The 72,089-nt window shown below is 38.2% G+C and overlaps 3 protein-coding genes and 1 long non-coding RNA gene across 5 annotated transcripts; all 4 read right to left on the reverse strand.

The window, feature by feature from the left end:
• Positions 1–6,035: 6,035 nt before the first annotated feature.
• LOC122027154 (probable glutathione S-transferase parC) lies at positions 6,036–7,653 on the reverse strand. Its single transcript, XM_042586046.1, has 2 exons — positions 7,258–7,653; positions 6,036–6,541 (listed from the first exon to the last, which is right to left on the reverse strand). Exons 1-2 carry the CDS (start codon positions 7,570–7,572, stop codon positions 6,197–6,199), a joined length of 660 nt encoding a protein of 219 aa, XP_042441980.1. The 5' UTR covers positions 7,573–7,653; the 3' UTR covers positions 6,036–6,196.
• A 3,975-nt stretch (positions 7,654–11,628) lies between these two features.
• On the reverse strand, positions 11,629–13,337 carry LOC122028001 (uncharacterized mitochondrial protein AtMg00810-like). Its single transcript, XM_042587012.1, has 3 exons — positions 12,780–13,337; positions 12,488–12,716; positions 11,629–11,840 (listed from the first exon to the last, which is right to left on the reverse strand). Exons 1-3 carry the CDS (start codon positions 13,335–13,337, stop codon positions 11,629–11,631), a joined length of 999 nt encoding a protein of 332 aa, XP_042442946.1.
• Positions 13,338–27,298: 13,961 nt separating this feature from the next.
• On the reverse strand, positions 27,299–30,001 carry LOC122027156. 2 transcript variants are annotated; one of them, XR_006124300.1, is made up of 4 exons: positions 29,560–30,001; positions 29,303–29,390; positions 28,966–29,065; positions 27,299–28,860 (listed from the first exon to the last, which is right to left on the reverse strand). It is a non-coding gene; the product is annotated as an uncharacterized LOC122027156 (long non-coding RNA). The 2 variants fall into 2 exon arrangements; XR_006124301.1 differs by lacking the exon at positions 29,560–30,001 and having other exon boundaries at positions 27,299–27,499; positions 28,787–28,860; positions 29,303–29,543.
• Positions 30,002–47,391: 17,390 nt separating this feature from the next.
• On the reverse strand, positions 47,392–49,350 carry LOC122027155 (probable glutathione S-transferase). The gene is made up of 2 exons (XM_042586047.1): positions 48,944–49,350; positions 47,392–47,903 (listed from the first exon to the last, which is right to left on the reverse strand). The coding sequence occupies exons 1-2, from the start codon at positions 49,256–49,258 to the stop codon at positions 47,568–47,570; spliced, it is 651 nt and encodes a 216-aa protein (XP_042441981.1). The 5' UTR covers positions 49,259–49,350; the 3' UTR covers positions 47,392–47,567.
• Between the last annotated feature and the right edge of the window lie 22,739 nt (positions 49,351–72,089).

Consider the following 72,089-nt stretch of genomic DNA (forward strand, 5'->3'; position numbering starts at 1 on the left):
CGACACCTCCAAACTGGCCCTCGGAGAACCCTGAGGGGTCGGGGTACTCTCGAGGGAAACCGTCCCAGACTGCATCGGTGCATCCGCGCCCCGCTCGGGTTGTGACTCATCAAGTGTAGAGGCAGGGGCGGATTCCGGTCGTTGGCGTTTCCTAGTGCGTAGCGGCACATCATCTGCCGAGCGGCCCTCCACCTCAGTTTCGGTAGGAGGTTCTATGTCGCCCGCGACCTCATCATGAGGAGTTGGGGCGTCTGAGGCTTCGGGGACAGTTGGCATCCCCTCACCTTCTTCGCCTGCCGGATCAGCCGGAGCAAGGCCCCGTTCGGCGGCCTCCTTGTTCGTCACCGCCTCAATCTGAGCGGCCTTCAGTTTGAGCTTCTCGGTAGCTTTGGCGCGCCACATGACTTCAGCTGCAGGAGCAAAAAATAAATCAGTTAGAACAAAACAAATGGGAAGATAAGGAAACTTACTCATGCTGCAGGGCAGATCGGCTGTGGTAGAGGACAAGCCGAATATTAGGGGTGTCAATTCGGGTGGGTCGGGTCGGGTTGGGTCGGGTTGGATTTTTTTTTATTTTTTTTAACCCAACCCGAACCCGACCCGAACCCGACTTCAACCCAAAACACCTAAACCCGAACCCGAACCCGACCAACCCGATCAACCCGAACCCGACCCATATAACCCGAAAATCCGATTCAAAACGACTTTTTTGGGATATTTTCCCTATAATTCTTCACTTTTATCTCAATACTCCATCATTATCATACAAACATGATATTAATATACATAAAAACATCTAAATTTTTAAAATAAAATTTGATTTAACCCCAAAAAACCCCACAAAACCCTATATTTAAGTCAACCCGGGTCAACCCGAACCCGACCCGACCCAACCCGAAAATATTTAACCCTCCAACCCTCCAACCCGAACCCGACCCGAACCCGAAAATGCCCAACCCGAACCTGATTTTTTTCGGGTCGACTCGGGTTGGGTCGTCGGGTCGGGTTCATTTTTGACACCCCTACCGAATATGTGCATTACTCCCGGGAGGAGTAGTTTGTCAATATGATAGCGCTGGCCAACTAGCCATTCGGCTGCATGAAGGTAGGCCGTGTCACCTCTAAATTTGTCGAGCTCCGGTTGTGATGGCATCGCCGTCGCCACTTGGTGCGAAAAGTTGGCCGTTCGGGAAAACGTACATAGAAAAAATGCTCCTTCCAATGTTTGTTGGAGCTCCGCATATTATCGAAAAGGACAAAGCCTATCCTAGACTGGAAAACAAAAGTGCCCCACTCGGCTTGCTTGGGATAGTAGAAGTAGTGGAAGATTTTTGGGGTTAAGGGAACGCCGTTCAGTTTGAACAAAACTATCACTCCACTCAGCAACCTAATAGAGTTGGGAACTACCTGGCCGAGCAGAATGCGAAAATAATTGCAAACTTCTAAGAAAAACTTGTGGGGTGGAAAACGTAGGCCGGCCAGAAATTGGTCACGGAAGAAAACAACAGTGTCGGGCGACGGATTGTGAGGCCGATCGGACGGTGTGGCTAACACTATTTGGTGGTCGATCGGTAGGTCATATGCTCGAGTGAGGCGCAAGGCGTCTTCCTCGTCGAACCGGCTTTCCATGTTCGAGTACCAAAGACCCGGAGTACCGCCGGTCGACTGCGAGGTACTGGTCATGATCGAAAGGCCAGAATGCGGGATAGAAGAGGAGGGTTCAAGCAATGTAGGAAAACCGACTGAAAAAGATGATTAACAGAAAGAAGAAAGCGTCGGGAGCGAGAAAAAGGTCTTACAAGCGAGGAAGATGATCGGAAGAAGCCGTATGGTCGTCGGAAAGCCTGAGCACAAGGTTGTCGGCGAAAGGAGGAACGACAGGGGTCTGGAAACGAAGGGGGCGAAATGCTGCGGAAATGGAGTCAAGGACTTTATATCGCCGCCCGGGAGCGATCTCCACATCGAGGTTGTCATCTAGCCGCCCATTTCAAACGGCGGCTGTCCCATCGGAAGTGACGCAACCGCCATACGCTGACAAATGCACGATCGCCACGTGTCAGCCGGTTACTAGTCGCATTTAATGAGCTCCCCTTACCGTGCGCAGAGCACGTGATGGGTAGCAACGGGCGTGGATTTCAAGAAAACATAAGGCATGGACAAAATATCGCCGAACGGACAAATACCGCCGCACGGATAAGCATCCTTAGGCCTGGCCGAGCGACCTAATGTGATGATCATGGCTCAGGCAGATCGGCAGTCCAGTCAGTCGGACTTTGCCTCCTTCGACTAGACTCGAGAGGAAGGCAAGTGATCCGGCGGTAAGAATCCGGAACCCCATAAGGAGGGGTCAACGCCACGGGGAGGTCAAAGGGTCCAGTGGCTCGCCGGAAAGGGACGAGCCGACCGGACTCGGAAGAAAGGGAAATCTGATAGTAAAAGGCACCCTGGTAGGGACCAGGGTTCCGACGCTCAAATGAAGCAGTACATAATGACCGAGCGGAAGGACGTGCCTCCCGGTCGGCGCAAGGAATTAAGGCCGTCCGGACGACGTTCTTCGCCCGCCCGGCCGGCCGGACGTTCCGGTCAGGCGGTGGGTAAAAGACGGGAACATCTTCTGACAGCCGTCAAGTCGTATGGCTACGCCATACTCCTAGTCTGACAACGGGGGGTCCTGTTGTCCCATCGAAGAACATGCTCGGAATGTAGCAGTATGGTGTCAGGTAAGCTCTCTGACAGGTGCATACCGGGGTATGGGTTGCTGACACGTATGCACCTCGGTGGACGTGCATTAGTTCCTTCTCCGTCCTATATAAAGAGCCTATTACTCCGCCAAAGGTAGGCATGATACAAGCTTGGCAGCCACTTTTTCCACCACTTACCTGACTTGAGCGTCGGAGGGTCGCCGCCGGGAATCCCTTCCCGGCTCGACTTTGGTGCAGGATCGCCGGAGCTTCGTTTGACCAGCCGGAGATCCACTCCATCGACTAGGAGCGCGCCACGTGCCCAGCGTCCTTTGGTTAAGCGGTTCGGACAGGATCATATATCTATCGAGATAGATATAGATATAGGTATAAATATATGCGTATGTTCCTGACGTGTTCCTGGTTGGTCGACTCAAAATAAAATAGATGGTCGCCCGGAGAGGACATATTTTATTTAAAAATTATGAAAAGACGTATTTATTTTAGAAAAAAATCCTTTGAATCAATTTTATTTAACTTATAGTCGAGTAGATTTAATTTTAAATAACTAACAATTATCAATCATACCTAGAATTAAAAGAACAGAAAAAAAACATAAACTTAAAAAAGTATTAAAATATAATCGTCCTAATTTGAAATTAATCCAAATTTTTAAGGGCATGAGTACTTATCCTGTCCGAGAGTGAGTCGTTGGACATTGAAGAAGTGGTGTTCACGTTGACTGAATGTTGACTAAAGATGATATGAACCTCCAACAAACTAAGCCTACAACCACAGAGTCGTTAGTGCCGAGCCAGGGAGTGGTTCCTCGGCAATGATCCTCTGATGCTCAAGTCAACTACCGGCGACAAACAAATGAAGTAGAGAGGAAAGGAGCAACAGCGTGACTATAGCTACATTATTAAAAAATATACATTCGCTAAAGCTTCGGGGCTCCTTATATAGAATTCCCTGGGGGTGCATGCACGCTTCCCAAAGCATTTATGGAAAGTAAATTACTTTTCCCACCCCTTCTGACAGCCCACCCCCCTCTCTCTCCCTTGTTAAATGACTTTTTTGCCCCTTCCTTTAAAATAATAAGTTATTTTATTTTTTTATAATTTTATTTACTTTCTTTAGTTTACCGTTTATTTTTTCAATTTTATTTACTTCCTTAATTTTAATTTTTAAAATAAATTTTATTTATTATTTTTTTCATCAATTTTTTTTATTTTTTATCCATATTTTACTTTCAAATTTTTTATAAATAATAACTCCTAAAATCTATTATTAAAAAAAACAAAGATTATAAGATATCAAATCTTCTATCTCAATATTACCTATCCCCGTGTCCCACTCATTGCTCCAGCCCATCGTCGGTGGCACCACCGGCGGCCATCAATGCGATCAATCCCGAAATTCATTCGGATTTGAGTAAACTTTCCTTTGTCGGCGATATGAGTCCCTGCTTAAATTCAGCCGAATTTCGACGTCGATCGCCCTGATAGCGACCCCCGAGGGGTTCACCTTCCCTAGGATATACTTCTGATTGGGGCGACGACCAAAGGCCGCCGGTAGTGGACTTGAGACGACCAGTATGATAGAAGGACAGAGAAAATTAGGGACAAAACATCTAATCTCATATTACGAATATAAAAAAAGCATGACTTTTTTGTCGAGAAAATACTTTAAAAAAATGATATAAAGGTAAATAATATGATGGGACTGGGAAGGGAGTGTGTGCGAAAATCTACGATTAAAAAATAAATAAAAGATTATAAATATATAATAAAAAAATAAAAAAGAATTAAAATTACAAAAAAAACCTGATTAAAAAAAACAAAAAACAATAAAATAAAACAAAACAAAATAAAACGTGGAGGTGGGAAAAGCACTGTCACTCAATAAATAATAAAAAAATTATTAAAAAATAAAATTGATAAAAAGTAAAATTAGTTAAAAAAACAAAACTTAAAAAATTTAAATAAAAGAAACGTGAATGAGAGGAATAAGGAGAAGGATAGAATGGTAAATATAATTAAATTTTATGGTGGGTCCGGGGAGAGGAGGGTATCAGCGGGGTGGGAAAAACAGCTCTCTTTCAAATTAGGACGATTATATTTTAATACTTTTTTAAGTTTATGTTTTTTTTTCTGTTCTTTTAATTCTAGGTATGATTGATAATTGTTAGTTATTTAAAATTAAATCTACTCGACTATAAGTTAAATAAAATTGATTCAAAGGATTTTTTTTCTAAAATAAATACGTCTTTTCATAATTTTTAAATAAAATATGTCCTCTCCGGGCGACCATCTATTTTATTTTGAGTCGACAAACCAGGAACACGTCAGGAACATACGCATATATTTATACCTATATCTATATCTATCTCGATAGATATATATGCGGAGATAGAGAGAAATCTATCTACCACGGAGTCAACGATTAGGATGAAAGTTAAAATTAAGATGGTCAACACTCATATGTCAAGAGTCGAACGGAGGACAATGACAATGATCAGTCGGACAGTCAGGATCTGACTGAGAGAGACATGTCCGAGCAAACCTCCAGTTTAACTCAGAATGATACATAAGACAGTCAACACTCATACGGAGTAGCAGGACGCTGAGGGAGATCGGATAACTTGTCCGAACGAGAAGGACAATTTGCTACACAGTCATTGCACGAAAGAGCAACTGAGGTCGATAAAGCGGAAGAATCTTGATAAGTGGCTATCCCCGATCGGCCAAGCAGCGAGACCTGACTATGGACAGAGCAGAGTCCCGGCCGAGTGACTATCCCACTCGGTCAAGCAACGGAACCACTGTAGTATCTCTCGATATTCTTTTGTGAAGTAGTGCCGCTGACGCGAGGCATGGTCGACAGGCAGATCGTATGACGAAAACTTCTATTATCTCGTCAGGGATATACATATCTTGTTATGATATGTTGTCAGATGTACCTTCCTGACAAGTCCTTTTATAGGACATATCGAAGAGCATGTCCATGTCTCGAAAAGTACACATATGACTCACTAAGATCTTATATAAAAAAGAATCCATCATCCATTAAAATACGTAGAAATCTTGAATTTTACTGTTACTAATATTGCTCCGCTTTCTTTATATTATCGATGACTAACTTAAATATCGAAACATCAACACCAAAACTCTCTTTTCTACTTAGCACCAATGTTATTTATTTTATAAAATAAAACGAAATGAGATCCACAGCCAGTCAGGAAGCCGCCACATCTTCAGCCTCCACTTTCGGACAAATAAAAATGAATCAACGTGAAGGATTTTTCTAAAACAAATACGCCTTTTTATAAATTTGAAAATAAACTATGCCCTCTGAGCGAACGTCGATTTTATTCCTCGGACCACAAACACAGCCAGCGCGATTACAACGAAGTAGCCAGACAACACGTGACACAAACCATGGCGTACATTGACCATTACGACTAAGATAAAGGAAACGCGTCCAGAAACACTGTCTCCAGATGGATTACTCGTCTACTCGATTCCGTACTTCTTCTTCAAGGAGCATACGAACTCGTAGACCTTGAGCGGGTCGTAGAGCGTCTGGGAAACACTCTCCCTCTCCATGCACCGCTTGCCCCACGCAACCAACTTCGGCGCCTCCGCCTCGACGCTGAAACCACCGCAAGTCTCGTATGTGTAGAACCAGGCGAAGAAGGGGACCAGCGCAATGTCGACGTAGCCGAAAGCGTCGCCGCCGAAGTACTTCCTGTCGCCCAGTTCAGCCTCCAGGACCTTCAGGATCTCGATGAACTCTTTCTTGGCCTCCTGATGGGCCTCTCCCTTCAGCTTCCACAGTCTGATTCCGCAGTCGTAGATCTGATCCATGGAGCAAGAGAGCAGTAGGCATACGACTTGTCAGCATTTAATTCACAGCGAAACAAAGACTGGAAGTTCATATCTAAGTTACTAATCCAACTCTTTTCCAATAGCCAACAGTTCAGCAACTATACAAATTTCTGAAAAAAAAAAACTTTCTTTTTTCCTTCTTTTCGTCAAGAAAACAAGATCTTCTTTAACTAATTTCTCCATGAAACAGAGAGGAATGCATATTGCCTCTCTAGATGTCTGGCGTAAACTATAGGTAAGATCTGGTAAGTAGCATACCATTCAGCGAATGCTAAAAAGAACATTTCGGGTATGCTTTCGCTCTCTTCATTAAAGAGAGTAAGATTGATTGCGATAGAAGGGAAAGGTAAGAATATGTACCTCAATCACTAATGAAAACAGTAAGAAATACCCACCAATCTCTAATGTTAACCAAAAACACTAAAAATCAAATGTATAATCAATTCCCCAAGAGAAAGAACTTTCCGACCGCCTGTTTCTTCCTCGCCAGTTGTTCTCAAACTCCACAACAAGTAAAAAAAAAAAAAAAGCTAACAAACACCACCAGCTTAGAAGCTTAGAGCCTCCATAGCAGCCACCTCCTCTGCCATCGAGTCTAACGTACGGCGACCCAGCCGAATTAGCAAGGTAAAACTAGGGTTATTCTATACAATCAATAATCAAACAGGTGGCGGGCATATCAATACCTTTTTGTCAACGAAGTCGCCCCAGAAGCGCGCCTGGGCGCGGGCGTAGGGGTCCGCCGGCAGAATCGGTGCGCCATCGGACCACACCTCGTCGATGTACTGCACGATGACGAGGGACTCGCACACCGGCTTGCCGTCGTGGATGAGGACGGGGATCTTCTTGTGGACGGGGTTGGCTTGCAGCAGCAGCGGGCTCTTGTTGGCCAAGTCCTCCTCCTTGTACTCGTACGCCACCCCCTTCTCCGCCAGCGCGATCCGGCAACGCTGCCCGAAAGGACTCACCCACACATCCAGTAACACCACCGCCTCCGCCATTCTCGCTCCTCTCTCCCTCTCTCTCTCGCTCTCGCTCTCCAAAACGATGTGGATGTGGAGGCGATTTGTGAGGTCTTAATAGAACACTGATGTGGAAGAATTCGATGGGCTCACCGCCTCGTGTGAGGTTATCACTTACGCAACGACGCCGTCTGGGGCATTCGATGCAGGGAAACAAGTCACGGCTTGCGTCACGAGTGCCGACCGAGGAGCTTCCATGAGCCGTCGATGGGGAGATCAACGGTAAGGTGGAAGGAGGTAGAACAACTGAGAATATTCATCCTTTTACATTTCCAGCAATTAATTTTACCAATTGTTGGGCTTTGACTTTGGCCCAGTTAAGTGCTGACATTAATTGGTGATGTAACAACGGATTTACTAAAATAATTAAATTATAGATAAAGGCGTATGCAAATCGATTGCCAGTTAGAATAATTTTTTTTTTAAGAAAAGGATTATTATTAAAGATGTCTAAATAATATCATATTTTATAAGTTAATTATATCTTTTGTAATTTTTTGTATTTAATTTTAAAAATAATATTTAATTAATTTTTTAACTAGCTTAATTAATTCTTTAGTTAGATAAATTTATTTTTTGACGGGTCAAATTTACCATAAAGATTAAGGAAAGCAAATGAAGAAAATTAATTTGCAACAAATGTTGCAAAGTCCTCAGTGAGTTAATCATGCGAACCCTCAAGAACTCAATTTTCTTATTCTCTTGCATGTTTATAGGGCCCTCCTTCTCCTTATCTCCTGATTGACTAATGTCAATCGAATGGGATCTTAAGAGCCAGCTCCCCAACTCCCTTGGATTCCTACTGGGTCCTGTTCCCCCTCATCTCCTGAATGATGATCAAACGGGCTCTCATGGACCAGCTCTTAAACTCTTCGAACGCCTATAGGGCTCTGCTCCCCTCATTTCTCGATCAGCTAATGTCGATCGAACGAGCTCTTTTTGGATCAGCTAGTACTGATTAGACGGGCTCTCAAGGTCCATCTCCCCAATTTGTCGATTGTCTGCAGGGCCCAACCTCCCTCTAGGATACTATCATAGCCCATTCACCCCTTGTAAAGGACTGGGCATTATGTTTGTGGTCCATCCCCTGACTGGCAACCCAATAGGCCTTCTGGCTCATGAGCCTGTATCATTATTAATATAACATGTGAGTTTGTCAAAAAGTCAGAAGATTATATCTTCGCATAGATATGCAATACCCCTGTACCTACGATGAGATTGTGTGATATAGTAGAAACATAAAGATTAGACAAATTATCAAGCGGTGATATGATGCCTCATTACATACGGAGATTACAGGAGATATTGTAAAAGGGGTCATTCATCGCTGGCTTAGATACCCAAGTCCATTACCCACCTCTCATTAGTCATTGTTTTTCTTCTGAGATTCTGACTTAATCGTTGGAGTAGCTACACCAGGGACCCTCCCCTGGTTTGCTTATTAATGGTTTTTTCTCTCCTCCTTTTGTTGATGTTTGTAAGCGTCCCCCGTCATTCCCTGCGTTCCCCTATCAAGTCTTCTTTCTGTCAAACTTCTAGCCAGCTCACCGATAATTCACATCTCACTGACTATGAAACTTGGTTAATTAAGTGATCCATTGATCTTAACTTGGCTAGCTTATATGAGTTTCTTCAACTTATTGAACTATTTGATATTCAGAAACACCATACAACTCTTGGTCATTGTGCCATACCATCCATTTATTTGTTGAAATTCTTCAAATTCTATATGATAGACTTAGTTAACCTCAATAATTAGCTTTGAGATGATTAGTCTAGTCTCATAGAATTTTTCAATCAACCATTAGGATAAATTGGGAAGTGCTTGCGACGGGCGACTAAGAATCCCAACATCCTTTAGTTGTGTGCCCCAGTTGGAGGAACAATTCTTACAAATTTACCATAACTAAGGATCGAACTGCGGATACTTGGATGACAACCTAAATATCTTACTGATGCACTAGATTTAGGACGAATTTCTTCAAATTCTGGCATAAAGCAATCTTGTTATGTGACTCTTAATTACCGTCGTCTATTTAAGCCTAATTTGATGCTAGTATTGCACTTTTCTCTGAGTCCTAACTATCGTCTTGTGCAAAGTAATGTCACCTTGTTAGCCGGTAAAGGTTTAGTCTGCATGATGGATTTTATTTGTATTTATTTTCATCATTTCCCATGGGTTGAAGAAAATTAAAATTCCTGAGTTTCTCAAATCCATCTCATACGAAAACAGGATGGACGAGAAAAATGCCCCGGGGCTATGGCGTCGTAATAGGATATTCAAATTGTCACTCAGGTATTCACAGTTTGATCCCTAATTATGATATATTTGTAGAAATTTTTTCTCTACATAGGGCGCGCAACTAAAGGAGGTTGGGCTTCTAGGTTGCCCGTTGTCCGCGCTTCCTGATTTATCCTGATGCCCGATGGAAAAATTTCGTAAGACAGGCCTGGTCACCCTTAGGGCTAGTGAACGAGGTTAGCTGGATTTATTATTTTCACGTCCGAGCATGTCTTCCTCTATACATTGACTATTTGTACTAATAACTGCTCCTTAATACTAGTCTAGAGATAGATTAGCGGAGGTATTAGGGACGAGCAAATCGTCTGATTTTGGGCGTGATGGAGGAGAAAGACTGATCCTAGCGACAACACCAATAGTAGATATCAGCACTCTACATCTTTATGGCTTTGACCAACTTCTATTTGCAATACATAAAATTAATAATTGTCCAATTTCCTTTGTCGCTATGCTTGATTCCATCCCTGGCATCTAGAAGCTTACTAGAAGCCACACCTTGGTAGAAACTATATCTAGCACCCCTTAGATCACTCGATCACTCGCCAAATTGATTAGATCATTGTACGATTTATTAAATTTTTGTATATAGATTTTAATTCAATGTATCTCATTTGTTATTGTTTATATTGACATATGATATATATATCTATATATATAAATTGACGTCAAATAAAAAGTAGCCAATTTTGATAAATCGCAAAAGTGATTAAGAAATAAAGAGTACAATACCTTCTATAGTTAATTACAAGAAAAAACCCTAAATCCTAAATTGAAAAGATGAAAGAGTAAAAAACTAAATTGCCCTCAAGACTATAAACAAATAATTATAATAAATTATATAATCTAACATCCCCCCAAACTCACGATGCTACAACTAGAAGCATTGCGAGTTTAATAAATAAAAACAGGAAGCGTGAAGCGGAATGAGCCTTAGTAAATATATCAGCTATATGCAGTGAGAAAGGAACAAAATGTAATGTGATAGTACTAAGTTGTAGATGATGACAAGTGAAATGACAATCTATTTCAATATGCTTCATTCTCTCATGAAAAACTATATTACGTGTGATACGATGATAGGATCTTGGGGCTCAAAAGGGGATATTAGAAAAAGGAGGGGCATTTTGGTCATTTCAGGTTTTGAGGGTTTTGGTATTAGAAGAGCATTGTTCACTACGGGAGGCTTCTTCGGGCTGGGTTCCGCCGCCTCCACCAAGAAGAAAGGGCTTCTTCTTGGTCCTTGTCGTCGTCGCCGGAGAGATCCGCCGACGATGACCGCCTTCGGGGCCACCTCCTCCCTTCTCCGTCGACACAGATGCCTCCCATCGTTGCCGCTAGCGCCTCACGCCGCCACCGCCGCCTCTAGCGACTGCGGATGCCGTCGCCGACACCTCCCACAACCGTGACTCCTCCTCCTCGCGTCGCCGCCACCCAACGGACTCAGCGCCGCCTTCCTCACGCAGACGCAGCCCGCCCTCCGGCGCTACCCATGCTCTCCCTTTTCCCTCGCCGACAGCAACTTCTAGCCGCCACCTCCCCTCTTCTCCGAGGTCGGCGCCCCCCTTTGTCGTCTCTGACACCGACAACACCTTTTGTCGTCTCCAGCGCCGACCAGATCTGAGGTCCGTAGTCCTCTTCCTCCCCGATGGTTCTGTCACATCCAGCGACCTCTGTCGCCCCTTCCAGTGGTCGTTGTCGAGTCCAGCGGCCACTACCGCCACCTCTAGTGGCCGCTACTGCCCTCCGATGCCACCTCCATTGACGGACACTAGCAGACCCACGGCCTTCGTCGGAGGCACGGTGCCGTCGTCGCTATCCGACACTCCTATTGGGTGATGCGCCGGTTTTCGAGTCACCGCTAATTCGGCCTTTGGGCTACTGCTATTGCCCTTTACCTTTGTGACCCACGTTTTGCACTGTGTGGTGTATTCCGACCACTGAGCCACTGTATTTCGTATCACTATTATGATTGTGAGTTATTGGTATTAGCCGGCCCGCATGTCGTGTCCCGGCCTGCGAGCCATTGTGGTATTCCGGCTTAGGAGTCGTCGTCATATTTCAGCTAACATGCCGCCTTTTGGATCCATGCTGCACCGGATTCTATGTCGTCGCTCCCAGATCCGACTCTTCAGCTGACCCACAATCATCTACCCTTTAGGGTCGCGACGACTCGATCAGCATCGCGACCAGCTCACCGATCCATCCAAGGGCGCCCCCGGGACTAGAGTACGTCACTGTACTCACCCTGTATTTATTTTGTTGTTCTACTGTTATTCGACCGCTTATACATTCAAGGGAGCTGCCTCGAGCATCGAGGTACCAGGGACCGGGGCAACTCGGTCGTTGGCTACAGGTACTGTTGACCAGAGGGCTTCTGACGACTTGGTCAACACAGAAGACAGCTCACCATCCGGGTCATGAAGATGTGGTCAACATTCCAGACACGTCATTCCGACATTTCCGTCTTCTCAGATTCTCGACAGGAACAACGTGCAATCTAAATGACACTCTGATTATCACAATGAAGAGTAGTAGGTTTCTGAAGAAAAATTTCCATATCTGCAAGCAGCCAACGTAGCCAAACAATCTCACAAGTGGTGGTAGCCATGGCACGATACTCAGTTTCTGTGGAGAATCTGAAAATAACATCTTGCTTCTTACTTTTACGAGAGATAAGAGAATCTCCAAGAAAAATATAGAAGCCGGTGGTCGATTTACGATCCATAAGGTCACTCGCCCAATTAGCATCAGAGTATGCACAAAGCTCTAACGAGGAAGTAGAAGGGAATAAGTGGCTTTGAAAATGAGTTTCCCAAAGATACTGAAGAATGCAAAAAACATCAACCTAATGAACTATGGTTGGTGCAATGACAAACTGACTAACCACATGTATAGCATACGTAATATCAGGACGAGTCACAGTGAGATAAACCAAGCTTTCTACAATTGTACGATAGAGGTTATGATCTGGCAAAGGAGAACCATCTAATGGAGAGTACCTAGCATTAATCTCAAGGGGAATATCAACTACCCTATTGTCAGTGAGACGTGCACACTCAAATAGATTAGCTATGTACTTTGACTGAGATAAGAGATAAACTTTAGGAGAAGAGGCGATCTTGATCCCCAGAAAATAACGTAGCAAACCCAAGTCTTTCATAGCGAAATAGTGAACTAATTCAAACTTCAAAGACTCAATTCCATCAAAATCAACACTAGTAATTATCATGTCATCCACATATAAAGACAAAAGTATACGACCTACATGCGTGCACTTGACAAATAAAGTTGAATCATGATTACTGGGATGAAAGCCAAGCGAGGTAACCACCGTGGAGAACTTGGCAAACCAAGCACGTGGTGCTTGTTTGAGTCCATAGAGAGCTTTACGAAACCTGTAAACTTCACCAAATCGGTGAGCAACTCCAGGAGGAGGCACCATATACATTTCTTCTTGAAGATCACTGTCACGCCCCGGAGGAGTCTCTGTCCGAAGAAATTTCGGCAGCATCTCCTCTGTACGGTGGACAATATGAAACTTTCTACATATCACATATACTTCAGCCACAGGCGGCTGGAATGATAACAAAAATAAAGACAAACACCACGCAGTTTATAAAGATATTCAGCCTCTGGCTGTCACAACCACGCAGTTAATAATAGTAATCAATAATAGTAGGACTCTGACTCGAAATCCACCCTACTCCACTACACTCGTAAAGCTCAAATCCAACGAACTCACCTCTTCTGCCGTCCAGGCAGGCATATAATAGAATAAAAAACCAAACCATCCAAAAGACCATCAAACGGTAACAATCCGTACAATATCCATAAATAAAATCCAAAACAAAACTAAAACATAGTCTGATGGAAGAAAAACCAAAATAAAACAAATAACAACCTAGTAGAGAACTAGCTCTACGTGCAGATGGGGGGCAGCCTCCGGACAGCCTCAACTGAAAATATCAACAATGGAGGCGGGTGAGTCCAACACTCAGCAGGTACAACTGATATGCATAATAAAACAAATAACAGACAACACTAATCATGCGTACAGTCTCCTGAATATGAGGAGGATAAATGCAACTGAAATGAAATCAGAAGATAACTGTACTGACCGGATCAAAGTATAAAGGTAACAGGTCGTCAGACCGAGTGAGTCATAATCCTGTATGCATGTCAATCAATGCATCCAAACAAATGCAGCATATAAGTGCAGCAATCACAAGCAAATAAAAATGCAATAAATGCATATGTCAACCCCATACTCTGAAATCAATGCTCCTGTGCAATGACAGAGTAAACGGGATGCTGTCGGAGTACTCCTGCCCTGTGACCCCAAATCATAAATGGGGGAGCTCAATGCTCTCATCTCCGACTACCACGCTGAGTCTCCTGACCAACGGAGCCAAACAAAGTCCACCATCTGCCGGCTACCACGCTGCTACCCTAAATGCCAACGGAGCCAAACAGAGCGGAACTGACTGCCGGCTACCACGCTGAGTCACCTGACCAACGGAGCCAAACAGCAGAACCGCCACACACCAGCCAGATATACAAATCCATGGGTGATGTGTGCAGTACATGTAACTGGCGATGAGCTCAACCAAAGTAGAGCCGACAATCGCACAGCATGCAATCATGATGCATGATACTAAACATGGCAATCTCATGAATAACATGGCATGATCCATATAAATAGATACAAAGTGTGTACCACAAGAAGACGTATCAAATAGAAGGTACACAAATCGAAGAGGGTATCAAATAAACCCTAGGTCCAGAATATAACAGAGCATGTGGTTAGGTCACTACCTAAGGCATATGTGATCAGGTAGATAATATGCAGTGCAGAATAAATAAACAAACAACATGTACTAATCATGTAGTGACCAACCGAAATAAACAGGTAACACAATTACTGTTATATGTTAAACATATTATCATGCATATCAAAAGACATAAGTCAAAGTACCCGCCTCCGAAAATAGAAAGATCCAATCCAACTCCGAGATACTCGTCTCGAATCAGAGCCCTGTGTAAACAAATACATTTACTTTTATTTAGCTAGAATACAATAAATAGCTAAATAAATCCTAAATATAAATTTAGAGATAAACTCTAACCCATCAATCTCAATCTACCTAAATTAAATCCAACGGTTAATTAGGGTTAAATTTCAACTCCCTAACCCTAAGATTAGGGTAAAACCCTAATCAATATACACAACCCAAACCTACTCATATTCATCCATCTAAACAATCGAATCAAAACCATATTCTAAAGCATATATAAAATGCCCTACACCTTACCTAGATTCACAGTCGTCGTAGGAACCAATAGCCACTGAATGGAGAGGCTATCAGAACCGAGTAACTGCTGGAAACCCAATTAACGCCCTACAAATGGTGATGCTTGAATCCACAGCCAACATTAACCTAAGTCCAGAACTTCCCATTAACAAAATTAGAATTCTGATACCAAACTCCCAAATTAGGCAAAAACCAAAGTAATCAAATCCCAAATGCCCAATAAGGCTTACCTACTCGATATCCTCTCTTCCGGCAACTGATGATGTGAAAGTATCTGAAGGATCAGATGAGGAAGAGGGAGGAGTCGGCAGAAGTGGAAGGAGTTCGGTTAGGGCACAACGGGAAGAACTGATGTCAAACAAATGCTAGACACAGCGGCTGGAGGCTAGGAGAAGGGCCGGCGGTGGTGAACTAGGGCACAAGGACAGCATCGCTGGAGTCGGGGCAGAGGCTAGAGTCGGGTCCTCGGCTGCGTTGGCTCGAGAGTCGCCGGCGCTGTCCCGTGCGGCGGCGTCGCTGTCGGGTAGAGAAGGCGGCTCGACAAAGACCCGAGAGAGAAGAGGCTCGGCAGCGGAGAGATGCTCCGCGAGTGGTTTGTGCTGGCAAAGGAAGAGGAGAAGAGGAAGGAGAAGAACCGCCGAGTGGCCGGCGGTTAGGGCACGCCGGCGGTTAGGGCAAGGAGAGGGTGCGGCTCGGCGTCGGGGGAGAAGAAGGGAACGGCGTCGGGGAGAGGAATAAAAGAGAAAAGAAAAACAAATAAAAAGGAAAAGAAAATAAATAACTTTTCCTCGCCTAAATGGGGTAGCCTAAACAGGCTTTCCCGGGCCCCGTTCTTGTCCCCGTTAACTCGTCCATACGAGCTCCGAAAAATTCCCGAAAAATGTCCTAAAATTCCGAAAAATTCCCTTATCATTATTCCTCATTTTTCCGGTATTTTACATTCTCCCCCACTAATAAAAATTTGGTCCCCAAATTTCGTTATCTACCATCAGCAAGTACTAATAACAGGTAAAGAGTATAAATGCTGAACGGTAAACTAAATCACATACCTCAAGTGAAAAGATGGGGATATCGAGCTCGGATAGTATCCTCGAGCTCCCAGGTAACCTCCTTATCCGAATGATGCTGTCATACGACTTTAACCAGTCGGATAGTCTTGTTCCACAACTGACGCTCCTTCCGGTCCAACTTCGTACCGGAACCTCCTCATAAGTGACGTCAGACTAAACTGGAACTGAGACACCTATCAACACATATATCAGATCGGGTACGTATCTCCTCAGCGTAGATACGTGGAATACGGCGTGAACGCCTGCCAAGGACGGCAATAGTGCCAACCGATAAGCTACTGCTCCAATCCTTTCCGAGATCTGGAAAGGTCCAATGTATCGCGGAGCTAGCTTACCTCTGAGGCCAATCTCTTCACCCCTTTCATGGGGGAAACTCGCAGAAATACTGTCTCCGGTCAGCATAACACTTCTGGCAGTCTTATGCCTCTGACATCCTCTGTCTGATAATATAGACCAACTCTGCCTCATGCTGCTCTATGAGGCCCCAACAACTGGGCCTCAGGGATTCTCGTCCTGATCTACGACTGAGCACTTATGGTAACAAGACTACCCTGCTCGGTCTGTCCCTGCTCCTCAAGGTCTAACTCGGAGAAACCCCGAATCAAGTTTGTTACCACTACTCAGTGGCAAACTAAAGTCCCTCTAGACTTCTGGCTAAGTGCATCGACAACCACATTAGCTTTTCCCCGGTGATAGCTAATGGTACACTCATAATCCTTCAGGAACTCCATCCATCTCCTCTGTCGAAGATTAAGTTCCTTCCAAGTAAAACAGATATTTGAGATTCGATGATCAGTGAGAATCTCAAGGTAATATCATACAGGTAATGCTGCCAAATCTTCAGGGCAAAAATAATAGCAGCCAACTCCAGATCATGAACTGAGTATTTTCTTCTCAGGCTCCCTCAACTATCGAGAAGCATATAAAAATACTCAACCGTGCTGCATCAGAACAGCACTCAAATCCTGAATAGATGCGTTGGTGTAGAGGACATATCCGTCCTCTCCAGAAGGTAAAACCAAAATCGGAGCCGACACTAGTCTCCGCTTCAGCTCCTAAAAGCTGGTCTTGTCATCCTCAGTCCAAGTGAACTTCACGCCTTTCCAGGTCAGGCGTGTCAGTGACATAGCTATCCAAGAGAAACCCTCAACATATCTCCGGAAATATCGAGCCAAACTAAGGAAGTTGCGAGCCTCTTCTATAGACTTCGTCTACTTCCAATGGCAACAACCTCGATCTCCTGTAGAACCACAGTATACTCCTACTGGTGACCGTGTCTCAAACATCTCACAGAAGACAATCAAAATATGCATACTGATCTTCACATCTAGACGTTTCCATTGTAACATCTCTAGAACTATGCAAAGATGAAATGCGTGACTCACCGTGGATCCAAAATAAATCACAACATCGTCAACAAAGATAATGGAAACCGATCCAAACATCATAGGAATGCCAAAATCATCCAGTCTCTGAAAACCTCTAAGGCTTCCTAACCCTAATAGTAAAACCAATACTCATAATGTCTGTATCACAAACATTTCTAACCATAAGATCCCTGACAATAAATCTGAAATATGATCACCAACGATATAAATCACCAAAGAATATATCCTCCAGTGTGAGAGCAACGCTCCATCACAGGAAACATCACATATGTGGGAGCAACGCTCTACCACAAGAAATCCTCAATATGTGGGAGCAACGCTCCACCACAAATAATCCAAATAGGTATCCACAATAAATATGGGAGCTATGCTCCGCTACAAACAATATATAAGTGCCCCAAGGCACCTAACTATCCAGCTAAAGACTGTACAAGATCTCTCTACCACAAATCACTGTGGTTAACCTAGGCTATAACAACCTAGTAAACTAATCAAATCCATCATCAACTCTATCAGCATCCTAGTGGTTCATCCACTGATAGGAAAATTAGTTGATGGGTTAATCCAACAAACGACATAATGCAGTCACTCCACATTCTGCATTCAGTATAAGTAAAATCATCATACTGCTACCAATGTATACACCTAGCACACATGCTCACACAACATATGTATAATCAACAAAATCCTCCAATTCTTATACACCAAACACACTCACAACTCAGGTATATTCAGTATGATACATCCAACAATACATACCGAACACGTGTGCAAAATCAACATAGGTAAAATCGACAATACACCTCAAACAACCCTCACATGACATATCTTCACCTATGCCAAGAGTATAACCAACATATACTTCCAATAAAGCATACTAAACCCAGGTGCACTCACATATCAAACATAATCCAAAAAGATACCTCAGATACCACATCAAACACATATGTACATATCACAACTCAGATTAAATCGACAAAATGCCTCCATCAAAACACCACCGATGTACTTATACTACATCTCGGATTTAATCAACAAGCTATCTTCAATAATACCTCCGGATACATACTCCGAACTACATATCTATAATCCACAAGGAGCCTTCAAACCACATCAGAACATGGATACATATACTACTTGCAAATGGACAGTCCACCCAGGACTCCTACAACCCAAAACAATCATGATATACATGCAACATAGACATGCAAAATCAGCATACCAGCTCAATCAAAGAGACCAACCTTATGTTACCAACACTCATGGGTTACGGTATATCTAAACAAAATTCATGCATATGTATCAAGCATGAATACATCAATCAAAAGCAACCCAAAATAAAGCAGCCTAATCATCCAGTAACAACCCTGCTCTAAGTTCAAAGGAACTAATATCGGACAAGAAAAATATACACAGCCGTGGTATAACATTGCAAGTCAATGTCATACCCTACCAAGACTATATCAAATGGGAAGAATTTTATCATCACAAATCCAAATGTACTCTCCCAGTATACACTAGTAACGAGTGTATCCCATAAGTGTTAAGCAATTAGCTCTACACTTCCTTACATCAACGGGTCACATATCCCAATGCACCCTCTAAGTTATCCCACCAGGTATATACAATCCATGGTCAAAGTCTTCATGAAATAGGGTACATCGATCCTTTATCACCTATCCAAGCCGACAATGATATATGGCTAAATCAGTCATTTCCACGTCAGTACAAAACAAGTACTCAAAGGTGCTCTAGATACATAACTAAGCACAAACAACCTAAAGGTTCAAACCTCTAAGAATAGAGTATGACAATCCTCTACTGATCAACCAACAAAACTAAATCATTCATCTACTAACTAATCAAGAATACCTTAATCCTCCACAAGCAACTAAGGTATATCAAACCACGATCAAATGGTATACTACATTATCAAATAACTAAATCAGTTCATGGGTCAATTCAACACTAATACATCATCTCAAACTAGAGAATGTCAATCCACATAATATCATATGAATAAATGTGTACGACCCAAAAGAAAAAGCTAGAATTCAATATCATCAAGACACCCTCATTTTTTTTTATCCTCAAAAATATCAGCCCACTAATATCAGATGAATAAGTCTCTACTCTCCATGAGGGTAAGTTAGCATTCAAAACATCAAATCATTATTTATCCACATAGTTTAATATCAGATGAAACAAATATCAATTTTATCATCCTGTTAACTAACCACAATTAACCAGATTTATTAAAATCAAAAATCTCATAGGCACATAAACTCTCTAGCTTCCAATTTATAATCTGATCACCAATTATTAACATCAACCTGTGAACACCATACAGGATACTCACTATATCACCATCAATGACAACCCAAATAAAAGATCATCAAAATAGTTATCCACTAAAAGATCATCAACAACCACATAACATTTACTCTCTTAAATCATTAGAAATCAACACATCAAAATATCTGATCTCACAATATCCCTCAACCTCAAACCATTCTCAACAATGATCAAACATGGTAACTCCCCAATAAACAATTTCATCGTATCGGGTACCCTAATATCCAAAAGATATGAGTATAAAAACTCAACTGACTAAGTCAACAGGAATAGGTAAGTGTCATCCACTACCCAACTAACAATAGCAGAGACTGGTATGTGCCTCCATCTCCTACTAGTAGTAACAGAAGATAAAACTACTGATGCTATGATAAGAAAATCACTAGAGATAATAATCCTTGATATCTATTAAGGTCAATCATGCTCAATGGATAACCCATCACATATAATATGTGCTACAACATCCAGACAAGTACTAAAGATAAAGTGCTAATACATGTCATAACTATCAAATTAAACATCATACCTATATGCCGTCTGGAGATGTTCCATCGTTGTCCAGCCCCAAAATTGACATCGGAAAAACAAACACCGAAATCCATATAAATCCAAAACGGAAGTCCATAACATAATCGAAACGGACAAATCCGTGCAACCGAAAATAACTGCCCAGACTAATATGTCTCACAACTAGGGCTAGTATAAAATGTCAAAATACCAAACGCGGTATCACACTGCTCGATACAATGAATTGGTATCGGATAAATCCAAAATCCAACACACGGAAATCAAATAAATATCGCCAAACTTTGGCGATACCCAATAAACCGATATCAGATTATTCAAAGTATCCACAATACAAAAACAAAGATCGTAAAATCCACACATAGCAAGTATCGTAACTTGGCTCGATACCACTAAATTGTCACGCCCGAGGAGTCTCTGTCCGAAGAAATTTTGACATCCCCTGTACGGTGGACAATATGAAACTTTCTACATATCACATATACTTCAGCACGGATGGAATGATAACAAAAATAAAGACAAACACCACGCGGTTTATAAAGATATTGACTCTGGTGTCACAACCACGCAATTAATAATAGTAATCAATAATAGTAGGACTCGACTGAAATCCACCCTACTCCACTACACTCGTAAAGCTCAAATCCAACGAACTCACCTCTTCTGCCGTCCAGGCATATAATAGAATAAAAAACCAAACCATCCAAAAGACCATCAAACGGTAACAATCCGTACAATATCCATAAATAAAATCCAAAACAAAACTAAAACATAGTCTGATGGAAGAAAAACCAAAATAAAGCAAATAACAACCTAGTAGAGAACTAGCTCTACGTGCAGATGGGGGGCCAGCGACTGGAACTGCTCCGGACAGCCTCAACCTGAAAATATCAACAATGGAGGCGGGGTGAGTCCAACACTCAGCAGGTACAACTGATATGCATAATAAAACAAATAACAGACAACACTAATCATGCGTACAGTCTCCTGAATATGAGGAGGATAAATGCAACTGAAATGAAATCAGAAGATAACTGTACTGACCGGATCAAAGTATAAAGGTAACAGGTCGTCAGACCGAGTGAGTCATAATCCTGTATGCATGTCAATCAATGCATCCAAACAAATGCAGCGTATAAGTGCAGCAATCACAAGCAAATAAAATGCAATAAATGCATATGGCGACCGCGCACTCTGTCATCACTGCTCCTGAGCAGTGACCGAGTAAACGGAATGCTGTCGGAGTACTCCTGTCCTGTGACCCCAAATCATAAATGGGGGAGCTCAATGCTCTCATCTCCCGGTACACGATGACGGGGAGGATATCTCTGCCGGCTACCACGCTGCTACCCTAAATGCCAACAGAGCCAAACAGAGCGGAACTGACTGCCGGCTACCACGCTGAGTCCTCAGACCAACGGAGCCAAACAGCAGAACCGCCACACTCCAGCCAGATATACAACTAATCCATGGGTGGTGTGTGCAGTACATGTAACTGGCGATGGGCTCAACCATAGTAGAGCCGACAATCGCAAAGCATGCAATCATGATGCATGATACTAAACATGGCAATCTCATGAATAACATGGCATGATCCATATAAATAGATACAAAGTGTGTACCACAAGAAGACGTATCAAATAGAAGGTACACAAATCGAAGAGGGTATCAAATAAACCCTAGGTCCAGAATATAACAGAGCATGTGATTAGGTCACTACCTAAGGCATATGTGATCAGGTAGATAATATGCAGTGCAGAATAAATAAACAAACAACATGTACTAATCATGTAGTGACCAACCGAAATTAACAGGTAACACAATTACTGTTATATGTTAAACATATTATCATGCATATCAAAAGACATAAGTCAAAGTACCCGCCTCCGAAAATAGAAAGATCCAATCCAACTCCGAGATACTCGTCTCGAATCAGAGCCCTGTGTAAACAAATACATTTACTTTTATTTAGCTAGAATACAATAAATAGCTAAATAAATCCTAAATATAAATTTAGAGATAAACTCTAACCCATCAATCTCAATCTACCTAAATTAAATCCAACGGTTAATTAGGGTTAAATTTCAACTCCCTAACCCTAAGATTAGGGTAAAACCCTAATCAATATACACAACCCAAACCTACTCATATTCATCCATCTAAACAATCGAATCAAAACCATATTCTAAAGCATATATAAAATGCCCTACACCTTACCTAGATTCACAGTCGTCGTAGGAACCAATAGCCACTGAATGGAGAGGCTATCAGAACCGAGTAACTGCTGGAAACCCAATTAACGCCCTACAAATGGTGATGCTTGAATCCACAGCCAACATTAACCTAAGTCCAGAACTTCCCATTAACAAAATTAGAATTCTGATACCAAACTCCCAAATTAGGCAAAAACCAAAGTAATCAAATCCCAAATGCCCAATAAGGCTTACCTACTCGATATCCTCTCTTCCGACAACTGATGATGTGAAAGTATCTGAAGGATCAGATGAGGAAGAGGGAGGAGTCGGCAGAAGTGGAAGGAGTTCGGTTAGGGCACAACGGGAAGAACTGATGTCAAACAAATGCTAGACACAGCGGCTGGAGGCTAGGAGAAGGGCCGGCGGTGGTGAACTAGGGCACAGGGACGGCATCGCTGGAGTCGGGGCAGAGGCTAGAGTCGGGTCCTCGGCTGCGTTGGCTCGAGAGTCGCCGGCGCTGTCCCGTGCGGCGGCGTCGCTGTCGGGTAGAGAAGGCGGCTCGACAAAGACCCGAGAGAGAAGAGGCTCGGCAGCGTTGAGATGCTCCGCGAGTGGTTTGTGCTGGCAAAGGAAGAGGAGAAGAGGAAGGAGAAGAACCGCCGAGTGGCCGGCGGTTAGGGCACGCCGGCGGTTAGGGCAAGGAGAGGGTGCGGCTCGGCGTCGGGGGAGAAGAAGGGAACGGCGTCGGGGAGAGGAATAAAAAAGAAAAGAAAAACAAATAAAAAGGAAAAGAAAATAAATAACTTTTCCTCGCCTAAATGGGGTAGCCTAAACAGGCTTTCCCGGGCCCCGTTCTTGTCCCCGTTAACTCGTCCATACGAGCTCCGAAAAATTCCCGAAAAATGTCCTAAAATTCCGAAAAATTCCCTTATCATTATTCCTCATTTTTCCGGTATTTTACAATCACCATTCAAGAAAATATTTTTGATATCCATCTGAGATATCTTCCATTGACGAACAGAGGCAACGACAATTAACAGACGAACAGTGGTCATTTTAGCAACAAGGGTAAAAGTTTCCTCATAATGTATGTCATACTCCTGAGTAACCTTTAGCAACAAGACGAGCTTTGTATCGTTCGACAGAACCATCAGATTTAGTTTGATCTTATAGACCAACGAGAACCAATGACGCGTTTCCTTGGTGGCAGAGATACTAAATCTCAAGTATGAGTATGATGTACAGCAGTTAATTCTTCATCCATAGCATTCTGCCAAAGAGGATTATCAACAGTTTTTCTATAGGACAAAGACTCAGAAAGATGATGAACAGAGGTAACAAAAGAAGCAAAGTAAGTAGAATAACAAGAATAAGTAAAATCAGGTAGTTTAGTAGACTTACGAGGGAGTGTAGATCGACGAATATGATTGTCTGCAATCTTTAGAGGCAATGGAACAGTCACAGGCGGGGGAGGGGGAGGTGGATGAGATGTCTCGAGAATACTAGAATATGATCTGCATGAGTCATGTAATGTGGTAGAAGAGGTATAGAAAACAAAGGAATATGCTCAAGAAACACAACATGATGAGATAAATATAATTTGTTACTAACTGGATCAAAACAACGATATCCCTTTTGTCCAACACCATAACCAAGGAAGACACACAAAACAGACTTAGAGGACAACTTATCACGCTCGACGTGTGGTTGGAGAATAAAATAGGTACAATCAAAACCATGTAAAGAGGAATATTTAGGAGCATGACCATGTAGTTTTTGAAAAGAAGACAAACATGAATTGTGAGAAGTTGGAATCCTATTAATTACATGAGTAGCAGTAAGAATTGATTCTCCCCAAAAAATACTAGGAACATCAGCAGACAATAAGAATGAACGGGCTATCTCAATAAGATGTCTATGCTTTTTCTCTGCAACCCAATTCTGTTCAGGTGTTTCACGACACGAGGTTTGATGTATAGTTCCTTCTGATGCAAGTAAATGAGAACAATTATTGGAAGTGTATTTGCCCCCGAATCACAACGAAAATACTTGATAACTGCTTAATATTGAGTTTTGACAAGAGCTTTAAAGTTATTGAAGATAGTAAGATAATCAGATCTGTGTTTCATAAGATAAACCCAAGTATAACGAGTGTAATTATCAATAAAATAAATATAATATCTTGATCCCCCTTTTGTAGAAACAGGAGAAGGCCCTCACACGTCCCCAGGGCTGTGGTGCCTCGGTAGGACATCCAGGTTGTCATTCAGGCACCCGCGGTTTGAACCTTAGCTACGGCGTATTTTCATGAATTTTTCCTCCAAATGGGGGGGGGGGGGGGGGGGGGGGGGGTGTAACCAAATGATGCTAGGCTTCTGGGCTGGTCATTGCGTGCACTTCCAAGTTTACCTTGGTGGCCTGTACCGTGAGGTCGGGCCAACCACCCCCAGGGCTAGTCAATGAAGCTAACTGGAATTATTATTTTTATCCCTAGGGCGTAGCACAGCTAGGGGCGCATGGTTTCGTGGTCGAGAGGTCCAGGGTTCAATCCTCGGGGTTTCATTACCTGGGGTTAACGTCCCGGCATGCGCTTTCAGCTGTGTACTTACATTTATCTCCCTCCATATTCGTGAGACCGACTCTAGGGGGGTCGCTGATGTAGCAATTCCATAGGAGAAGACCCCCATACATTAGAAGAATGAACAAGATCGAAAAGATTAGGAGAAAAAGAAAGATTTTTATTAAAAGGTAATGTAGAAAATTTTGCCATTTTATGATCACTACAATATGTAGAAAGTTGACTTAAGCGTCAGATTGACTTCACCGGAGACTTCCCTAGTCGTCATTGTAACTCATTTTTTGTGCATCTTCTCCTTTGCATAATAGAAGTTACGTCACCCTCCCGATCAACAATAATCATAGCACATTACCGATGAATCAAATATCTCTGTTATCAGACAGGATCAAATGTATTTGTCGTCACTTTAAATATCGAAACATAAAAATTTTTATTATTTAATTTATTAAAAATCAAATTATTTTTTTCTTGTCTCATTCATTTTTTTAATTGTATGAGTTAGTGTAGTTTGAGGAACAAGTTTAACAAATGAGTTAAGTGATTTGTGAAAAAAAAAATCATCAAATTTACATTTAGATTCAAAATTAAGAAAATATATTTTACAGGAATAAATTTAGCTAAAATAAAATAAAAATGCAACCAACAACTATGGACACGTCCTACGATTAAATAAAAGGAACTTGGTAAAGCTTAATAAATTCACACTTGCATTTTATTTGTTTTTCCAAGACAAATGTCGAAGGCCTCTACTATAACCAATTTTAACTAATTCAAAGCATTTGATACTTTTAAACAAGAATGTTTTGTGACAAATAAATAACTAATAATAAAATTTAGTTTCTAATTAATTAATAATTTTACCTATAAACTCATTCCAAATTCATATACTCTAATTTTAAATTTTCTTATCATATTTAGCATTTAATTATAATTTTAAGTACTTATGCCCTTAAAAAATTTAGGTTCATTTCAACTTTTCACAATTATATTTTTATTACTTTTTTGAATTTATGTTTTGTTAGTTCTTTTAAGGGAAAATTTACATGCAACTCCTATTCACTACAAAAAATAAGACTTTTAGGGACAAATTTTGGGACGAATTTTAAAAAATAATTCGTTGCAAAAATTTTTGGGTCGAAATCAGGGACGAAAATTTTTTCGTCCCAAAATGGTTGATGCCAACTTTTGGAACGAATTATGGTTTGTTGCAAATTTGGCAACGAATTTGGGGACGAAATTGGCGACGAATAATATTTTCGTCCCCAAATTCGTTGCAAAAAAGTATACAAATTTGCAACGAATAATTTTTTTGTTGCAAATTTAGCAACAAATTTGGGGACGAATTCACATAATGGTTTGTTGCAAATTTGGCAACGAATTTGGGGACGAAATTCGCGACGAATAAAAGTTTCGTCCCCAAATTCGTTGCAAAAAAGCATACAAATTTGCAACGAATAATTTTTTTGTTGCAAACTTAGCAACGAATTTGGAGACGAATTTACATAAGTTTTGTTGCCAAATTTGTCTCTATTTTTGCAACAAATTTGGGGACGAATTCAGAGACAAATTTTTTTTTGTTGCGAAGTTTGTCCCTAATATTGCAACGAATTTGGGGACAAATTCGGTGACAAAATATGTTTTGTTGCCATTTTTGTCCCTAAATTTGCAACGAATAATAAATTTGTTGCAAAATTGGCAACAAATTTGGCAACAAAAATTGCCAAATTTCATGAAAATATTAATAATTCAATTTTGTCCCAGAATTCGTCCCAGATTCTGGGACGAAATCTGGGACGAAAATAAATTTGTCCCTAATTATGATAGAACGGGGACAAATCATTTTCGTCGCCAAATTCGTCCCTATATTAAATATTTTTTCCAGATTCAATTTATTTCTACAATTCAATCCATAGATACATAAACACCAAATTCAAATAACAGATAATATACATTCAACACATCATAATTTCACATACAGTATTAATAATTGAACTCAACTCATAATTCAACAAATATAAAGATCTCAACAATCTTGTTCAAGCTTCTAGAAAATATTATACAAAGTTCAACAACCCAATGTTATATAAGTTCATCATCCATCAAGAAGGTAAATAAACTAATAATACATCAAGTCATCTTCGTCTGCCACAAAAGCTTTGCTCCCCATCAAATCTCCTTTGCCTACATAACAACAAACAAATAAACCAGATCATGTGTAACAAGAAAGATTGTAAATATGATACGATATGACCATGTAACAAGAACGATTGGAAAAAAGACATAACTGTGAAATTCCTTAAACATTCAAATAAATGCCCTATTTACCAATGATATGAACCATCCATGTGATAGCAACGGTAAATAAAAGTATAAGAATTATCGTGAAGCTAAGTGCAAGTATCGTAACTATAATACAACCTAATATAATTGGCACATCATATATAGAGAGAGAGAAAGAGATCTTGTGTAGTATGGTATTAGGGTTCAAATTTCCTCACTTTGTTCACTTTATTTTTCATTTTAATTTGCTGAATTTATAGTTTTGTCCTTGGTTTGGTTGTGTTTTGGTGTTTAATGTAAACTAAAGAATGTTTAAAATAATTTCTGTGAATATGCAAATAATTTCTGTAAACTAAAGATGGTTTTCATGGTGAATATGCAAATCTTTCTTCCTTTAGCTTTCATGCACCTGATCCTCATCTAAGTGAAACGGTTGCTAATTTCTATGTATTTTAGTTGAAACTTACTATGGATCCTGGACTAGGAGTCTAAGACACAACTACTGTTCTTTACACTAGTTCTTTTCTCTAGTAAGTTCAATCACTTGCTTTTGGTACAAAGTTTACTTATTGCTAAGCAAATATGATTAATTGTAAAGTGTCACAAAACGTTAGGACGACCAAAAAGGATATATTTTCGGAGCTCATTTATCAAACTATAAAAATTAAGCAAAATGATGGCATCAAAAGTTGTTGGATGCTTGTTGATCATTTTTATTAATTTCGCCTAATTGATTCTTTTCACATCCTCCTTGTAATCCTCTCCTCTTTTATGCTTTTATGTGGACATCTTGTATATGTGGTACTAATAATTAAGATAGGCTGATGAAGGGACTTGGCTTTGTTTAAATTAGATTGCCTTTTAATACGGAAAAGATGCATATCATGAAAAAAAGTTGATTTATGGTTTGATAGTTCTAAATTCAGATGTGTACAATTAATTTTGAAAATCTTAATTGGTATATTTTTTGGTTTCTTTTACATAGCTATATTATCTTACAATTCAGATGTGTATAAATAATTTTGAGATTTTGGACATAAGATCGCTACTGAGTTTATCTAATACTTCTGTTTGCTTGTTTTTCATCTAAAACATGAATAATTAACAAAAGTTCAGACATATTAGAAGCATACAATTGAAGAAAGGACGAATAAGTGTAGGAAGAGTATAAAAGTAAAATTATCTCACTATAGAAAATGCTAATTCCAATGACCCATATTTCAACTTCAGATCATTTGATTCTTTGGAAACCTTAGCCTTATCTGCAAGAGCAATATCAGTTTCAAGAAAATCGAACCGCAACATAATGAAGCATCCTTGCTGCAAGAAGGGATGCTTTAACTTGCATTACCTACAAAGAAACAAACCTTCAGCAAGTTTCTTCTTCAAGTAGGTTAGCCGTTCCTTCAATGCCTTGAGTTCCACATTTTGCATCACTCTCCAGTTAATCTGCTGATCTGCTTTCCTCTAAAACACAAACAGCAAAACATTTAACGAAAATAAACTTACATTTCACCTAAAAGAAAGAGCATAAAAGCTGTCGAAGAAAAATCCATTAGTAAAAACAATTGAGCGAAATAAAGTTTTTTTTTTCAAACGAGATGAAAATACAGTGGTACCATTCGGGAAAATTTGAAATTGAAAGTCACTAGTGTAGTACAATACAAAGTCAAAACGCCACAGACAACAGGCTTGAAGGCTAACCTTCTTGGCGAGCAAATCGTCCAGCTTCGAATAATGAGATTTACAGACGGTATTCAGAGATTTCAACAGAGGGCTGTACTCGTTTAACCTGAAATTTCTGAAATTATATCACTACATACCGACAATTGCCCATATCCAGCTCCATATCAAAGATGATCAAAAGAAATCACTAGCTAGTGGTTAACGCAGGGAGCACAAATTGATGCAAGATTTGAACCCTCGCAAATGGCGCAGCAACTGCTGCTGGGCTTCCTCACCATCAATTGACACCGGATTCGACCACGATCCAGCGACTGATCGCCAACAACAGAATGGAGACTTCGATTTTGTTTCTGGAAACTCGACTGATCGCCAACAACAGAACGGATCGTTCTCTGCTTCCAGCACGCGCCTGGCGGTGGCCAGCACGCGCCTGGCGCCGGACAGCCCACGACGGCAGGCAGCCCCGCGACGCGGACAAGATTCGGCCAGCCACGGCAAGGCCCGCGCCGTCGCCGAGAGAGGGAGATCCGAGAGCAGTGGGCTTACCAATCGAAAACCTTCCACCGCTGGAGAGCAAGCGGTTGTCGCAGATCACGCCGTCGTCGGTCGGAGATGTGGCCGAAACCCTGGAAATCGCATGTTGGAAGGGGGAACGGGGGAGAAAGAAATGGGGAAGAACATAGGAATCGGGATGAGATGTAGATATAGGGTTATTAGCATCAAATATGTTTTTGTTCCTAATTTTGGGACGAATCCCTGGATTCGTCCCAAAATCTGGGACGAATTCAGGAATTCGTCCTAGAATTTATTTATTTTTAAATAAAAGAGGAAAAAAATTAGAAGGAATAAATACGGACCTAGAGATATCGGAATTTGATGAAACAAGTTTCTATGCGTTTGTATCATTGTCCTGATCGTAAATATATCCATGAAAATATTTTTAACCAAATATATTTATTTTTGAAATTTTTTAATCCCAATTTGACCTAATTTATTGTTAAAAATTTGAATCACTGAAAATATTAATTAAAAATTATGGATGAAGACATATTTATGATCAGGTCAACGATACAAACGCATAGAAACTTATTTCATGAAATTTCGATGTCTCTAGGTTAAGATATAAGCCTTCGGTGTATGATTTTACCTTTTTAAAAATTATTTTCAATTTTGGGACGGATCCTGGATTCGTCCCAAAAATTTAATTATTTTAAAAAAATATATAACAAAATGGGACGCCTTAAATACAGACCTAGAGACATCAGAATTTGATGAAATAAGTTTCTATGCATTTGTATCATTGTCCTGATTGTAAATACAACCATAAAAATATTTTTTGACCAAATATATTTATTTTTAGCATTTTTTAATCCAAATATAACCTAATTTATTGTTAAAAATTTGAATCACTGAAAATAATAATTAAAAATTATGGATGATGATGTATTTACGATCAGCTCAATGATACGGACGCATAGAAACTTGTTTCATCAAATTATGATATCTCTAGGTTCATATTTAAGCCTTAGGTGTTTGATATTATTTATTTAAAAATAAATTCAGTTTTGGGACGAATCCAGGAATTTGTCCCAAAGTTTGGGACGAATTCTGAGATTTGTCCCAAAAAATTAATTATTTAAAAAAATAAAACAAAATTGGACGTCTTAAATACGGACCTAGAGACATCGGAATTTGATGAAACAAGTTTCTATGTGCTCGTATCATTGTCCTGATCGTAAATCTATCAAAAAAAATATTTTTATCAAATATATATATTTTTGGAATTTTTTATTCCCAATTTGACTTAATTTGGTGTTAAAAATTTAAATAACTGAAAATATTAATTAAAAATTATGGATGATGATGTATTTATGATCAGCTCAATGATAAGGACACATAGAAACTTGTTTCATCAAATTCCGATGTCTCTAGGTCCATATTTAAGCCTTAGGTGTTTGATATTATTTATTTAAAAATAAATTCAGTTTTAGGACGAATCCTGGATTCGTCCCAAATTTTGGGACGAATCCAGGAATTTGTCCCAAAGTTTGGGACGAATCCAGAGATTCGTCCCAAATTTTGGGACGAATCCTGAGATTTGTCCCAAAAAATTAATTATTTTAAAAAATAAAATAAAATTGGACGCCTTAAATGCGAACCTAGAGACATCGGAATTTGATGAAACAAGTTTCTATGCACTCGTATCATTGTCTTGATCGTAAATCTATCAATAAAAATATTTTTTACCAAATATATATATTTTTGGAATTTTTTAATCCCAATTTGACCTAATTTGGTGTTAAAAATTCAAATCATTGAAAATATTAATTAAAAATTATGGATGATGACGTATTTATGATCAGCTCAACGATACGGATGCATAGAAACTTATTTCATCAAATTCCGATGTCTCTAGGTCCATATTTAAGCTTTCGGACTCTAATTTACAATCGTTCACTACACAACACCTTTTTAGTTAGTAACAACCTATATATGTTTTAAAAAATATCGACCTAGGGACATCGGAATTTGATGAAACAAGTTTCTATGCGTTCGTATCGTTGTCCTAATCGTAAATCTATCAATAAAAATATTTTTTTTACCATATATATATATTTTTGGAATATTTTAATCCCAATTTGACCTAATTTGGTGTTAAAAAATTAAATCAATGAAAATATTAATTAAAAATTATGGATGATGATGTATTTATGATCAGCTCAATGATACGGATGTATAGAAACTTGTTTCATCAAATTCCGAGGTCTTTAGGTCCATATTTAAGCCTTACGTGTTTCATTTTAATTATTTAAAAATAATTTTAGGTTTGGGACGAATTCTGGATTCGTCCCAAATTTTGGGACGAATCTAGGAATTCGTTCCAAAGTTTGGAACGAATCCAGAGATTCTTCCCAAAAATTTAATCATTTTTTTTTTAAATAAACAAACTTGGACGGCTTAAATACGGACCTAGAGACATCAGAATTTGGTGAAACAAGTTTCTATGTGCTCGTCTCATTTTCATGATCATAAGTCTATCAATAAAAATATTTTTTACCAAATATATATATATTTGGAATTTTTTAATCCCAATTTGACCTAATTTGGTGTTAAAAATTCAAATCACTGAAAATAATATTTAAAAATTATGGATGATGACGTATTTACGATCAGCTCAACGATACGAATGTATAGAAACTTATTTCATCAAATTCCGAGGTCTCTAGGTCCATATTTAAGCCTTACGTGTTTCATTTTAATTATTTAAAAATAATTTTAGGTTTGGGACGAATTCTGGATTCGTCCCAAATTTTGGGACGAATCCAGAATTCGTCCCAAAAATTTAATCATTTTTTTTTAAAATAAACAAACTTGGACGGCTTAAATACGGACCTAGAGACATCGGAATTTGATGAAACAAGTTTCTATGTGCTCGTCTCATTGTCATGATCATAAATCTATCAATAAAAATATTTTTTACCAAATATATATATATTTGGAATTTTTTAATCCCAATTTAACCTAATTTGGTGTTAAAAATTCAAATCACTGAAAATAATATTTAAAAATTATGGATGATGACGTATTTACGATCAGCTCAACGATACGAATGTATAGAAACTTATTTCATTAAATTCTGAGGTCTCTAGGTCCATATTTAAGCCTTACGTGTTTCATTTTAATTATTTAAAAATAATTTTAGGTTTGGGATGAATTCTGGATTCGTCCCAAATTTTGGGACGAATCCAGAATTCGTCCCAAAAATTTAATCATTTTTTTTTAAAATAAACAAACTTGAACGGCTTAAATACGGACCTAGAGACATCGGAATTTGATGAAACAAGTTTCTATGTGCTCGTCTCATTGTCATGATCATAAATCTATCAATAAAAATATTTTTTACCAAATATATATATATTTGGAATTTTTTAATCCCAATTTGACCTAATTTGGTGTTAAAAATTCAAATCACTAAAAATAATATTTAAAAATTATGGATGATGACGTATTTATGATCAGCTCAATGATACGAATGCATAGAAACTTGTTTCATCAAATTCTGAGGTCTCTAGGTCCATATTTAAGCCTTACGTGTTTCATTTTAATTATTTAAAAATAATTTTAGGTTTGGGACGAATTATGGATTCGTCCCAAATTTTGGGACGAATCCAGGAATTCGTCCCAAATTTTGGGACGAATCCAGAGATTCGTCCCAAAAATTTAATCATTTTTTTAAAAATAAACAAAATTGGACGGCTTAAATACGGACCTAGAGATATCGAAATTTGATGAAACAAGTTTCTATGTGCTCGTCTCATTGTCATGATCATAAATCTATCAATAAAAATATTTTTTACCAAATATATATATATTTGGAATTTTTTAATCCCAATTTGACCTAATTTGGTGTTAAAAATTCAAATCACTGAAAATAATATTTAAAAATTATGGATCATGACGTATTTACGATCAGCTCAACGATACGAATGTATAGAAACTTGTTTCATCAAATTCCGAGATCTCTAGGTCCATATTTAAGCCTTACGTGTTTCATTTTAATTATTTAAAAATAATTTTAGGTTTGGGACGAATTCTGGATTCGTCCCAAATTTTGGGATGAATCCAGAATTCGTCCCAAAAATTTAATTATTTTTTTTTAAAATAAACAAACTTGGACGGCTTAAATACGGACCTAGAGACATCGGAATTTGATTAAACAAGTTTCTATGTGCTCGTCTCATTGTCATGATCATAAATCTATCAATAAAAATATTTTTTACCAAATATATATATATTTGGAATTTTTTAATCCCAATTTGACCTAATTTGGTGTTAAAAATTCAAATCACTGAAAATAATATTTAAAAATTATGGATGATGACGTATTTACGATCAGCTCAACGATACGAATGTATAGAAACTTATTTCATTAAATTCTGAGGTCTCTAGGTCCATATTTAAGCCTTACGTGTTTCATTTTAATTATTTAAAAATAATTTTAGGTTTGGGATGAATTCTGGATTCGTCCCAAATTTTGGGACGAATCCAGGAATTCGTCCCAAATTTTGGGACGAATCCAGAGATTCGTCCCAAAAATTTAATCTTTTTTTTTAAAATAAACAAACTTGGACGGCTTAAATACGGACCTAGAGATATCGGAATATGATGAAACAAGTTTCTATGTGCTCGTCTCATTGTCATGATCATAAATCTATCAATAAAAATATTTTTTACCTAATATATATATATGGAATTTTTTAATCCCAATTTGACCTAATTTGGTGTTAAAAATTCAAATCACTGAAAATAATATTTAAAAATTATGGTTGATGATGTATTTACGATCAGCTCAACGATACGAATGTATAGAAACTTGTTTCATCAAATTCTGAGGTCTCTAGGTCCATATTTAAGTCTTACGTGTTTCATTTTAATTATTTAAAAATAATTTTAGGTTTGGGACGAATTCTGGATTCGTCCCAAATTTTGGGACGAATCCAGAATTCGTCCCAAAATTTGGGACGAATCCAGATTTTTTTAAAAAATTTAATACAGACATCGGAATTTGATGAAACAAGTTTCTATGTGCTCGTCTCATTGTCATGATCATAAATCTATCAATAAAAATATTTTTTACCAAATATATATATATTTGGAATTTTTTAATCCCAATTTGACCTAATTTGGTGTTAAAAATTCAAATCACTGAAAATAATATTTAAAAATTATGGATGATGACGTATTTACGATCAGCTCAACATTACGAATGCATAGAAACTTGTTTCATCAAATTCTGAGGTCTCTAGATCCATATTTAAGCCTTACGTGTTTCATTTTAATTATTTAAAAATAATTTTAGGTTTGGGACGAATTCTGGATTCGTCCCAAATTTTGGGACGAATCCAGAGATTCGTCCCAAAAATTTAATCTTTTTTTTAAAAATAAACAAACTTGGACGGCTTAAATACGGACCTAGAGATATCGGAATTTGATGAAACAAGTTTCTATGTGCTCGTCTCATTGTCATGATCATAAATCTAGCAATAAAAATATTTTTTACCTAATATATATATATGGAATTTTTTAATCCCAATTTGACCTAATTTGGTGTTAAAAATTCAAATCACTGAAAATAATATTTAAAAATTATGGATGATGATGTATTTACGATCAGCTCAATGATGCGAATGTATAGAAACTTGTTTCATCAAATTCTGAGGTCTCTAGGTCCATATTTAAGTCTTACGTGTTTCATTTTAATTATTTAAAAATAATTTTAGGTTTGGGACGAATTCTGGATTCGTCCCAAATTTTGGGACGAATCCAGAATTCGTCCCAAAAATTTAATCATTTTTTTTTAAAAATAAACAAACTTGGACGGCTTAAATACGGACCTAGAGACATTGGAATTTGATGAAACAAGTTTCTATGTGCTCGTCTCATTGTCATGATCATAAATCTATCAATAAAAATATTTTTTACCAAATATATATATATTTGGAATTTTTTAATCCCAATTTGACCTAATTTGGTGTAAAAAATTCAAATCACTGAAAATAATATTTAAAAATTATGGATGATGACGTATTTACGATCAGCTCAACGATACGAATGTATAGAAACTTATTTCATCAAATTCCGAGGTCTCTAGGTCCATATTTAAGCCTTACGTGTTTCATTTTAATTATTTAAAAATAATTTTAGGTTTGGGACGAATTCTGGATTCGTCCCAAATTTTGGGACGAATCCAGAATTCGTCCCAAAAATTTAATCATTTTTTTTTTAAATAAACAAACTTGGACGGCTTAAATACAGACCTAGAGACATCGGAATTTGATGAAACAAGTTTCTATGTGCTCGTCTCATTGTCATGATCTTAAATCTATCAATAAAAATATTTTTTACCAAATATATATATATTTGGAATTTTTTAATCCCAATTTGACCTAATTTGGTGTTAAAAATTCAAATCACTGAAAATAATATTTAAAAAGTATGGATGATGACGTATTTATGATCAGCTCAACGATACGAATGCATAGAAACTTGTTTCATCAAATTCTGAGGTCTCTAGGTCCATATTTAAGCCTTACGTGTTTCATTTTAATTATTTAAAAATAATTTTAGGTTTGGGACGAATTCTGGATTCGTCCCAAATTTTGGGACGAATCCAGGAATTCGTCCCAAATTTTGGGACGAATCCAGAGATTCGTCCCAAAAATTTAATCATTTTTTTAAAAATAAACAAACTTGGACGGCTTAAATACGGACCTAGAGATATCGAAATTTGATGAAACAATTTTCTATGTGCTCGTCTCATTGTCATGATCATAAATCTATCAATAAAAATATTTTTTACCAAATATATATGTATTTGGAATTTTTTAATCCCAATTTGACCTAATTTGGTGTTAAAAATTCAAATCACTGAAAATAATATTTAAAAATTATGGATCATGACGTATTTACGATCAGCTCAACGATACGAATGTATAGAAACTTGTTTCATCAAATTCCGAGGTCTCTAGGTCCATATTTAAGCCTTACGTGTTTCATTTTAATTATTTAAAAATAATTTTAGGTTTGGGACGAATTCTGGATTCGTCCCAAAAATTTAATTATTTTTTTTTAAAATAAACAAACTTGGACGGCTTAAATACGGACCTAGAGACATCGGAATTTGATTAAATAAGTTTCTATGTGCTCGTCTCATTGTCATGATCATAAATCTATCAATAAAAATAATTTTTACCAAATATATATATATTTGGAATTTTTTAATCCCAATTTGACCTAATTTGGTGTTAAAAATTCAAATCACTGAAAATAATATTTAAAAATTATGGATGATGACGTATTTACGATCAGCTCAACGATACGAATGCATAGAAACTTGTTTCATCAAATTCTGAGGTCTCTAGGTCCATATTTAAGCCTTACGTGTTTCATTTTAATTATTTAAAAATAATTTTAGGTTTGGGATGAATTCTGGATTCGTCCCAAATTTTGGGACGAATCCAGGAATTCGTCCCAAATTTTGGGACGAATCCAGAGATTCGTCCCAAAAATTTAATCTTTTTTTTTAAAATAAACAAACTTGGACGGCTTAAATACGGACCTAGAGATATCGGAATTTGATGAAACAAGTTTCTATGTGTTCGTCTCATTGTCATGATCATAAATCTATCAATAAAAATATTTTTTACCTAATATATATATATGGAATTTTTTAATCCCAATTTGACCTAATTTGGTGTTAAAAATTCAAATCACTGAAAATAATATTTAAAAATTATGGATGATGATGTATTTACGATCAGCTCAACGATACGAATGTATAGAAACTTGTTTCATCAAATTCTGAGGTCTCTAGGTCCATATTTAAGTCTTACGTATTTCATTTTAATTATTTAAAAATAATTTTAGGTTTGGGACGAATTCTAGATTCGTCCCAAATTTTGGGACGAATCCAGAATTCGTCCCAAAAATTTAATCATTTTTTTTAAAAATAAATAAACTTGGACGGCTTAAATACGGACCTAGAGACATCGGAATTTGATGAAACAAGTTTCTATGTGCTCGTCTCATTGTCATGATCATAAATCTATCAATAAAAATATTTTTTACCAAATATATATATATTTGGAATTTTTTAATCCCAATTTGACCTAATTTGATGTTAAAAATTCAAATCACTGAAAATAATATTTAAAAATTATGGATGATGACGTATTTACGATCAGCTCAACGATACGAATGCATAGAAACTTGTTTCATCAAATTCTGAGGTCTCTAGGTCCTTATTTAAGACTTACGTGTTTCATTTTAATTATTTAAAAATAATTTTAGGTTTGGGACGAATTCTGGATTCGTCCCAAATTTTGGGACGAATCCAGAGATTCGTCCCAAAAATTTAATCTTTTTTTTAAAAATAAACAAACTTGGACGGCTTAAATACGGACCTAGAGATATCGGAATTTGATGAAACAAGTTTCTATGTGCTCGTCTCATTGTCATGATCATAAATCTATCAATAAAAATATTTTTTACCTAATATATATATATGGAATTTTTTAATCCCAATTTGACCTAATTTGGTGTTAAAAATTCAAATCACTGAAAATAATATTTAAAAATTATGGATGATGATGTATTTACGATCTGCTCAATGATACGAATGTATAGAAACTTGTTTCATCAAATTCTGAGGTCTCTAGGTCCATATTTAAGTCTTACGTGTTTCATTTTAATTATTTAAAAATAATTTTAGGTTTGGGACGAATTCTGGATTCGTCCCAAATTTTGGGACGAATCCAGAATTCGTCCCAAAAATTTAATCATTTTTTTAAAAAAAAAACAAACTTGGACGGCTTAAATACGGACCTAGAGACATCGGAATTTGATGAAACAAGTTTCTATGTGCTCGTCTCATTGTCATGATCATAAATCTATCAATAAAAATATTTTTTACCAAATATATATATATTTGGAATTTTTTAATCCCAATTTGACCTAATTTGGTGTTAAAAATTCAAATCACTGAAAATAATATTTAAAAATTATGGATGATGACGTATTTACGATCAGCTCAACGATACGAATGTATAGAAACTTGTTTCATCAAATTCCGAGGTCTCTAGGTCCATATTTAAGCCTTACGTGTTTCATTTTAATTATTTAAAAATAATTTTAGGTTTGGGACGAATTCTGGATTCGTCCCAAAAATTTAATCATTTTTTTTTAAAAATAAACAAACTTGGACGGCTTAAATACGAACCTAGAGATATCGGAATTTGATGAAACAAGTTTCTATGTGCTCGTCTCATTGTCATGATCATAAATCTATCAATAAAAATATTTTTTACCAAATATATATATATTTGGAATTTTTTAATCCCAATTTAACCTAATTTGGTGTTAAAAATTTAAATCACTGAAAATAATATTTAAAAATTATGGATGATGACGTATTTACGATCAGCTCAACGATACGGATGCATAGAAACTTATTTCATCAAATTCCGAGGTCTCTAGGTCCATATTTAAGCATTACGTGTTTCATTTTAATTATTTATAAATAATTTTAGGTTTGGGACGAATTCTAGATTCGTCCCAAATTTTGGGACGAATCCTAGATTTGTCCCAGAATTTGGGATGAATCTTCGATTCGTTCCCAAATTTGGGACGAATCCAGTATTTGTTCCTAAATTTGGGACAAATTCTTTTTTCGTTCCAGATTTGGGGACGAATTTAGCAACGAATTATTTTTATGTTGCAAACTTGAAACGAAATTTTTTTGTTGCAAGTTTTGTTGGTTATTTGGGTCGAAATTTATTTTCGACCCTAAATTTGTTCCAATTTTGGGACGAATTTTTTTCGTTCCAAAGGTTTGTCCCCAAAGTTATATTTTTTTGTAGTGATTGGCAAATAAATCTTTGTGTGCGGTCCCCACCTATAAAAATATTTGTTTCCATACCATAGTCAAATATATTTACCTAATTATCCAATATACTTTTAGGTATAAAAAATTCAAAAATCAATATAATTTCACTTAAATTCAATACATTAAATTAGAATATAGTATATTTTCTATCAAATTAGGTACAATTCTTTTTTCACCTCAATTGGATGAAAAATATACTAGATTTTTTTTAAATGGTACTCAATTTCGGGGCGGTGGCATGTCCTGGATCGCCTTATTTTGCCAGGGTTCGCCTCAATCCCCCGCTCGGTCACGACGTAGCCTAGAAAACGTCCGCTCTTAGCGCTGAACAGACACTTGATCGGGTTAAGATTGATCCCGTACTTTCTCAGTGTTTGGCAAGTTTCTTCTACGTATGCACATAGGTCAACAGATTGGAGAGACTTGATGAGGATGGCGTCCACATATACCTCCAAGTTCCGCCCAATCTGGTTCCGGAACACCTTGTTCATCATCCACTGATAGGTGGCGCCGACGTTCTTTAACCCGAACGGTATGATGTTATAACAGAATGTCCCATCAGCCGTGACGAAGCTGACTTTTTCCTGATCTTCACGCGCGAGGGGCACCTGGTGGTAGCCCTGATAGGCGTCGAGCATGCATATCAACTTGCACCCGACCGTCGAGTCCACATCTGGTCGATTTGTGGTAATGGGTAGGAATCCTTGGGGCACACCTTGTTCAAATCCCTGAAATCAATGCACACTCGCCATTTATTACCTGGCTTGGAGACCAATACCACGTTGGCGAGCCAAGTTGGAAATTGAATTTCCTTGATGTGCCCGACCTCTAGGAGCTTGTCGACCTCGGACCGAATGATCAAATCTTGCTCGGTGCTAAAATCTCGCTTCCTCTACTTGACTGGTCGAGCATCTGGTCGGACATGCAGCTCATGCTGTGCCACGCTCGGATCGACTCCGGGCAACCGTGCGTCGACCAGGCGAACACATCGTGGTTCCTTCGAAGGCAGGCAATAAGCTCCTCCTTTTGCTGGTCCAGCAGGTCGGATGCTATGAAAGTATTAGCCTCCGGTCGGCTCGGGTATATTTGCACCTCCTCCTTGTTGTCATACACCAGCGCGGGAGGCTTCTCTCTGATGGTGTTCACCTCCAACCGGGGGCATTTGCTGGCCACTTTAGCTTCTGACTTGACCATTTCAACGTAACAATGTCGGGCCGCCACCTGGCCTCCTCGAATCTCGCCCACCAGGTTTCTCACAGGGAATTTGATCTTTTGGCAATATGTTGGCACTGCGGCCCTGTTGGTTGCTACTCGGAAAGCCTAGAGGTTCCACTATACAAAAATTTTGTACAAAGATCTGAACCTTTTCCTAACTACCATGTGTTCTTTTAAATTAAATTTTTGATCGCCTACGGAACTTAACACGTTTGATCCAAAACTTAATCTATTTGTTCTTTTAAGTTTTGACTTGGATCTCCTGCGGAACTTAACACGTTCGACCCAAATCACCTTAAGTTATTAATTCCATCAAATATTAATTTCCATAATCGGTTCCCAGTACTGACGTGGCGAGGCACATGACCTTCTTGGATATGGGAGCAACCACCACCGACTAGACAAAACCTTTTATAGAAATATAATATTTAATTTCCTAAAATAACTTTAGGTTAACCGAAAAGAACAATCAAATCACAAGGAAAAATAAAACAAAAGAACACAACTTCGAAAAAACATATTCGAAATACTAGAATGTAAGCCTCTTGTATTTGGTATTATTTCCATAAATAACTAGTATGATGCGGAAAAGGAAAAACTACTAGTTATACCTTCTAGAAAGACCTCTTGATCTTCTACCGTATTCCTCTTCTAACCTCGGACGTTGTGTGGGCAACGATCTTCCGAGATGAGAAACCACCAACCACCTTCTTCTCCTCCAAGCTAGGTTCGGCCACAATAAGGAAGCTTCACCAAGGAAGAAAATCAAAACACCAACCAAGCTCCAAGAGATGCTAGCTTTCTCTCCTTCTTCTTCTTCTTCTCCAAGTAGTATCCGGCCACCGCAAGAGCTCCAAGGGGAGAGAGAGGTTCGGCCACCACAAGAGGAAGAGAGGGAGAGGATGATGATGATGATGGCCGGCCACACCAAGGAACAAAAGAGGGAGAGAAATAATAGAGGTTGTATCTCATGAAGGCACCCTCACCCCTTCTTTTATATTCCTTGGCCTAGGCAAATTAGGAAATTTAATTACAATAAAATTTTCTTAATTTCCTTGACATGATTTAATTGAGAAAAATTAAATAAAATTTCCCCAATTAAATTCTAATGGTCGGCCACATCATGAAATCAAATTAGACAAGTTTCAATCAACAATTAAAACTTCCTAATTTGTTTCCGGAAATTTTAAAATTAAAATTTCTCTTCAAAATCTCTTCATGGTTAATAAAAAGAAATTTTCATAATTTTAATTTTACAACATGTGAATAATTTTTTAAAGAGAAAATAAAATATCTCACCAATCTACAAATAAGGAAAGAGATCTAATCTCTTTCTTTAATCTTTTGTAGATCTTTTACAAGAGAGATAATTTAATTTTAATTCTCTTTAATAAATTATATCTTCCACATAATAAAAATTAAAATTCTTTTAATTTAATTTGGCCGACCCCTCTAGCTTGGATTCAAGCTAGGGCCGGTCACCCCAATTTATACCTAGGCCGGCCCTAGCTTGGTTCCCAAGCTAGCTTGGTTCCCAAGCTAGCTTGGTCGGCCCCCTTTGGGTGGGTATAGAAGGTGGGTATAGGTGGGTACAGTACTCTATAAATAAGAGGCTACGATAGGGACCGAGAGGAGAAATTGGTTTTGGTCTCCCGATAAAATTAAGCATCCTGTGTTCGCCCCGAACACACAACTTAATTTTATCAATAATAATTCATTCCACTAGAGAACTATTATTGAACTACCGCACCAATCCTAACTTACTTTTTTGGGCTCCTTCTTATTATGAGTGTGTTAGTCTTCCTGTGTTTAAGATGTCGAATGCCCACTAATTAAGTGAGTTACTGACAACTCATTTAATTAATATCTTAATCCAAGAGTAGTACCACTCAACCTTATCATCATGTCGGACTAAGTCCACCTGCAGGGTTTAACATGACAATCCTTATGAGCTCCTCTTGGGGACATTATCAACCTAGTATCTTTAGGACACAGTTTACTTCTATAATCAACAACACACACTATAAGTGATATCATTTCCCAACTTATCGGGCTTATTGATTCATCGAACTAAATCTCACCCATTGATAAATTAAAGAAATAAATATCAAATATATGTGCTTGTTATTATATTAGGATTAAGAGCACACACTTCCATAATAACTGAGGTCTTTGTTTCTTTATAAAGTCAGTATAAAAGAAACGACCTCTAATGGTCCTACTCAATACACTCTAAGTGTACTAGTGTAATTATATAGTTAAGATAAACTAATTCCTAATTACACTACGACCTTACAATGGTTTGTTCCTTTCCATTTTGGTCGTGAGCTACTGTTTATAATTTATAAGGTACTGATAATATGATCCTCTGTGTGTGACACCACACACCATGTTATCTATAATATAAATTAATTGAACAACTACATTTATCATAAATGTAGATATTTGACCAATGTGATTCTTATTTCTAGATAAATGTTTATACCAAAAGCTAGACTTTTAGTATACATCCTAACAGGCCCGAAACTCGTTGAGGGTCGACCGACCCAAGATTACGTCGTACGTCGAGGGCGCATCCACCACAATGAAATTCGTGGTGCGCTTCCTAACCAATAGCTCTTCTCCGAACGAGATGGCTAACCTCGCTTGCCCGATCAGCAAGACCTCATTGTCGGTGAAACCGTATAGCGGGGTTGCCATGGGGTGGAGCTCGGCTCGATCAATTTGCAATAAATCAAATACTTGCTTAAAAATAATATTTACCGAACTTCCTGTGTGGACGAAAGTCCGGCGGACGGTGTAGTTGGCGATCACCGCCTTGATGATCAGTGCGTCATCGTGAGAGACTTCCACTCCCTCCAAATCCTTGGGGCCGAAACTGATCTCTGGCCCTTCCGCCTTTTCCTTACTGCACCCCATCGAGTGAATAGTTAACTGCCGGGCGTGGCTCTTTCAGGCTCGGTTAGAGTCCCCTCCAGTCGGACCGCCCAAGATCATTCAAATTTCTCCTCGGGAGGCGTTTCTTCTATTCTCTTCTTCTCGTGTAGACTCTCTATTCCGATCAGCGGGCATGCGAGTGGGGCTTCGATCTCGCGGATGATGCTCTTGTTGCTCACGCGCCCTCCGACCCTTGGTTCTCTGCTCGGTTATGCGCTTGGGATGCCGATCCGGGGTGGGCGACCGGCGCCCGTATTCTTTTGCCGTTGGTCGGTGCACGTTTGGGTCGCCGCGACACTCCTATGTGTTGTGTGTTCCTGACCGGTGGAACTTACAAAACATCGGGGTCCATCTTTTGCCCCTTCTTGGTTGATTGACCTCCGCATGTACTGCATACGTCCTTGACTCGGGATACTGCTGCGATCCCGTGGCCCGGGGACCGGCCGGAGGCTGATGATTGCTCGGTCTCCTTCGATCGGGCGCCGGGTGAAGCTCGGCGGGCGCTTCTTTTCTTCGAGCCGCTTGTGTAAGACCGTTGGATTCGATAGAGGGGGGGTGAATATCGATTCGAAAATATCGAGTATAAGCACAGCGGAAAAGTAAAGTAGACACAGTTGTTTTTACTTCGTTCGGAGCCTGTGACGACTCCTACTCGAAGGCCCGTGGTCCTTGACCACTTTCGTTGGGCAATCACTAGCAATTCGAATATAATTACAAAATGAATACAGGAAATGCTAATGAAACAAAGTAATACCGACAAGGAAATTAAGAAACACGAAGAAGCACTTTGTCGGAGCTTTGTTAGCGTCGCAGGAACGTAGAGCAGCAGGACCAGCAGTCGAAAAGTTCTCAGTTGATGATTGATTCTGAAGCTCCTGCCTGGGGCTTCTTTTATATGCTGTCCCGGGCGCCTGGATCCCTTCCGGGCGCCTGGAATGTGACGTAGCTGCACAAACCATGATGCTCCACGTGGCGACGACTCGGCTGGATGAAATTTGCCTTCCGGGCGCCCGGACCTCCGGGCGCCCGGACCCCTCTTCTCCGGAAAGTCCTTCTCCTGCAAGAAAAGGTTAGTCCGAGGCAAATGTACCCTGCAGCAAAAGAATGTTAGCACAGTTTTATAGATGAGAAAAAGTATGACTTAGATTCCGTCTTTCCGAGACCGGAATCTAGTCACGATCTCGACTTAGGATCGACGCCTAATGTTCCCTACCGAGAACGCGTCCTCGCAGTCACTCCCCTCCAGTGACTTACCTCACTTACCTGCCAGACGTCCGGTCAGCCCGTCGACCCGTCTGGACTTCTCGCCAAGCGTCCGGTCAGCCCGTCGACCCGCTTGGACTTCTCGCCAGCTATCCGGTCAGCCCGTCGACCTAGCTGGACTTCTCGCCAAGCGTCCGGTCAGCCCGTCGACCCGCTTGGACTTCTCGCCAGCTATCCGGTCAGCCCGTCGACCTAGCTGGACTTTTCCTGCACACTTGATACAAGTGTCAGACAACAACAAACCTAACTTAACCTGATTTGTCATTCATCAAAACCTGAGTTAGACCGTTAGTGCTAACCGCACCAACAGCTTGTGCTTCCTCTACGTTGATGTACTCCGTGGCCTTCCTCTGGAGATGAGCGAAATCTCTTAGGGGTCTGCGAATGAGGGACCGGAAGAACTCATCCTCTATGAGCCCCTCGGTGAAAGCATTTACCAGTACTTCTGAGGAGACTGCTGGTATGTCCATCGCCATCTGATTGAATCGCTGGATATAGGCCCTGAGCGTTTCTCGAGGGCCTTGCTTTAGTGAGAACAAGTTGACACTCGTCTTCTGATGGCGTCGGCTGCTCGCAAAGTGGTGCAGGAAGACAGCTCGAAAATCTTTAAAGCTATGGATGGACCTGATCGGCAGCCTGGCGAACAATCACTGAGCGGGCCCCGCAAGGGTTGTCAAGAAGACCCTACACTTAACCCCATCGGTGTATTGGTGCAGTGTAGCCGCATTGTCGAATTTGGCCTAGTGATCGTCAGGATCGGTGCTCCCATTATATTCTCCGATCGCCAATGGAGTGTAATGTCGGGGTAGGGGATCCTCTATAATTCCTCTTGAGAATTGATCGTTGATCCTTTCAGGCGAGTCCTCGTCTCGCGGCGCTTTTCCCTTCCTAGCATCCCTTTCGGGCGCCTCGTCTGACGAGGAGCCCCGGCCTCGACGGGCTCAACCTCCTTCCTCCGAGGGTGTTCTAAACAACGCTCGGTGAAAAGGGATGGGCGCGTTTGGTGTTGGTCCGATCGTGTCCGATCTTTTGCGGATTTCCTGGTCGGCTACGGGTTCAGCCCCGTGACCATGATCCCCGGGTTGGTCGGATCCTGAGACGACTGGCTCCTGTGCCGGTCGTTCGGCCAACATTCGCTGTTGCTGCTCCATTGCCCTTGCCACTCCGGCCTGGATTAGCTTCTCCAATTCTTCCGTCGTCAGCGTTACGGTTGTTGATCGTCCGACGTCCTCCATCTTCTGCTTCTGGGTTCAGGTTGAGATTCCCACAGACGGAGCTGAGTAGATGGCAACCGGGAAGCAACGCTGAGGTGACTCGCTCTTCGTCTTCGCTGATGCTCCTCTGTTTCTGCAACCACAAGTCGTTAGTGCAAAGCCGGGAAGGGGTTCTCAGCGACAGCCCTCCGACGATCAAGTCACACACCGGCAAGCGAGGAAAACATAGTAAAGAAGAAGTAGTGAACAGTAACTTCCAAAGACGTATGTGCGTACCTCCGGTGCTCCTCTCCTTATATAGGGCTTCGGCGAGTAGACTACACGCTTCCCGGACGAGTGCGTATTCCCAAACTTTTCCCAAAAGCTAACATTGAGAAAGGATCCTTGACATCTTACCATAACGGGGCAAGCGTATCTCTGCCACGGCGACGGGATCTTCCTCCGTACGATCCTCTGTCCTTCCTCGCCGTCAGTCGACGAAACTGACTCCCAAAAGGATATTCTATCCATACGCACCATTAATCGGCGACATTGACTCCCAGAAGGAAGTTGGCACGTATCCCCCGTCTTATTTGTCGACTGCCCGTCTAGCCAGATTCCCCTTGATTGGTCCGACCGGCCTCTTCTTTGGCCTCATGCGCCTATGTCTTGGCCGATCGACGTGAATGTCCTTTGCCTCGCTGGACTCCACCTTGATCGGTCCGACCGGCCTCTTCTTTGGCCTCATGCGCCTATGTCTGTGCCGATCGGTGTGCAGTCCCTTGCCTCGGTGTGTTGTAGGCTCGGCTAACCCCCTCCGAACTCTTCTGGTCGGACAAGGACAAAGGACCTTCTGACCGACTAGTCTCTCAATTAACCACCCCCTTAACTCTGAACTTCCTTAAAGATGGACCCTTCTAGATCATCACCGGATCAATTAGCTATTAAAAATTACACATAAATAAAAATGAATCAACAAAGACTTGAGTTGCGTGAAGGATTTTTCTAAAATAAATAAGTCTTTTTATAAATTTGAAAATAAAATATCCCCTCTCTGTGCGAACATCGATTTTATTGACTCCTCGAACCACGAACACACCCAGTGCGACTCCAACGAAGTAGCCACACAGCACACGACACGTACCAACAAACTATTGACTACGTTGGCCATAACGATAAAAATAACGGAAAAGAGTCCAGAAACGTTGACTCGAGAAGGATTCATTGTCGACTACTCGAATCCGTACACCTGCTTCAAGATCTCGTAAACCTTGACCGGGTCGTAGAACGCCTTGGAGACACTCTCCCTCTCCAAGCACCGTTTGCCCCACGCCACCAACTTCGGTGCCTCCGCCTCGACGCTGAAACCACCGCAGGTCTCGAAGGTGTAGAACCAGGAGCAGAAGGGAACCAGCGCAATGTCGACGTAGCCGAAAGCGTCGCCGCCGAAGTACTTCTTGTCGCCCAGCTCAGCCTCCAGGACCTTCAGGATCTCGATGAACTCTTTCTTGGCCACCTGATGGGCCTCTCCCTTCAGCTTCCACAGTCTGGTTCCGTACTCGTAGATCTGGTCCATGGAGAAAGAGCAGAAGGCAGACGACTTGTTAGCATTTAATTCACAGCGAAACAAAGACTGGAAGTTCATATGTAAGTTACTAATACAACTCTTTTCCATCTGATTCCGATCGCCAACCAGTTCAGCAACACAAATAAATTCTAAAAAAAAAACACTTTCTTTTTCCTGCTTTTGGTCAAGAAAACAAGATCAACATGGGATGATGAGGATGAAGGCCATGATGCTGACAGCAATGATGAGTACCTTGAGTATTTGCAATACTTAGCGTTACAGACTACACCAACATCTTTTGCGCAAGAAAATGAATTTCTAAATCCATTTGCGGAAGGTGGTGGGGAGATAGTGTTCCTTGAACTTCAGGTAACAGTCAATTTGATGATTGGATTTCTGACTATCCTAAATTACAGCAGCTGCAGAAACAGATTTATTCTCAGGCAAGAAGTTGCAAGTACAAAATTACTGGCTGAAATCCAGATTGACCAGCTGAAGAAAGAATATGCTACTGAGAAAGAAGAATTGCTCAGAATTCAAAATGCTAATATACTAGAAATCTGTTCCTGCAGCTGCTGTAATTTAGGATAGTCAGAAACCCAATCATCAAATTGACTGGTACCTGGAAGTTCAGTGCCAGCTGCTACTTTGGGTATGCTCTCGCTTTCTTCATTAAGGAGAGTAAGATTGATTGCGATAAAAGGGAAAGGTAATAATATTTGCTTCAATCACTAATGAAAACAGTCAGAAATACCCACCAATCTCTAATATTGACTAAAAAAACTAGAAATCAAATGCACAATCAATTCCCAAAGAGAAAGAACTTTCCTACCGCCTATTTCTTTCACGCCAGTTGTTCTCAAACTCCACAACAAGTTAAAAAAATAACAAACACCGCCAGCTTAGAAGCTTAGAGCCTCCTTAGCAGCTACCTCCTCTGCTATCGAGTCTAACGTACGGTGACCCAGTCGAATTAGCAAGGTAAAACTAGGCTTATTCTATACAACCAATAATCAAACAGGTGGAGGGCATAGCAATACCTTTTTGTCAATGAAGTCGCCCCAGAAGCGCGCCTGGGCGCGGGCGTAGGGGTCCGCCGGCAGAAGCGGTGCGCCATCGGACCACACCTCGTCGATGTACTGCACGATGATGACGGACTCGCACACCGGCTTGCCGTCGTGGATGAGGACGGGGATCTTCTTGTGGACGGGGTTGGCTTGCAGCAGCAGCGGGCTCTTGTTGTCCAAGTCCTGCTCCTTGTACTCGTACGCCACCCCCTTCTCCGCCAGCGCGATCCGGCACCGCTGCCCGAAAGGACTCACCCCCAGATCCAGTAACACCACCTCCTCCGCCATTGTCGCTCCTCTCACTCTCTCTCACTCTCCCTGTCTCGTTCTCGCTCTCCAAAACGATGCGGATATGGAGGCGATTTGTGAGGTCTTAATAGAACACTGACACCGCCTCGTGTTGTGTGAGCTTATCACTTACGCAACGACGCCGTCTGGGGCAGTCGATGCAGGGAAACAAGTCACGGCTTGCGTCACGAGTGCCGACCGAGGAGCTTCCATGAGCCGTCGATGGGGAGATCAACGGTAAGGTGGAAGGAGCTAGAACAACTGAGACGTTTCGGTTCCTTCATGCATATTTATCCTTTTACATTTCCAGCAATTAATTTTACCGATTACAGAAAACAAAGGAACAATTGTTGGGCTTTGGTTTTGGCCCAGTTAAGTGCTGACATTAATTGGTGATGTAACAACGGATTTACTGCACAACGTGTTAAATAATTAAATTATAGATGTCTAAATTAAGTGCCAGTTAGAATAAATTTTTTTTTTAAAAAAAATAGGATTATTATTAAAGATGTCTAAATAATATCATATTTTATAAGTTAATTATATTTTTGTAATTTTTTATATTTAATTTTAAAAATAATACCTAATTAATTTTTATTAATAATACCTAATTAATTTTTTAACTAGATTAATTAATTCTTTAGTTAGATAAATTCATTTTTTCAGCGGGCCAAATTTACCATAAAGATTAATGAAAGCAAATGAAGAAAATTAATTTGCAACAAATGTTGCAAAGTCCTCAGCGAGCTAATCGGATGGACCCTCAATAATCCAATTTCCTTATTCTCTTGGATGCTTACAGGGCCCTACTTCCCCTTATCTTCTAATTGACTAATGTCAATCGAATGGGATCTCAAGAGCCAACTCCCCTGCATGCCTACTGGGTCCTGTTCCCCCTCATCTCCCGAATGATGATCGAACGGGCTCTCATGGATCAGCTCTCAAACTCTTCGAATGTCTATAGGGCTCTGCTCCCCTCATCTCCCAATCAGCTAATGTCGATCGAACGAACTCTTTTTGGATCGGCTAGTACCGATTAGACGGGCTCTCAAGGCCCATCTCCCCAATTTATCGATTGTCTGCAGGGCCCAACCTGCCTCTAGGACACTATCATAGTCCATTCACTACTCATAAAGGACTGGACATTATGTTTGTGGTCCATCCCCTGACTGGCAACCCAATAGGCCTTCTGGCTCATGAGCCTGTTTCATTATTAATACATGTGAATTTGTCAAAAAGTCAGAAGATTATATCTTCACATATATATGCAATACCCCTGTACCTACGATGAGATTGTGGGATAAAGTAGAAACATAAAGATTAGATAAATTATCAAGCGGTGATATGATGCCTTATTACATGCGGAGATTACAGGAGATATTGTAAAATGGGTCATTCACCGTTGGCTTAGATACCCAAGTCCATTACCTACCTCTCATTAGTCATTGTTTTTCTTCTGAGATTCTGACTTAATCGTTGGAGTAGTTGCACCAGGGACCCTCCCATGGTTTGCTTATTAATGATTTTTTTCTCTCCTCCTTTTGTCAATGTTTGCAGGCGTCCCTCGTCATTCCCTGCGTTCCCCTATCAAGTCTTCTTTCTGTCAAACTTCTAGCCAGCTCACCGATAATTCACATCTCACTGACTATGAAACTTGGTTAATTAAGTGATCCATTGATCTTAACTTGGCTAGCTTATATGAGTTTCTTCAACTTATTAAACTATTTGATATTCGGAAACACCATACAACTCTTGGTCATTGTGCCATACCATCCATTTATTTGTTGAAATTCTTCAAATTCTATATGATAGACTTAGTTAACCTCAATAATTAGCTTTGAGATGATTAGTCTAGTCTCATAGAATTTTTCAATCGGTCATTAGGATAAATTGGAAAGTGCTCGCGACAAGCGATTAAGAAGCTCAACATCCTTTAGTTATACACCACAGTTGGAGGAAAAATTCTTACAAATTTACTATAACTAAGGATCAAACTGTGGATACTTGGGTGGTAACCTAAATATCTTACTGTTGCACTAGCTTTAGGGTGAATTTCTTCAAATTATGGCATAAAGCAATCTTGTTATGTGACTCTTAATTACCGTCGTCTATTTAAGCCTAATTTGAAGCTAGTATTACACTTTTCTCTGAGTCCTAACTATCGTCCTGTGCAAAGTAATGTCACCTTGTTAGCCGGTAAAGGTTTAGTCCGCATGATGGATTCTATTTGTATTTATTTTCATCATTCCCCATGGTTTGAAGAAAATTAAAATTCCTGAGTTTCTCAAATCCATCTCATATGAAAACAGGATGGACTAGAAAAATGGCCCGAGGCTATGGCGTCGTAATAGGATATTCAAATTGTCACTCAGGTATTCACAGTTTGATCCCTAACTATGATATATTTGTAGAATTTTTTTCTTTACATAGGGCGCACAACTAAAGGAGGTTGGGTTTCTAGGTTGCCCGCTGTGCGTGCTTCTCGATTTATCCTGATGGCCGGTGGAAAAATTTCGTAAGACAAGCCTAGTCACCCTCAGGGCTAGTGAACGAGGTTAACTGGATTTATTATTTTCACGTCCAAGCATGTCTTCCTCTATACATTGGCCATTTGTACTAATAAATAGTAGCAATATGTGATTTACCTCCTTAATACTAGTCTAGAGATAGATTGACGGAGGTATTAGAGACGAGCGAATCGTCTAAATTTGGACGTGATGGATGAGAAAGACTGATCCTAGCGATAGCACCAACAGTAGATATCAGCACTCTACATCTTTATGGCTTTGACCAACTTCTATTTGCAATATATAAAATTAATAATTATCCAATTTCCTGTGTCGCTATGCTTGGTTCCATCCCTGGCGTCTAGAAGCTTTCTAGAAGTCGCACCTTGGTAGAAACTACATCTAGCACCCCTTAGATCACTTGATCACTCGTCAAACTGATTAGATCATTGTACGATTTATTAAATTTTTGTATTTAGATTTTAATTCAATGTATCTCATTTGTTATGTTATATATATACAGAAATGTTAGCCTACGGACCTCTTATTATGGAATCATACAGACCGCTTATGTGGAATAGCCCCGTCATTATATGATTTTTTTAAAAAAAACATATGCGTCAATTTTTTTCCCTTAAAATCTATTTTTCTTATGCTGACCCTCCTCGTTGCTCTCCTCGCCGTCGACCCTCACTGCGACGCCGAAGTTCTTTGTCGCGCCCTCACCAGCCCTCCCTCGCCGTACCCTGCCCTCTCTCGCTGCAACACCTTCCCTCTTCAACGACGCTGCCCTCCGATCTGAATCCGCCAAACCCCTCCTCACCGCTCTCCTCGTCGTCGACCCTCACCGTGACGCCGCAACGCCACGCCACAGCAATACCTCACCACGTCTCGCCCTCTCTCGCAGCAACCTCCTGCGAGTCTAGGCTTTCCAGCCCTTTTCGTGCCCTGCCCTCCCTCACTGTGATTTCAACCGTTGCTGCGCCGAGCTTCCCTCCCTCGCCGCAATGAAACTAGGTTTTCCTTATACTGCGACGAAACTAATTTTCCCCACGCGCCCCTCACTTGCTGCGACGAAGCTAAGTTTTCCCTCTCTCGCCGATCCGTCTCCTGCCGATAAGCACAGAGGTTCTTGAAACCTGACGACATTTCTATTCAAATAATTGTGAGTTCTTATTTACTCACAGCCAATGAGAATTTCTTGGTTCTACTAGTTCTGCTATTGCATTTGATATGAAGATCTTAATTCTGGTTGATCTCTCCAACTATACAAGTTTTCTGCAACTAGTGACGCAACAAAACAGGTAGTGATATTGATCATCATTTTCTGATTTGAACAACAGACGGTAATGATCTTTGTGGTGTGCAAGTTCGTAAAGATAAGTAGAGAATATGAGGATGTGCAGTTGGTAAATTCTGGATTATCTTTTGGTATGTTGATTGCTTGTTAATGGTTGTGTACTGGCTTGTATGGCTTATTGAAGATGTTTGCAGTGTTGTGCCAAGGAACAGGTGTGCAGTTTCGTTTTTATCTTTGATTGGAGTTGGAAGCTTTTAAAATTTATGTGGGTACTTGATGATGTTATGGTGGAGCTTTCGTGCCATGGTGTGTGTGTAGAAGCTGAGGAAGTGCAAGGTGTGTTGGGAAGTTTTGGCTAATGTTTTGTTAGTGGATAGTCTGCAAAGAAATTGATTTCAAGATTTATGAAGCTGTGGAATTCTTAGTATTTACTGGATTTCATTATTGTGCTATTGGCTGTGGATTTTTTATTTTTGTACTCATGGAGGCTTTTGAAGATGGAGAATCGATATGATCCTTTTGTGCTAATACTTAGGGGCAATTTGGATTGCAAGTTTCACGTGGGATTTCTTTTGTATTTATACTGATACAAAGTTTACAACGTTGTTTTGCATTACTATAGAGATCATTGTAAGTGGTTGGAGTTTTTGTAAATAAGCTATACTTGAAGGTTAGGTTTGGCCGCCCTTCTAGTATGATTTTTTCCTTTTATAAGAAATGAGATTTGGCTCCACTTCTAGTATAATTTTTTCCCTTTTATAAGAAATGACATGTCTTTTATAAAAAATAATGAAGATGTGTGTTTTAGTGAAATTTTGAATTATGAAGTATATGAATAGTGACTCTATTCAATTAAAATTTGATAACACTTTGTGATCTGATGTTGCATAGACAATCACTTGACAAAATTTCTTGGCATTCATCATTAAGTGTAAGTAAACAAAAGGACAATTATAGTGTACTGAAAATAATTATGTCAGAAACATGGCCTTCCAACTAAATCACAACAGGATGTTACGAATGTAATTAGCTAGTGACAATTGGAGCAGGCAGGGAAGGGAGCACCAATAGTAAATTGTGAGTGCATAGCAGAGCAAGTAAACAATGAAGTTTGCCTTTCAGATGATAAAGTTCAACCGATATCAGAAATCTAAGAAAAAAAATCAACAACTACAAGGAAATTTTCAACCCAGACATAAACCCGCATTACCAAACAATGTACATGGAGAACAAACTCTAGCTTATTGTTGATATAGTTGTTTAATTAGCATAAAAGTCACAATCAAATAGCATACAGATCTCTACAACTTGTTCAAGATCCTCTTCCAAAGATTTAGTTGCTAAAACAAAGTGGATTGGAAGAGGAGCCAAATGCAACTGCAACCCAGAAATGCATACCAATTTTACCCCAGTAAATAGAAAGCTTATAGAATCTACAACCTGGAGAGCTATCTCGAGAAGAAGAGTCAATTAAAGAATGTGAGGTAGCCCAACCTGCGAGTACAAATGAAGGCAAGTGCATAAAATTTTGCTATTCTAATCTAGGAAATGCAACCAAATCGAACACCATATAATAGATATTACTAGATCATCGAAGAACTCTCCAACGAATACAATAGATATTACACTATAAGTTATTCTTGCAATTGAAGATTAGCACAGATATTTGAATCATTTAAACACAAGCGAGATGCAAAAGTAAGAGATAAACTTCAAATATTTCAATGTCATCTACAAAGGGCAACCAGTAAAAATTAACCAAACAACCAAGAATATGTACCTACCTCTTGTGTGCAAAGGATAACATTTGAATCTCTCTTTTCTTAGGCATTAATGACCATAAACATGGACAATGTCAATCCAAACTGTTGTCTCTCACAGTTTAGTCAATGAGATGCACATCACCACAAGAGAATATTAGAAAAACATAATTTTGCAGCCCTAACTATTATTAGAGATTTGTAACTCGCATCATTCCTAACTTGACTTCTTAGTCTTGAACAAGGAAGGGCATGAGAAAGAAAAGGATCTGATGCTTTTCCTTGCTTTTTATGGGAGAGGCAAACTACTGTAACTAGAGAATCCACTAAAAGCTTCATTTGGATAAAAGTAAAAAAATCCAGGACTAAATTCTTGGTGAGCGCAAGAAGGCATCTCTGATTATGAAAACTTGACTAAATTCTCTTGTACAATTTCCAACATAAAATAATTTAGAGATCTAAAAATATATGCATGCTCTAATATTCTGATTCATGACATCCTACATATCCTTGAGACTCATAACATAATGCTCGAGGAAGAAATTAAGGATACAAAAAAGTTTGAAAAGAGAGTACATTTCTGTTCTTTTTCTAGATACCGCATGCAAGTTTTAAGCAAGTCATTGAATTGTATTTCAACAAAAAAATATCAAAAAGTAAAGCACCAGTTATCTACAAAAATTTAAAAAGCAAGTTAGTAATTATATTTGCATTAATGATCTAGCTCAATAAAAGAAAGATGAAATGTACTTTCTAATTGGCCAAATAAAGGAAATAGACGATTACTAGTCCTCATAGATAATTACAAATATCCTACCGCATGTTGTTAGAACATGCAACCATAAAGATAATTATTAACTTCATTTTCTCAATGATCCACTATAATTTAAGAAAATAAAACTTTGATAGTACCAACTCTAGATATCAAATTTACTTCATATGTGTTGTCAATGCTGTTATAATAATTATCTTCAGTAGATCTGACAATCAACACATCATCATATTTACAAAAATGTAATATAATAAAAAGAATTTTAGTTTGCAAGTAAAATAATAATAGAAATATAGAATTAATTGACACATACCTTTGCTGCAAAATTAGACAGTTGCATTTGTCATGTGACACACCTCGATGTCCGCATCTATGACATATCTTGGACTTTTAGATTGACTTCTCCTTTGATGATTTTAATCTTTTCCCACATCTCTTTGTTCTTACTGAAAAAAGATCAATAATACCAAGACCTTCATCCATGGATTTCTTCCTTTTACTTCCATCACCGCATGTTTTACTAATGTTTATCTCTTGAATTTTGTTATAGATACAATCAAATTGTTCATCCAAGAAGTTTGCCCTCTCATCAGTCAAAGATGCATCATCAATTAACATGGAAGTTTTATAGGATAACCTCGAGTGCCTCAACATCGATGAAATTTTACTTCCCCAAAGCATATATTGCTCCAACCTTTACTTCTCGTGTCCATCATTTAAGTATATACATATCAGGTAAATGAAAAACTTGGTTGATATGAAAAAATGTAACATATGTCTGCAAGGAATGCCCTCAAACTCAAATTTCATACAATTATACGATATATAGTCCCTCTATTTATCATGTGTAAGCACCTTTGGTTTGGAGGAAAAACAACTTTGAAATTTCATCACATGATAAACCACTGAGTCAACTTTTGTAAATGCATGTTGTACATAATAACCATGACTCTCGCCCATTTCACTTTGAAATTTCAGCCATTTCTTTTTTTATACAACTTAACCATTTGAGTTTCCATTGTCCAATTTGTCTTAATCTTGGGTTGCTCATTTATATCAATATGGTCCGCAACTAACTTATTATGTCTTTGGTGTCTTAGTGCCCTATTGAAACGGATGATAAAATTCATCAATGAGTTCTTATTTGAAATATACCTCTTGAAAAATGAATATGAGCTTTCTGATCTCTGACTACTTGACATTCCAGCACAAAATACATGTCTAAAATATACCGGCACCCACTTGTGTCGCAATTCATACATCGACGATAACCAATCATTTTTCTCTAAGTTAGCACACTTGATAACCTCTTCCCATGACTTCTCAAAATCATCAGGTGTTGTAGAATTTGTAATGACATTCTTTATACTTTGATAATAATTTTGAAAAGTCAAAGGGTCTAATTTATCTGGAAATTTGTTTAGTATGTACCATAAAAGATATTGATGCACTGCTTGAGGAAAAACTTGTGCAATGACTTTCGTCATAGCAGGATCCTGATCAGTGATGAAAATATTTGGTGGACATTTAGGCATGACTTCTATAAACTTTTTAAGCAACAAAAAAAAAGACTCAATTTTTTCATCACTTAAAAACCCACAATCAAAAATGATTGTCTGATGATGATGAACAACTCCTACAATTGGTGCCAAAATCAAGTCATATTTGTTTGTGTTATATGTTGTATCAAATACAACTACATCACCAAATACACTATATGCCCTCCTTGATACATGATCAACCCAAAACACCTACTAAATTTGTTATCTGAATCAGTCTCATAATCAAAGAAAAAAGATGAATTCTTCTCTTGTTCGGATGTAAATAACTCGATTAATGTTTCAGCATCGATACCCTTTTGTTCATCTCTTAGGATTTTCTCAAAGTTTCTAATATCTCTTTCTGTGCAACCTACGCCCTCAGGCCCTCCATATTCTATCTCTAATAAACGCATTAGTTGACAAGTTGGTATATTGGCCTCTGAAAACTGTTTAGTTAATATTTTCTTTACTGCTGAAATATTACGATGTGTGCGTAGTAAATGCACCTTTGATGGAGTCGAGAGTGGATGATTATGGATTTCTATGAAGTTACTGACAACCCAATTAGGTCCGGTCTGTTTCTTAACAAATGTAATATTTGACTTACAACCCGTTATAACTGTGCCACATGCTCTTTCCCTTGTCAGTTGATCAGTTTTTGCATGTTTAGCATTCCACATTAGATCAGTATGTCATTCTTTAAAGCATACAATTTGTTTCCACATCACTTCATTTGTTATCTTATTTTTCTTGCTTGTGTTTATCCTTGAACTAAATCCGGCTTCTCGTGAATATTGGTTATAGAATGAATATGCATCCTCTAGTGATGAGAATTCCATCCCAATTTTTGACTTTCTAACATCTGCAACTTGAGGAATATATTCATGATCATCAACTCTATTTTCATCCATTTCTGGAAATGTCACATTATATTTGAGAACAGATAAGTAGATAAATAAATAAAAACTATAACTTATTTTAATTTAAACTCAAAATTGTAAATTTCAGATCATTTGATAAAAACTACAACTTATTTCAATTTTAATTTCTACCATTTTATAATTTGACTACTTCAATAAAAAATATATAATTAGTATCACTATCAGAATTTCATAAAATAATGATCAAATCAAATTAAGATCTTCATACCGAGTTTGTTGCTCAAATCAGAAAATGATGATCAATATCACTACCTGTTTTGTTGCTGTCATTAGTTGCAGAAAACTTGTATACCTGGAGAGATCAACTAGAATTAAGATCTTTATATCAAATGCAATAGCAGAACTAGTAGAACCAAGAAATTCTTATTGGCTATGAGTAAATAAGAACTCACAATTATTTGAATAGAAATGCCGTCAGGTTTCAAGAACCTCTGTGCTTATCGGCAGGAGACGGCGAGAGAGGGAAAACTTAGCTTCGTCGCAGCAAGTGAGGGACATGTGGGGAAAATTAGTTTTTGTAAGGGATCGGACGGCCGGCTTGAAGGGGGGTTGGATAGATGGCGCCTCCAAGTACTCGCTTCTTTCTACAACGTTAGTGCGCAAGTGGAAATGCAAACAAAGCAAGTAGAAAGCTAAATACTAAAGAAAAAAAATGCAAACCAAGCTACACGATCATTTACGTGGTTCGGAGATAAAGCTCCTACTCCACGGTGTGTCCGTAAGGTGGACGATCCCTATCCGTCGGTGGATTACTCCCCGGAAGACCTCCGGCTAGCTCACGTAGCTCCTTGTGGGTGGAGAAACCTCACCACAACTCTCACAAGAACTTCTTACAAGCTAGGGCACATGTAGACTACTAATAGGGGTTAACCACCTCTATTTCGTCAACCTCAACCAAGCTCCCAAGGCTTGGTTATATAGGCCACGGGTTGGAAAACCCTGCCTACCAGTCGACTGCTAAAACATGCAGTCGACTGCCCTCTATGGAAATTCGACCGTTACATCCCAACGGCTCGATTCCACACTAACCGAGCGAACAGAGACATTCTGTTCGCTGCCAGTCGACTGCACCAGTCGACTGCTAAAACATGCAGTCGACTGCTACAATACTGCTACAGTAGCGCTACAGTACTGCTACAATAGCGTTACAGTACTGCTACAATAACACTTCAGTACTGCTACAGTAAAATCCCAAAAGTAAGATTTTACTCCGAGTACAATCTCTCATGCACTCGTACCCCTCACCCTTATGACTCATTTGACGCTTCATTTGCAGCTTTAACCTCTTGCCTTCAAGCCTACTTCCTTTGGCTCTCGTCCCTCGGATGCATTCAAGCCCGCGGCTCGTCCCCAATGTCATCCTTCGCATATGCCTCGAAGTCGCTTCCCTCGGCCCTTGTCCTCGCTGCCTTGTCCACGGTCCCTCATATGCTCCATCCTTCACCGGACCCGAAGCCATCAACCTGAGTCACTTGTGTATCCTACAAACCTGCACAACTCAAATACACATATCAAATACAAGGGTGAACCTAACTTAAACCCTTTGCCCAAACACCAAAACACATGGTCGCACGGACCATTGGGATTACTCCAACAGTTTTGTCATAGTACAGGGAAAACCTAGTTTTGTTGCGGCGAGGGAGGGAAGCTCGGCGCAGCGATGGTTGAAATCGCAGTGAGGGAGGGCAGGGCACGAAAAGGGCTAGAAAGCCTAGACTCGCAGGAGGTTGTTGCGAGAGAGGGTAAGGCGTGGTGAGGTATTGCTGTGACGTGGCGTTGTGGCATCACAGTGAGGGTCGACGACGAGGAGAGTGGCGAGGAGGGGTTCGGCGGATTCGTATCGGAGGGCAGCGTTGTTGCGGTTGTTGGTGCAATCATGCCCTGGATGTTTTTAATGTGTTGACAACTATTTAAGTTTAGGTTAATACGTTTGGATCTAACGTGTGCTGCAAGTTTTGCAGGAAGAAGTCCAAGAAGGTCGAGTACCAGAGTCTTGGCAAGAAAAGTCCTTGCAGGTCAGAAGACCAGGTGTAAGGCAAGAGAAGTCCAAGAAGGTCGAGGACTGGAGTCTTAGCAAGAAGTCCAGGGCTACGTTCATCTGGCACGAGGTATTAGTTGGGAAACCAGCAAGCAATCGATTGGTAAATCGATTGAGGCGCATAACTATGGAACAGAATACTACTGAATTGATTAGCCGATCGATTGGGGGAAACCAATCGATCGGCCGATCGATTGATAGCTTCTGCGCGAGAGCACAGAAAGAACTTGGATCGATCCGTCGATTGATTGGAGGAATCCAATCGATCGGTCGATCGATTAGAGGAATCCAATCGATCGACCGATCGATTCACATGCTCTCTGCGCAAGAACATAGTGCGAATCTGGATCGATCAGCCGATCGATTGGAGATAACCAATCGATCGGTCGATGGATTCACAAAGTTTCTGCACGAAGGAGTAGTGCGATTTTGAATCGATTAGCCGATCGATTGAAGGTAACCAATCGATTGACCGATTGATTGAATCCACTTCTGTACCTAAGAAGTATGCGGTTGAATCGATCCAGTGTTGACCTAATCGATCATGACGACGCTCAACGACTATATTTGAATCGATTGGAGATGTGCTCAATCGATCGACGACGACGATCACGTGAGAAACGACTATTTTTGAAGACAAATAAAAAGGGGAGATGCACTGTAGCAAAAAACTCTCTCGAATACTCATTGTGCTAAGAAAAGATAGAGCTCTCCAAGTGATTTCCAAGCGAAATTTTTGAGTCTCTTCCTCCTAAGCCTAGATCTCATCTTGTAAGAGGAAGAGACAACCTTGTAAAGGTTTCTCCACCTTCGTTTGTGATAACGAGAAGGAGAAGTTCATATTGGAGCTTGATCGTGTGGGTGTGTGCCTTGGATTAGTCACCTCAAGGAGGTGGAGACCAAGTAAACCAAGGAGTTAGCATTGTTTTCTTATTTTTCTTGTCTTTCATTTTTCTCTATTTGCTTTCGCTAACAAGTTGTAGCTAAAAATCGAAGAAAGACTCTTCACCCCCCCCTCTCTAGCCAAACGCAAAGGTCCTATCAATTGGTATCAGAGCCCGGTTCGCATCGGAAGACCTCACCGTTAACCGAAGCATCAAAATGGCATTTCAAGAAGGATATAGCACCGCAAGGCCACCTTTCTTTGATGGCAATGACTTTGCATATTGGAAAGGTAGGATGGAGTATTATTTAATGAATGACATTGAAAATTGGTTTAGTGTTGTAGATGGATTCGAGATGCCGAAGGATGGGTCGGGAGCTCCTCTTTCAACCAAGGATTGGACAAAAGAGATGGCAAAGAAGGTCCAAGCAAATGCAAAGGCCACAACAACCCTACAATGTGGACTCTCAAAAGAGCAACTAAGCAAAGTAGGATCATTCAACTCCGCCAAAGAGCTTTGGGAAAAACTCATTGAGTTAAATGAAGGATCAAGCGAATCAAGGAGAGACAAGAGAGATCTTTTGTTGGGGCAACTTCAAACTTTCACTATGAAGACCAATGAGACCGTAAGTCAAATGCACGATAGATTCAAGGAGATAGTAAATGGTCTTCATGTAATAGGTGAGAAAATTGACAATCGGGACCTAGTAAGGTATGTTCTTCAATCTTTTCCTAGAACCACCTTATGGGCATCAATGGTTGATGCGTATAAGGTTTCTAGAGATCTTTCCTTAGTTAAGCTTGATGAATTATTTTGTGAATTTGAACTTCATTAACAAGCTAATGTGGTTTCAAAAGAGAAAGGTATGACTCTTATTGTAGAAAAGAAGGAAAAGAAAAAGAAGAAAGAAAAGAAGGTGGAATCCTCATCATCCGAATCCGAGCAAGAATCATCGGATAGTGATGATGAAATGTCGGCAAATGAAGTGGCTCACTATGTCAAAAAGATGATGGGAAGATCAAGAAAATTTACAAGAAAGGATGTGAAGAAAATGTTTCAACCCTCAAAAGGTAAAAGTAGTCAAAGTTCAAGTTTTAACACTAATGTTACTTGTTATGGATGTAACAAGAAAGGACACATCAAGCCAAATTGCCCGGAATTAAAGAAGAAAGAAGAAAAGGAGAAGAAGAAAAAGGAGAAAAAGAAGAAGGAAGTCATGGTGGCCCAAGCTACATGGGTTACACCAAACATTGACTCATCGGATGAAGATGAGCTATGTCATGTTACTCGACATATGACATTTATGACTTTTGAAGATGACAAAGAAGAATTAAGTCAAGAGGAAGTGTCAAGTGAAGAGGATTCATCAAATGAAGAGGAATTAAGTGATGATGATGAGGTAAAAGAATCTCCCAAAGTAGAATTTTTTTATAAAAATATTGCTCACCTAAAAAATGCTTTTGTAAAATCACAATCTAAGGTGAAGACCTTGAAAGGAAAGCTTAGGACCATTAAAATTGATGCATGCATGTCTAGTGAGTTAAATATGCTTAAGGAAGAAAATGAAAAATTGAAGAATGACGTGATTGAATTAAGAGCATGTTTAGAAAAATTCACAAATGGATCCAAGTATCTAGATATGATCATTAGATATCAAAGAGTCATTTACAACAAAGCCGTAATACGATATAGACTTAAGGAAAAGGAAGTTGCATATATGTCTCTAATCAATGGTACTAGAAATGATGCACTTAGGAACAAAGTTAAGAAAAATCTTAAAGGGAAGGTAAAACAAGCTTGGGTGCCTAAGAAATATTTGAATGATATTTTCGAATCAAATGCATGGGTACCAAAGAGTTGTGTGTTTTATATTTCTCAGGTAGAGGAGAAGAAGGATGCAAGTATGTGGATTGTGGATAGTGTTTGCTCAAGACATATGACCGGTGATGTGAGCAAGTTCTCCACTATAAATTATATAAAGAAGGGAACGATATCATTTGGAAATAGTGGATAACTCAAGATTATAGGTAAAGGTACAATTGAGGTATCATCTAAAATTACCATTCATAAAGTCCTATTGGTTAAAAATATAGGGTTTAATTTACTTAGTGTTAGCCAATTATGTGATGCCGGATATAATGTAGAGTTTCATCCCGATAAGTGTTTAGTTAAGCACAAAAATCTTGAAAATGTTGTGCTAAAAGGATTTAGAAAAGCAAATCTTTATTATGTTGATCTTTCAAATGCTTCTAACCCTCCTATTAAGTGTTTGATATCAAAAGAAGAGGAAGGATGGTTATGGCATAGAAGACTTGGACATATCAACATAAGGAACATAGCCAAGGTAGCCAAGATAGAGCTAGTAAAGGGACTACCAAAGATCAAGTACATCAAGGACAAATTGTGTGATGCATGTCAAGAGGGTAAGCAATCAAGGTCATCACACAAAGGTAAAACTTTAACTAGCACTTCATTACCATTAGAGTTATTGCATTTGGATCTTTTTGATTGTCATAGAACACCTTCTTTGGTAGGTAACAAATATTGTTTGGTGATAGTAGATGATTACTCTAGATATACTTGGGTTTATTTCTTCAAACATAAGGGGGAAACTTTAGAAATAATTATAGGGTTTACCAAGAGAGTAGAAAACGAAACGAACCTCAAAATTGATAGAATTAGGAGTGATCATGGTGGAGAGTTTGAGAATTTGAACTTTTCTAAGTTTTGTCTAGAAAATGGCTATAAGCATGAATTCTCTTGTCCAAGAACACTTCAATAAGATGGTGTAGTGGAGAGGAAGAATCGAGCTTTACAAGAGGCGGCTAGAACCATGCTCAATGTATATTCTTTACCAAGCTATTTGTGGGCCGAAGCGGTTAATACCGCTTGTTACATTCAAAATTGTGTCTTGATTCATAAGTTTTTAGGGAAAACACCTTTTGAACTATGGAATGACACAATCCCTACAATTCACTATTTTAAAGTCTTTAGTTGTAAGGTCTATATTCTTAATACTAAAGATGACTTAGGAAAATTTGAGGCCAAGTCCAATGAGGGAATTCTAGTTGGATACTCATCTACTAGTAGAGGATATAGAGTATACAATAAAAGGACTCAAACGGTTGAGGAATCATCCAATGTTGAGTTTGATGAGTCGACTAGTACTTACCCTAGGAAATCATCTATTGATAAGGATATAATCGAACAAAATCAATCCATTACTCAAGAAATACAAAACCTACATTTAGGGGGTATGGATCAAGGGGGAGGAAGAGATGGTTCAGATGATGAAAGAAACAATGTAGACAATGATCCTCCCAAAAATGATGATTCCATAACTTTGAGGACCGTAAGGCATCATCAAGATCATCCTATTGATCAAATAGTTGGAGATGTGGGGCAAGGGGTAAGGACTAGATCATACTTTAGAGATCATACTTGTCAAATTGCTCTAATATCACAATTTGAACCAAAATCAATTGATGAAGCTTTAGTTGATACGGATTGGATTCTAGCAATGCAAGAAGAGTTGAACCAATTTGAGATAAGTGATGTATGGAACTTAGTTCCAAGACCTAATGATAGTACAATTGTTACAATAAAATGGGTGTTTAGAAACAAATTGGATGATCAAGGAAAAGTGACTAGAAATAAAGCTAGGTTAGTGGCTAAGGGCTTTAATCAAGTTGAATGACTTGACTATGATGAAACCTATGCTCCGGTTGCTCGATTAGAGTCCATTCGGATCCTATTAGGATATGCCGCTTATATGAGTTTTAAACTTTATCAAATGGATGTGGAATCAGCATTCCTAAATGGGTTTATTAAGGAGGAAGTGTATGTCGAACAATCACCCGGATTTGAAGCTATAGACTACCCAAATCATGTTTATAAACTTAAGAAAGCCTTATATGGGTTAAAACAAGCTCCCCGGACTTGGTATGAAAGACTCTCAACCTTCTTAATCTCCAAAGACTTTAGAAGACGAACAATTGACCCAACCCTATTTTTAAAGTCTAAAGATGGAGATATTTTTGTTGCACAAGTTTATGTTGATGACATCATTTTTGGTTCAACAAATAATAAACTTCTTCATGACTTTATCAAACACATGGAAAGTGAGTTTGAAATGAGTCTAGTTGGCGAATTGAGTTTCTTTTTGGGATTACAAGTCAAACAAACTAGTGAAGGAACCCATGTTTACCAAACCAAATTCGCTAAAGAACTTATCAAGAAATTTGGGTTGGAAAATGCTAAAGGAGCATCTGTAGGATCAAAAAGAATTTAGATATCTCCACAATAGCATGATATTGTCCACTTTGGGCATAGACCCTCATGACTGCTCTTGGGCTCTCCCCAAAAGGCCTCATGCTAATGGAGATATCTTTTCTCTTATAAACCCATGATCTTTCCCATGTGTTTTCAATATGGGACTATGTTTGCAACCTTGCAACCCCAACAATCCCCCCTCAAACAAAGGACCATAGGCTTCCCACATCCGATCCTCGACCCACCAGGTCTTCCTGCCCCTCGGTCCACCCGACCTACTAGGACTTCATTGCCTAGTCGCAACTAGGACTTCCTGTCTGATGTCTGGTCCTCTTGATCCGAACATAGGAGCCCCCACCTCTTTGTTCGAGGTCAATATTATACCCACATGGCTCAATCAGACCATAGCTCTTGTGCATAGTCGGCGGTTAAACCTTCTGGTAGTCCGGACTCTGATACCAATTGTAGGATCGAAAAGAATTTAGATATCTCCACAATAGCATGATATTGTCCACTTTGTGCCTAGACCCTCATGACTTTGCTCTTGGGCTCTCCCCAAAAGGCCTCATGCCAATGGAGATATCTTTTCTCTTATAAACCCATGATCTTTCCCATGTGTTTTCAATATGGGACTATGCTTGTAACCTTGCAACCCCAACAACATCTACTCCTATGGGAACTAATACCAAGATAGATAGGGATCAAGAAGAAAAATTAGTAGATCCAAAGCAATATAGGAGCATGATTGGTAGTTTGCTATACTTAACTGCTAGTAGATCGGACATATTATTTGCGGTAGGAATGTGTGCAAGATACCAATCATGTGACAAAGAGTCGCATTTAGTAGTGGTAAAAAGAATTTTGAGATACATCAAGAGCACTCTTAATGTGGGTCTTTGGTACCCTAGAACTCGAAAGTTTGATTTAATTGGGTATACCGATTCCGATTATGCGGGTTGCAAATTGGATAGAAAGAGTACTAGCGGTGGATGTCAATTTCTTGGATCTTCCCTTGTAAGTTTGAGTAGTAGAAAACAACCTTGTGTGGCCTTGTCCACAACCGAAGCCGAGTATGTGGCCATGGGTAGTTGTGTAGCTCAATTACTTTGGATGATGCATACTTTAGAAGATTATGAGCTTCACTATTCCAAAGTTAAGGTGTTGTGTGATAATGTTAGCACCATCAACTTAACCAAAATCCGGTGCACCACTCTAGGACAAAGCACATTGAAGTGAAACATCATTTCATTAGAGATCATGTGGTAAGAGGAGACATTGTACTAAATTATATTGATTCTAATTCCAATCTTGCCGACATATTTACCAAACCACTACCCGAAGCGGAATTTACCTCACTTAGGAGAGAACTTGGTATGTGTTTTGTAGAATAGTAAGTATAGAATTACATGATCCCATATCACATTAAGAATTTACCTCATTGCATCTCACAATAGACCTAAGAAGCCTTGCTTGTGTACTTCTTCAATTAAACATTATGTGAGCTGCTTAGGATGATGCTTTTGGTTCAACATGTTAGTCATGATACATTGCTTTGAGCCAATATGACATCTAGTAACATTAATCCTACATTACTTTAGTCCAATCATAAGGAAAGCAAGTGTACAAATCATGTACACTTAGCCCAACGATTATGATTGGAAATTTAAATTGAAATACCTATAAAACTTATTTTTGAAACCCTTGTTGAAGTTTGTCTTTGGATAGGAGTTATCATTGAATAATTAGATACAAACTTACCAAAATATTGAAGTTTTTGACAACTTTCAATTTTGTGTAAATCTTTGCTAATAAGAGTCCATTTTTTGTCAAACTTTATTTTTCCTTGATAATATGAGACATATATAGTGTCTACACAAAATTTCATGATTTTTAGAGTTGTGTACAATTATTTGTGCATTTCCAAAACTTGGATCTGAAAGTGTTCAGAAATGCAGTAATATCAGAATTCCCAATCGATCGGTCAATCGATTGAGGAGCTCGCACTTCACCACAGAGGGCGTCTGAATCGATCAATGGATCGATTCAGAATATTTCGATCGATTAAAGGATCGATTGAAATGCCTTTTCGGAATACATAGAGGGCATCTGAATCGATCAATGGATCGATTCAGAATGTCTCAATCGATCGATGGATCGATTGAGATGTATTTTGATTTTCACAGAGGTCATCTGAATCGATCAATGGATCGATTCATCAATTCAGCGCATCTGAATCGATCCATGGATCGATTCAGATGCGTTTCCAATTTTGCACAGAGGCTTCGTGAATCGATCGACCGATCGATTCACTTGCTCCTAATCGGTTGGTCGATCGATTGGGGATGTGAAATCCAACTTAAATCACTGTTGACCTAAGTCCACTCTTATTTCCTCTCTTTTCCCTCTCGACTTCGTCCGTGCCCTAGCCTGGGCGATTCTCCCGGTGACTCTCCCGCCTGTGTTGGTCATCCTCTCCGACGGTCCTCTTCGGTGAAGGGCGTGTTGGATCGTGACGCACGTGAGAGGGGGGTGAATCACGTGGTTTTGAAAAACTCTTCTTTTCGATTTTTAAAACACGAGTGTACGCAGCGGAAAGTAAATACGAAAAGCAACACCAAAAATAACACAGCCGGTTTTTACTTGGTTCGGAGCCTTCGGTGACTCCTACTCCAAGGCCCAGGTCCCGTGGACCTATCGATGAACAATCCACTAAAAACCTCTTCCGGTACCCCCGGAAGAGAGAATCGAGTACCATAAGAATGAAGCCAAGTGCAACACACTGCACTTGCCTTTTATAATAATTAAGTACAATAAAGGAAATTTTACCAACACTTTTAAGGATCAAAAGATGAAGCACTTCATATTGATGTCTGTCGGAACTCCTTGGAGCAGTCGTCGAGCGCAGCAACTTCGTAGCAGGAGCCCAGAGCCGTCGGAAAGTCGTGTGGATACGTTGAAGCACGTATGAGGGTTCTATATTTGAAGCTTGCTCAACCCCTACTTTTATAGCCCTTTGGAGGAGTCTCCAGAGCTTATCAGATCCCAAAAATTCGGATCAGATGAGCAGAGTTCGAATCTGGCTGATCCCAGGCGCGTTCAACTACTATTTGACACAGTAACCTGAGTTAGACCGTTAGTGCTAACCGCACCAACAATCTCCCCCTTTTTGATGGAATGACAACTTGGTTACGTTAGTGAAAAATATGCAAGTAAAAACAAGCATTTAAAGGGTTTTTAAGTTAGTTTGTATTTTCAATTTTGGTTTAGCTACCTTTTTGATGGAATGACAACCTGGTTAAGTTAGTGAAAAATATGCAAGTAAAAACAAGCATTTAAAGGGTTTTTAAGTTAGTTTGTATTTTCAATTTTGGTTTAGCTAACTTAACCACCTAACCCTCCCCCTTTGGCATTCATCAAATACAATCATGGATCAAGTAATCATAAATACAAAAGAAATTTAAAAGATACAAGCATGAGTCAGATTAACTTGGGGGAGTTTGAATGATTAAAGGTTTTTGTTTTAAAAATATCTCTGAACCTTTTCAAAATAGCTAAGTTATAAAAAAAAATAACTAATTTTGTAAAATAGCTAAGTTTTGAAACATACTTTTCAAACATAAGTGTTACAAAGATAATTTTATAAAAGTAAGATTTTCGAAACCAGGTTGATAATAATTTATAAAACTCATTTTGCAAAAATCCAGATTGATAGTAAAGTTAAGTAAAACTTTACAAATTAGATTTGCAAAAATAAGTTAGTAAAAACTCATTTTGCAAAATTCAGATTTTCAAAACTAAGTAAAGTCTAATTTATAATATCACAAGTGAAGTCAACTTGTAAGTTATATTCAATTCTCAAAATTAAGGAAAACGATTTTGAAAAACTTAGATTGTGAACCTAAACTTAAGTTTTGAAAAATCTAATTTTCAATAACAAAGCAATTTTCAAAACTAATTTTTGTAAAATTTAACATTCAAATCAAATTTGTCAAAATTAAGTAAAATCAAATTTTCAGAACTAGATTTTCAAATTTCATTTTCAAAACTAAGTTTCTATTTGCTTAACTTAATTTTAAACATTAAGTTTGAAAAATCATAATTTCAAAATTAAGTAAAGTCCAACTTTTAAGAGTAAGTTTGAAAAATCTAATTTTGAAAGCTAAGTTTATAAAATTTGATTTTCAAATTCAAATTTTTTTTTAAAACTAAGTTAAAAAAAACTTATTAAGATCTAAGTCTTTTAAAAATAACTTAGTTTTTATAAGAGTTAGTTTTCAAAAAGAAATTTTTAAGAAAAACATTTTTCAAACACAGATTTAAAATATTTTTAATAAAGGGAAAATAAATATTTAACTAATTCCTTCCCTGAACCTGATATTATTTTAAATAAAGCTTTTGAAAATAAGTGCTAAAAATATTTAAAGTAAGATAATTTTTTTTTTGAGGTAGGATTTTCTAAAGGAATTTTAAAGAGAAATTTTAAAAAAAATCTAAGAAGATAAAAAAAACTTAGGGAAATAATTTTTTAAGTAAATGTAAAAAGATGTGAATCTCCCTTGAATTTGATTTTTTTTTATTACTTTCCCTTAATTTATTTCTCCCCCTAAATTTGATACTCCCTCTGTATTTATTAGGATTAGCAAAGTTTAGAATTAATATTAAAGATATTAAACAATGTTTAAGTTTAATTTTGAATCAATTTAACAGTGATGAATTATGATTTAATTATAGTAAAATTAAGATTTTGATTAATGTTAAAATTAATATTTATTGAGTTAAATTAAGATTAAGTATTAATTAACTGTTTAATCTATGGTCAAATTTAATTTAGATTATAGTTAATTTTTGAAGTTCTTACTTCAATTATTTACTTATTAAGTATTTAATTAAGTTTATAACTTTAAGTTAATAAAATTTTAATTATTTGTTAATAATATAATAAAGGTTTAGATTTTGTTTAACAGATTTTATTGTAATTTGATTTTTTTTTTATTTTAACTTTAAGTTTACTTGAAGTGCTTTTAAAATTAAAATAACTTTTAAACTAATTTTTAAGAAAAAATTATTTTTAAAATTAAAATATTTTATTTTATTTTTTTAAAAGTTAAAAAAAATTAATATAATTTTTAAAATGATTTAAGTGTAATTGTAAATTTTAAATTAACGTAAAATTTTAAGTTTTAAATTTAGATTAAGTTTAACTTTAAAATTTTAATGTTAAGTTTTAATTTAAGTTTAATTTAATTTACCATTACATTTTAACTTTAATTTTAAAGTTTTAATTTGTGTTTTAAATTTAATTTTAAAGTTTTTACTTAACTTAACTATCATAGTTTATTTTTTAAAATTAGGTAAATTAAACAACTTGTTAATTTCAAGTTTTTAAATTACATTTAAGTAACATAGATTAAGAATTAATTTTAATTTAACTTTAAGTTTGGTTTAGTTTAAGTTTAACATAATTTAATTAGTTTAATTTAACTTAATTTAGTAAATTTTCAACTTAATTTTAGTTTTAGTTTTGATTAGTTTAACATAATTTTTTAAGATAGTTCTTAAGTTAAACTAAAAATAAAATTTAAAGGTAATTTTTAAAAGGGCATTTTAAGTTAAAAATAAAATTTTAAGTTTAAATAAGATTTTAATTTAATTAAAGAGACTAAAATAATTTTTAAAAGGATTTTTAAAGTTTTCAAAATTATTTTTAAAAGCATTTTTAAAATAAGTTTTAAAAGAATCTTTAAAGTTTTAAAAATAATTTAAAAGAATTTAAAATAATTTTTAAAGTTTTTTTTTAAAATGATTTTTTAAAGAATTTTTAAAATGTATTTTAAAAGAATTTTTTAAAATAAGTTTTAAATGATTTTTAAAAGAATTTTTAAAATGATTTTTAAAGTTTTTAAAATAATTTTTAAATGATTTTTAAAATAATTTTTAAAATGATTTTTAAAAGTTTTTAAAATAGTTTTTTAAAAGAATTTTTAAAATGATTTTTCAAAGTTTCTTTTTTCAAAAAATAATTATTAAAATGATTTTTAAATGATTTTTAAAAGAATTTTTAAAATGATTTATAAAAGTTTTGAAAAGAATTTTTAAAATAATTTTTTTTAAAATGATTTTAAAAATATTTTTTAAAGTTTTCAAAATTATTTTTAAAATATTTTTTAAAAGTTTTTAAAATAAATTTTTAAAATGATTTTTCAAAGTTTTAAAATAATTTTTAAAAGGAATTTTTAAAATGATTTTAAAATAAATTTTTAAAAGAATTTTTAAAAGTTTTAAAAAGAATTTTTAAAAGTTTTAAAAAGAATTTTTAAAATGATTTTTATAGTTTTTAAAATAATTTTTTAAAAGAATTTTTCAAAGTTTTTAAAATGATTTTTAAAATAATTTTTAAATGATTTTTAAAAGAATGTTTTTTTTAAAAAAATTAAAATGATTTTTAAAAGAATTTTTAAAATAATTCTTAAAGGAATTTTTAAAATAATTTTTAAATGATTTTTTAGAAGATTTTTTTTTTGTAAAAAAAACAATTTTAAAATGGTTTTTAAAGTTTTTTTTTCAAAATAATTTTTAAAAGAATTTTTAAAATTATTTTTTTTTTAATAATATTTAAGTTAAAATAATTTTTAATATGATCTTTAAGTTAAGATAATTTTTAAGTTAAAATAGTTTTTAAGATAATTTTTAAGTTAAAATAATTTTTAAGTTAAGATAATTTTTAAAATAATTTTAAGTTAAAAATATTTTTAAAATAATTTCAAGTTAAAAAGATTTTTAAAATAATTTTAAGTTAAAAATATTTTTAAAATAATT

This window comes from Zingiber officinale, chromosome 10A (assembly GCF_018446385.1).
Source record: "Zingiber officinale cultivar Zhangliang chromosome 10A, Zo_v1.1, whole genome shotgun sequence".
Lineage (NCBI taxonomy): Eukaryota > Viridiplantae > Streptophyta > Magnoliopsida > Zingiberales > Zingiberaceae > Zingiber > Zingiber officinale.

Bases quoted from the DNA above. Each gene is read 5' to 3' on its own strand.
- LOC122027154 (XM_042586046.1), bottom strand. From the start codon at position 7,572: ATGGCGGAGGCGGTGGTGTTACTGGATGTGTGGGTGAGTCCTTTCGGG. The intron at 6,542-7,257 runs GTATTGATATGC...TCCATGGATCAG, and splicing joins GCGACTTCGTTGACAAAAAG to ATCTACGACTGCGGAATCAG.
- LOC122028001 (XM_042587012.1), bottom strand. From the start codon at position 13,337: ATGGTGCCTCCTCCTGGAGTTGCTCACCGATTTGGTGAAGTTTACAGG. The intron at 12,717-12,779 runs GTTAGTCAGTTT...TGCATTCTTCAG, and splicing joins TTACGTATGCTATACATGTG to TATCTTTGGGAAACTCATTT. The intron at 11,841-12,487 runs GTGAGATTGTTT...TACGAAATACAG, and splicing joins TGCCATGGCTACCACCACTT to TGGCTCAGTGGTCGGAATAC.
- LOC122027155 (XM_042586047.1), bottom strand. From the start codon at position 49,258: ATGGCGGAGGAGGTGGTGTTACTGGATCTGGGGGTGAGTCCTTTCGGG. The intron at 47,904-48,943 runs GTATTGCTATGC...TCCATGGACCAG, and splicing joins GCGACTTCATTGACAAAAAG to ATCTACGAGTACGGAACCAG.